Source organism: Labrus bergylta, chromosome 8 (genome assembly GCF_963930695.1).
Source record: "Labrus bergylta chromosome 8, fLabBer1.1, whole genome shotgun sequence".
NCBI classification, from domain to species: Eukaryota; Metazoa; Chordata; class Actinopteri; order Labriformes; family Labridae; genus Labrus; species Labrus bergylta.
This window is the reverse complement of record NC_089202.1, coordinates 30,921,243-30,978,742: the sequence shown is the minus strand read 5'-3', so window position 1 is coordinate 30,978,742 and position 57,500 is coordinate 30,921,243. Positions and strand designations below refer to the sequence as shown.

General features: G+C 41.9%; 4 protein-coding genes and 1 long non-coding RNA gene across 8 annotated transcripts in view; 2 read left to right on the top strand and 3 right to left on the bottom strand.

The window, feature by feature from the left end:
* Nucleotides 1-5,275, bottom strand: part of col6a4a (collagen, type VI, alpha 4a) — a 62,413-nt gene extending 57,138 nt beyond the window's left edge. For 2 of the 3 annotated variants that reach the window (XM_065957573.1, XM_065957574.1), the window contains exon 1: nt 5,194-5,274. The gene's annotated coding sequence lies outside the window, so the exon portion shown is untranslated. Of the gene's footprint in view, nt 1-5,193 lie in introns of all 3 variants that reach the window. The other variant, XM_065957572.1, reaches the window with a different exon arrangement.
* Nucleotides 5,276-17,024: 11,749 nt separating this feature from the next.
* LOC136179892 (uncharacterized) lies at nt 17,025-18,525 on the bottom strand. Its single transcript, XR_010666817.1, has 3 exons — nt 17,852-18,525; nt 17,623-17,672; nt 17,025-17,288 (listed from the first exon to the last, which is right to left on the bottom strand). It is a non-coding gene; the product is annotated as an uncharacterized lncRNA (long non-coding RNA).
* Nucleotides 18,526-24,126: 5,601 nt separating this feature from the next.
* On the bottom strand, nt 24,127-28,617 carry LOC110004902 (histidine N-acetyltransferase-like). Its single transcript, XM_020660396.3, has 4 exons — nt 28,361-28,617; nt 27,250-27,366; nt 26,902-27,126; nt 24,127-26,632 (listed from the first exon to the last, which is right to left on the bottom strand). Exons 1-4 carry the CDS (start codon nt 28,430-28,432, stop codon nt 26,075-26,077), a joined length of 972 nt encoding a protein of 323 aa, XP_020516052.2. The 5' UTR covers nt 28,433-28,617; the 3' UTR covers nt 24,127-26,074.
* An 811-nt stretch (nt 28,618-29,428) lies between these two features.
* creb3l4 (cAMP responsive element binding protein 3-like 4) lies at nt 29,429-38,812 on the top strand. Of its 2 annotated transcripts, none has more exons than XM_020660397.3 (10): nt 29,429-29,654; nt 34,034-34,177; nt 34,506-34,797; nt 35,112-35,239; nt 35,331-35,420; nt 36,241-36,347; nt 36,798-36,866; nt 37,556-37,640; nt 37,842-37,935; nt 38,211-38,812. In XM_020660397.3, exons 2-10 carry the CDS (start codon nt 34,037-34,039, stop codon nt 38,525-38,527), a joined length of 1,323 nt encoding a protein of 440 aa, XP_020516053.2. In that variant the 5' UTR covers nt 29,429-29,654; nt 34,034-34,036; the 3' UTR covers nt 38,528-38,812. The 2 variants fall into 2 exon arrangements, with proteins under 2 accessions (XP_020516053.2, XP_065814262.1); XM_065958190.1 differs by lacking the exon at nt 29,429-29,654 and adding an exon at nt 33,436-33,645.
* Nucleotides 38,813-56,205: 17,393 nt separating this feature from the next.
* The window catches only part of LOC110003331 (atrial natriuretic peptide receptor 1-like), a 93,021-nt gene continuing 91,726 nt past the window's right edge, over nt 56,206-57,500 (top strand). The window contains exon 1 of the mRNA XM_065957956.1: nt 56,206-56,959. Within this exon, the coding sequence (XP_065814028.1) occupies nt 56,206-56,959 (754 nt within the window). The remainder of the gene's footprint in view (nt 56,960-57,500) is intronic.

The window sequence follows — 57,500 nt, the reverse complement described above, 5'->3', positions numbered from 1 at the left end:
CATTTCAAAAAGGAACAACACAGGTATAAGGTCAATAAATACTGCAGGCAGTCTCCTGTACATGAAACATTGCCAATGTTTTAAACAACTTAGTGTGCAGGAGTTATCCTGCAATAGAAATATTTAGCGCCTTGTGGCCGTAGTATCCTTCTTACTCATAAGACCTTTAAAGCATCAGCAAAGAGCGATGATAGTTGCAGAACGAGGTCACAGAGACCATCAGCAATCAGTACAATAACATCTAAACTATCAGAAAAGATGAAACTGTCACTGTTTCTAACAGAAACCCTATCTTTATAGTTTAAGATTAGCTTATAGGTTTTGTTTTTATCCTTTGGAAAAGTGAGAGTACACTTAAACGACAACATGTTAACATATTGTTGTTCTTATCATCGATGGATCTTCAGTATTTTATCACAGCGGCATCAGTAGCCTTCAGCAGTCGGCCCTGCAGAGCAAAGTTTATCATTCTGAACTCTGAGCTGCAGGCAGTGCATACCAAACATGCATCGACACACACACACACACACACACACACACACACACACACACACACACACATACAGCAGGGGCGATTGTAGAGTATGTCGGGGCCCGAGGCAAAACTTGATTGGGGGCCCCTCCAATCAGTGTTCATCACCATTAAGTCCTCCTCTTTTTTCTTTAGTTTTCATTGAAAAATGCATGTGATGTTTAGCAGGGCATGGAAAGAGAGTGCCATCAGATGGGGCCCCTCTTAGGGAGGTTCCGACAGTCAAATTTGTGAACAGGGTTGCCACTATATCAGAATTTCAAACTTTTCAGGATTTCATTCTATAAAAAATCTGATTATATTGATATACCTGCTGTGACACATGTATCTGTGATCTTATTCTTTAGGTCACTTCTCAAAGCTCATGACTCCAGGAGGGTAGAACAAAGACCGACCAGTAAAAATCAAGAGCTTTGCCTTCAGGCTCACAAAACCATTACAGTGGCAGAGTTTTTGAACATTTTAGACAGTTTACAGCAGATTGATGATGCTATTTTTGATCGACTCAAGCACCTGTTTTGTTAAAGCTTCAGAACTTTTCGATGCTATCAGTCATTAAAATAACAGAGAACGTATCGTTGAACATTTTGACCTTATTGTCTTTATTGCTCCTTTTACTTTATCCTCAGAATAACAGTCTAAACATGAGCACAGCTAATTACTATGATTTTAACGACTTTAATGATGATAATCGTTAACAGAGCCATGTTATGAATTAAAGATATGAACGTTTTAAACAATACATCAACAACAGCTGCTCTGCTGTGTTGAAAATGTGTAGAGACAGATGTTTCAGTTTTTTTCAGTCCATCTATGGCAAACTGTGGGAGTGTATATCAGGCCTGTGCGATTACGTCCAGATCAAAACCTGACAGACACAAGGCTATAAATCTGATCTAAAGAATGCATCTGTATGTTTCTGTTTTTGTGCACGCCTCACTTTGAATCTTGAAACTCTGAGCCATCCGACCCCTGAGAGTATAAAGGTCAGGAGCCGTGAGAGCAGCATCAGATAGTGTTGAGACCGTAGAAACAGAGATAATAGATGTGAGAATGGAGATGTTAAGAGTGACAGGACGGATGATCTCATGAAGAACAGGACAGATTGAACAGATTGCAGACGCTCTGCAGAAGAAGGGAGGTGTGATATCATATCACCATGAGTCAATGTGCAGAGATCAAAACACCTCTCAGCGCTGTAAAGCTCCCTCACTGTGTCACAGACTCTGCAGATCCGACTGAGTGACATCACCCGTCTGTTCCTGCAGACGGGTGACACTCCAGGAACTGCAGGATTTTACACTTTCCGCTTGATCCGACATAACATCACTTTTGATTTCAGTCTGTTTCATAACCAGTTACAAACTCCTCACAGGAGCCTTAACTGCTTTAAGACAGTGAGTGATTAAAATTGTGAAATGAACTGAATCAAATCAAAATTATTTTTTTTCAGTCAGTACCTCATCGTCACCATCATGATGTTTTGTGCATCTTGCTCTCCTTCCATATAACATAAACAGATTCATTACTTGACAACCCTGGGTTTACTTTGTTTTGCATCATTCAGTTCCACCTTCTAAACGTCAGATTGGATCTCAGGCTCAATGGATGAACAATAAGACGTAAAAAAGCCGGTTTCTAGTGTGAATGTCACGTCTGTCACCTTGTGGCCACATGGACGGAGTTTCCTGGGTGATGGTGAGTGGATTGTTTTTGTGAAGTAAATTAAATCAAATGAAATCTGAAGGATTAATTCATGCTGAAGTCAGCTGCACAGAGATATATTTAAGGCCCTATAGGAGTGTTACGTAATGAGCTCTGTTTCATGTTTAAGACGTTGAATCAGAAACAGATGACCTGCAGATGTGGGGGGTGGGGTCTGTCATTGGGGGAGTTTACAGTGCATTCAGTCTCTGAAGCCTCTGAGGGTCCACATTTGATCTTTTCTTACACTGAGCAGAGCTGCCTGAAGTACGGAAGCTCAACCAGGACAAAAACCGAGTTTGTTTGTTATCTACTTTAAAAGTTGAAATACTCCTTGAGGGCCTGCGTCCAAAGATGGCTGTTTGCATTTACAGCACTCTCGGTTGAACAGAGCACACACAACGATGTCACTTCCCCCTCACTGACCAATCAAAATTATCAAAGGGGCGGGACTTCTGATATCAGGAGAGAACATCAAGTGTAGAGCTGCTGATGTCAGGACATGACTCCTTTACATCTTTTTCTTGGGGAAATGTTGTTTAATTAAAGCAAATTTTAAACACACAGAGCTAAAACACACCTAACAGACATTACAGAGGGAAGCAGAAATTAACTTCCTAACCTAGCAACAATGAGCCTCCATACAATCTGGTCACTAACAAAACTCTGGACAGTCTGGGCACTTATGAGCCTGCATACAGTCTGGATGCTAATGAGCCCCCATACAGTCCATACAGTCTTTACAGTCTGGTCACTAATGAGCCCCCATATAGTCCGCATAGTCTTTACAGTCTGGTCACTAATGAGCCCCCGTACAGTCCGTACAGTCTTTACAGTCTGGTCACTAACGAGCCCCCATACAGTCCGTACAGTCTTTACAGTCTGGTCACTAACAAGCCCCCGTACAGTCCGTACAGTCTTTACAGTCTGGTCACTAACGAGCCTCCATACAGTCCGTACAGTCTTTACAGTCTGGTCACTAACGAGCCTCCATACAGTCTGGCTCTCTGGCTTCACTCAGAAAGTATTTCTCTGCAGTTTTTCATCAGGCAACACAAAGACAGTGTGGAGTGAAACAAGACAAGGACGCACAGCTCAGCACCAAAGTGTTCAGAAGAGTCCGAGCAAAGAGAGAGAGAGAGAGAGAGAGAGAGAGAGAGAGAGAGAGAGAGAGAGAGAGCGAGAGAGAGAGAGAGAGAGAGAGAGAGAGAGAGAGAGAGCGAGAGAGAGAGCGAGAGAGAGAGAGAGAAACATGTGAAAGATTCCTGCATGTGTTTCACATCCAAATGTAAATGTGAAAAACTGAGCATGAGGACATTTGATACAGATGGATAACAGACTTTGCACTACATGCAACATCCTTCCTATAGCTGACTGAATTAAGAACTGTATGGTATATCTTTAAAACAGAAATGGTCACACAATTATTTAATGAAAATTATTTAAATAACCGATTAATCCTTTCAGTATTAACAACAAAATGTAAACATTTGCTGCTTTGAGATTCTTCTAAATTTGAGGATTTGTTGATTTTCTGCTTCTCTATGTTGAAATAATGATTTTTAAATTAAGAAGTCCGATTATGTCATGGAATCCGACCTCTACGACTATCGAATAACGGCTAAAATGGCCCATCTTAATTTTTTCTTTAATTTATTTTGACAGCTTGACACGTCTTAAAATATCCTTTGGGGGTCTGTGGAGTTGTAATGTGCAATTTCAACTTGCTTAGGACATTTAAATGCACCGACAGAAAAGAGCGAAATAATCTCCTGCTTCAGCCTCACATGCACTTTGTGTCAAACCTGGATAAAAAAACCAGCAGAATTGTCCTTTCACTATAAATTGACTTATTTCTGGTCAGGAGTCGGCTCTCCCTCTTTCACAGACAGCAGATTTTACAGACTGACAGAAACCATTTACAGTGATCAGTAATTAAAGCTGAGTGCTAATAAATACGGGCTGTGCAGCACGACAGATTTATGTCTCAATCATGTTTCTTCACAGTGATAAATCAAGAGAGGGTTCAAGCTTCAAATTTCAGCCCTTAAAGTTAAACACTTCCAGAAAGAGAGGAGCGGGAAGAGAGAACAATATCTGCAGATAGAAGATCAGAACATGCTCAAAAAGACGAGGATAAAAAACACTCATCTCACAACTATGATCAGCTTTTTGTAACTTGCAGATTTTAAGTGCAAATGTGAAAAATATGAAGGAATATATATGAAAAAGGAAGGATTAACAAGGCGATAGGATTCTTATTAACAAAGCAACACCAAATATCACAACTACAACCAAAAACACATGCTAAAAAACATCCATTGAATCAGCTTTTTGTTTATTTTAAAAAGACAAGAATCTTAAAAGTTGTATTAAAAGTATGCAAATGTGATCTACAGCGCAACAAAAAGGAAACAATATCAGTATCACACAAAACATCAATTTAAACAGATTTTTTGTGCCTTACAAAGGGACAACTTAAAGGCAAGAATCTAAAAAGGATCCACACACTTTATTAAAATATCCCAGGGATTTTAATTGCAAATCTCAAAGATCTTCTTCTGCAATGTCAGCTTTGGTTTGATTGGTTTTTGACAAAGCCTGAAGAAGATCTGTGAGATAATATATTATAATTCCTGAGAGCTCTTAATACAGAGCACGTTCACTCTGATGTTTGATCCAGCACCTGTGAATGTTGCTCTTTGGAGGTGCGTCCCTAACACGAAGAAGGCCAGGAGCACTTCACACCTTGATTTCTTTCTTACTCTGAAGAACAAACTAAAACTCTGAAGATCTAAAAAGTGTGTTTGGGAGCTCCTGACGCTCTGGATTGAAGCCACATGGATCTACATGAACCTTTAAAACAAACTCTACTCTGCACATTTAAAGGTGAGTCTGGTAGAAAAAGAAGCTGTGCTGTATGTTTTTCATTCATGCAGGAGTAAAGAGACACTTACAGATCTGCTGCTCTGCGTCCGCGCCCTCTGCACGCTCAACACACGAGTCCAGCCATGTAGGGAGGTGCAGGCTTGTTCCTGCAGGAGGAAACACCTCCCAGCTGTCCACTCCACCCACCCCCAAAGATCTGCATATACTGAGGAGGGTGGAGGAAAGAAATCCAGAACCAGTACCACAACATGAGAACTGCAGCTCACAGGAACAGTTTATTCTGGTTTGACTTTTTCTTGACTTTTGCCTCGGGAAGTAAAGTCCTTTTAGAGATTAACAGATTGTTTTCACACATGCACTCCTGAAAATGTCTAGATAACATCAGGAGGACGGCCCCTGAAATCCTCCTGATATGATTGTTCACACATGCACCTCACAGCAGGAGACTATCCCTGTCAGCCATAAGGGAGGGGCGGGGTCTAAGGAGGCAAGACATGAGGCAAAAGAACGACGCAGAATGTGTAATTGAAGAGAATCTCAATGTGATCTACAGAGAGGAGAAGAACATCCTGGAGAACAGGAAACATGCAGCAGCAGGTTGATTAGAGCACGGAAATGGTAGAGGTGGCGTGCAGACAGTCTATGGTCGTGCAGTGATCACAGGTGATTAAAGGTCACCACCCCCTCCCACTGGCCCCTCCCACTGGCTCCAGGTGAATTCTCCTGATTATATCCTGCTGTGTTCTCACATCAGCTCTACCTTTAATTTCCGCCTGGCAGGAAAAAGTCAGGGTAAAGTCGGAGTAAAGAATTCAGACATTTTGCGTTCACACATGCAGCTCAACCCGAAAAACTTCAGGAGTTTTGTGCGAGTGTGAAAACACTGAGAGTGTCCTCGCCAAGAGAGGGAGCAGCAGGACTTCACTGCTGCGAACATAAGACACAAACTTAAAGATATCAGAAAACGTGCATCATTGTTTTAAACATCTACAAGCTGCACACAAGTTATTGTATTATAATCACTTTCGACAGGTCCAGAGAGATCCAGACGACTTGACTAAGTAGAGAAGCAGCCTTTCATTTCCTTTGCCCAGTTCAACAAAGACGTTAGTGGAAATTCATTGGAATAATTCCTGGGCGAACAGTCAATAACCTCCCAGAATTTTGTTGAAAGAAAATCTGTACATGAGGCAGAGTGAGAGAGAGAGCTAACAGCAGCATGAATCGGAACTCATTTAAAGGGAAGACTATGCATTTTTTAGCTGACCTTTTTTTTTTAACATGTTTTGGGGCCTAAATGACAAATATGTTCCAATATGTTTGAATTTCTCCAGAAGATTCCTTCAGCTGGCTGCAGGGAAATGAGCTGTAACGGAGCTCAACAGTGACCGCTCCACTTTTTTGGCGGCTCTGTTTCTGGAAGTAAATTTCCACGTTCAAATCCTCCCTTGATTTTTCACAGAATCCTTTTATCAAGAGATTGTCGCCTGGAACCAAGACAGCCAGCTACCCCATTACTCGTGACTGTAGCACATTTAGTTCTGCACCAAAACTGAAAAGAAGGCAAAGGTACAAGACTGTGTACATCATTTTCGTCCGGAGTCAAGGAACTACCCATCCCATAATCCATTGCGAAGTATATCGTTTTTTTCTTAAATGTAACTTTACTCGTTGTTATCGTGTCGAGTCACAGCGAATAGCTTCCTCCATTCTTTTCTTTTTAATTTTTTTTTTGGGCTTCTTGTGGCCTTAAAAGGAGAGATAGGACAGTGGACAGAGCTGGAAATCAAGAAGAGTAAGGAATGAGGGGACTCGAAGCCTCCACACATGGGGCGTGCGCACCAACAACTTCGCCACCAGCGCTCCAGCTTCCTTGATTTTAAACGAGGATTTCCACCCTTTATACACAAACTTTCAGAGTCCTCTGGAGGGAAGTTTTTATTCCCAATGTGCAGAACAAAGTGGTTCAAGCTTTGTTCCTGCTGCTGAGGTGATTTGAGTGGTTTTTAATTGGTTGGATTTTTGTCTTTGTCTCTAATATGTTGTTTCCTGTTTAATCTGTTTTGTGTGATATAATGGAGGTCATCATCTCGCTGGCTGCAAGTATAAAGTAACCTGAATCCTAAACCAGAAACAGGAAAACCCTGAGGTCACTGTTCTGAAAAAAGACCAGCACAGACTCTCTTCTTCAGGCTGGTAAGTCTAGATGACGGTGATGAACCAGTGAAACTTCTCCATGTTTGTCAGGCTTCTGTCAGCCTAAATCGGTTGATCTCATTTCTTTATCTGATGATTTTGTAAACATGGAAAGCCCCCTCCTCTTTAGAGGAACACTAAACTGCAGCCAGGACTTGAGATGATTTACTGAACAAGAACCCGGGCTGCGACCAGAGCCTGGAGCCCCTCCTCTTCCTCGGGGGCCTCACACAGGAAGCCGGTCTTGTCGTATCACACTAAGTACCATCTCTTCAGCTGCACACTCGGTTCCTGCTGCAGATAACAGCCGAGACTTTGATGCAGTCTAAACCTGGCTTTGACTGCAGCACAATCCTCCACAGGCTGCTGCTGATGATGAACTTTTCTTTCCATCCACTCGGCTCCTTACACGATCTTTTTATTCACATTACATTTAGCTCCAGATTTCTCCAAAGCAACTCACAACACAACTTTCTCTTCATTGGCTTCCATGTTTGAAATCACACGACTCTTGTGATGCAGAGGATTGCAGTTAAATAAAGTGTCTCACTGTCGTCTCTGATGGTCTGTTTCACCTTTAACCAGTTTGATTCTCATGTTGGATGTTGGGTTTGCTGAGCGTTGATTAAACTGAGAAGCTGAACAACAGAAAGAAAAACACAAAAAGTGTTAAAGCAATAATCCGCTTTTCTTTAAGGTCAACATTATCCATACTTTCCAATATCACATGTCGGAAATGATAAAAAACTTTGAATGCAAATTAAACGACCGGAGATGAAAAAACGAATCTGTGGATCAGCTTCTCACCAGGCGAGGCTTGAACACGTAGCGTCTTCTCTGCGTTTTGACCTTTCATACACAAACTGTGTCACAGGTCATTAAAAACTCTCCTTTAGTAAAACTCCTTCCAGGGTGAAGATGTTCAGAAACTCAGTTTCAGGTGTTTCTGTGTAGACGGGGAAACAGAGTTGTGCGCCGGTTTCTCCTCCGTGTGACGTCATCGTGCGACGCTGTCTCTTTAGTTTACATGAGTAACCAAACTAGCGCTGGTGCTAACGATGCTAACTGGACTTTTTACACGCTCACACACACACACACACAGTTACTCTCCCACTAGCAGAGACCACGACCGAGGTCACTGCTGCTTCATACAACACTCCCACCACACAAACCCCGCCCCCAACGTTGGCGGTTTTGGACGAGACCCGGACTTGGAGTTGTTTGGACAACTTTGAAAATCAAATGGTCATTGCAGAAGAACGGCGAGGACATCGTTGGTAAGGTGGCGTGCTCATGACAGCCTAGCAGTGGGGTTTTGTGTTTTCATGTTGACAAAGAGGATTTTGAGAACTGAGCGTGTGTGGACGGGATAGCCTCCATTTAAAAAAAAATATCTGCCTACGTGTGGACTAGGCCTCAGTGATGCTTTTATTTTTATTTTTATTTGTCAATTTTATTTCATTAAAAAAAAACACAATAAAGTTAAGGAAAACAAACAAACATAAAATCTCAAATTTTGAATGAAAAGGAGCAGAAAGAAGATTAATCTCATAATATCTGCCCCTCTTTTATAAAACATTAATTAAAACAAAACAGAACACTTAATTCAAAAACTATTTAAATTAAATTAAATTGGCTGCAGGCAAACACAGCCACCTGCAGCCCCCTGTAAGTCCTCCTTACCAATTCATTATACACTGTACAAAGTATATCACAATACATTTCTGTTACAGCATCACGAAACAAAACAGTATCTCACTGACATATTTCCACATATTTATTCAACAAACTGGCTTTAATTTTTCTTTTAAATATCATGTTTGATTTTGAGTCTTTAGTTTCTCTGTTGAGATTCCTTTCACAGTAAAACATCGTTCCCTCAGTTTGGTTCTGAATCTCGGTTTATTAAAGATCTCTGTTCCTTTTAAATTATAACGGCTTTCCCTTTTTTCAAATCTGTTTTGGATGTTTTTTGGCAACGTTTTCTGATTAGCTTTAAAAATAATTTGCAGAATACTGTAATCAACTAATTCATGAAATTTCAACAACTTTAACTGAATGAATATCGGGTTTGATGGATCTCTATACCGACTTCTACTGATAGTTCTTATGGCTCTTTTTTGCAAAATTAAAATTGAATGGGTGAATGTTTTACAGGCACTTCCCCATACTTCAACACAGTATGTGAGATATGGAAGAATCAACGAGTTATATAAAATGAACAATGCTTTATTATCTAATGAATCCTTAACTTTGTGTACCAGAGCAAGTTTTTTTTGATATTTTCAGTTTTATATGATTTATATGTGACTTCCAGTTCAAATTTTCATCAATCAATGCTTTCCCCTCTATTACTGAATATCATGAAATTTGTTTTTTCAAGATTCAGTAATAATTTATTTATAATAAACCATTCTTTTATTTTCTTCAATTCATTTTTGACCACATCCAACATCTGTGATATGTTATTCCCGGAATAAAATAAGGTGGTATCATCTGCAAACAGAATACACTTGAGCAGTTTGGATACATTCACAAACTCATTGATGTCCAAAATAAACAGTTTTGGTCCCAGGACTGACCCCTGAGGTACCCCAAAATGAATGTTGTACAGATCAGATTTTAAATTATTTATCTGAACGAACTGTTTGCTGTTTTCTAAGTAACTTGCTACCCACTGATGTGCCACCCCTCTGATACCGTATTTGCTAAGTTTTTTAAGAAGTGAAGAATGATCTATGGTGTCAAATGCTTTTTTGAGGTCAACAAGAATGCTTAATACTTTTTCTTGTCTATTGCAGTGGATATTTCTTCAGTTAATTCCATAAGTGCCATTGATGTGGAGTGATTGGTCCTAAAACCATACTGACTGCTGCTTAAAATATTATGTTTGTCTATAAACGTGTCCAATCTGGCTGCAAATAATTTCTCTAATATTTTTGAAAACTGTGGAAGCAAGGATACTGGTCTGTAGTTGGAGAAAATATGTTTGTCTCCATTTTTATACAGTGGAATCACTTTGGCTGTTTTCATCTCATCAGGAAATACTCCCGTTTAGAATGACAAATTACATATGTATGTTAATGGCTCAATAACCAAATCAATTATATTCTTTATTAATATCATGTTCATATCTTCACAGTCAGTTGATCCTTTACTTGCACAATCTTTTACAATTTTCAGTATTTCATCCTTTTCTACTTTACCAAGAAAAATGCTGTTAACGTTATCTTCTATTGTGTTTCCATCTGCATTATCTTCCATTCTTTTTGGAATATTTTTTGCAAGACAAGGACCTACATTTACAAAGTAATTATTGAACTCATTTATTATTTTGTTTGTGTCACATATGTCTATATCGTCTTTCACAAAGTATTCCGGAAAAGTTGATTTTACTTTATCTTTCTTTACTACATTGTTTATTACCCCCCATGTAGCCTTCATATTGTTTCTATTTTTGTTTAGTAACTCACTATAGTATTCCTTTTTTTGCCTTCTAATTATCCATTTCATGAATGAATCATGAGCTGAATTAAGATCACTTACATACACCTCATCCCATCTCTGTTTTTTTAAGTCATCTTTTAGTGCTTGTAAAGCTTCTTGTGATCTATTTCTTCAAAACGTTTCTATTGGGATTTCCCTTTTATTACATTTATAGTTGGTATAAACTGTAAAGACAGGTAAATGATCACTTACATCAGTCATTAAGATCCCTCTCACAACTATTCCCTCCGTTATATTTGTAAAAATATTGTCAATTATACAGTTGCACTTTGCGCTGTGATTCTTATTTATCATAGGAAACAGACTCAAACTATGCATTGAGTTGATGAATTCACTTGATGTTCTCAGTCCACTTGGATTTTCCATATCAATGTTAAAGTCCCCACATAGAAACACACTCTTATTATAGATACTGTCAAACAACTCCATTATTTTGTCTGTAAAGGACAGTACACAGGAGCCTGGTGTTCTATACACACAACTAATCATAATATTTTTGGCTTTTTCATTAATAATTTCCACTGTGACTATTTCCATAATATTGTTTACAACAGTTGTCATACTTCCAACTCAAAGTTGAGTTCATATACAGAGCTACCCCTCCACCTTCTTTATTTATTCTATTTGTATAATACAACTCATATCCATCTATCTGAGCCTCATCCAAATCTCCATTCTTTAACCATGTTTCTGTTACTGCAATTATACTAAAGCTTTTTCTGAGCTGCTTCAGATATTCTTTTATTTTTGATAAATTACAATTAAGATTTCTACTATTGAAATGAATTACAGACAGTGTCCCATCCATCATTACTTTTTCATTAAATTGTTCCTCCGTATAATACTCACATTCATTGTTGACAGGAACTGATATGTTTTTATCCATTTCGTTATCTAAATCATATATTTTATATTCTACTTCCTCATTTGAATTTGTATATGTGTCCATGTTTAAGTATATGAAACCTTTCTGTTTCCACTTTTAAATGAATTATCTTATTCCTGAGTCTGATGCTTTGTTTCCAGTTTCATCTACCATGGATCATTAACCTCTTTTGAACTTTTCTAACTCTTTCAGATCCCTTATCACCTTTGCATAGGAGCCTTCTTGTTCTCTAATCCAGACATTTCCATTCCGGGTCCATGTAGCGGTGATTTTCTTTTGTTTTCTTAACATCCTTGCCTCTCTTGCGATGTCCCCATTCTTTTTGGTTAAGTTTTCATTTATGTAAACATTAGTACCTTTCAGTTTTTTTAGCCTGCATTAGTAAGTCATTCCTCTGCTTTCTGCTAATGACTCGTATGATAATAGCAGGTTTAGATTTTTTTTTTATCTAACTGTTTTTATGTAGTTAGTTTGGAATCCAGATGTTTTTTTTTCTTTATTTCTTTCATGGCAAAAGAAACACAGCAACAACAATAACAGAAACAAAGATATAACCAGAACAACCTCCTGGACATCATGGCTACATGGTGAGAATTCAAACTTTCAAGATGAGATCTGACTTTAGTGTTTTGACGCCTCATAGTTTAGCTCTTTTGTTTGTTGTTCATAGAACAAGAAAATAATCCTGTAAAATAAGAACAAACTCTGAACTCAACTCACATTAAAATAGATGTTTGTACACAAGAATTACCTTTTACCGTCACATATTTTAACCTTTTTTATGCTTTACATTCTGTTCAAGAGCATTTCTTTACCTTCAGCTGACCTTTCTAGTGAGACAAAAAAGGGCTGAAAAAGGGGTCGGTTTAAAAAGCCTCTTCAACTTCGTCATCGTTTGATGAAATGCAGATGTGCTTCTTTACCTGAGTCTAACAGATGAGGTGCAGACGGGAGTGACAGGATCAAAGGGCAAAAAAACAGTTTGAGGCCAGCTGGTGGAGGAATGAGGAATTGCATTGGAGAGTGGAAATGGGGACGGAGTCATTTTATGATTCCTGTAAGTCCACAACGGGATTTTCATAACACCAGAATTTTAAACTTTGATGTAATTCCAGCAAAAAATCAAACATCCACGGCTGTCCTGCTGTGTGTTCAGTTTTGCAGCGAAAAACAGACAAAGAAAAAAACAATACAGGTGAAATCCTGGATGAAAAGATGTTTAGTAGCGGCTTTATACACTTTGCAGGGCGAGCTGGAGGTTCTCATTGGCTAATTGAAGGCGGCCCGGCCTGTAATTGTAAATTGTAAATTGTAAATTGTGAAAACTGTGGACATATTCTATTCTGCTAACAGTTGCTTGACTTGAATGTTTACAAAAAATAATGGCTCTGTGGGAGGAAGAGTATTGCGCATGCACATGTTTAAAAAGTCCTACCGCGGATCAGTTATAATTTTTTTTCTTTTTGTAAAAACGCCCTTTATAATATAAATTACCATGTCAAAAAAGTGATTTGACTAAAAGACCAACATCAGTCTAAACTAGCCATTCTAGGAACAAGCCATAATGTGCTTGACGTATTTAGTTCAAGTTAATTCATTTAAAATAGCCTGAGTTAGCCTTATCAAAGACATCAAGCTATTTTACGTTAACTGTAAAATTTAAAAAAGTTAAATGTCTAGTTACTTACCCCTGAAGTTTCTTGCCTCTTCTTCATTAATTTTTAGTCCAGCTTCAATTATTTTTTTGAACAAGGTATTTGTAGACAAGTACGGAAGCGTATCGCATTCATGTGGAGAATTTATTTTTTGCCTGGTTTCTTGTTATTACGAGAAAAGATCTCGTTACTACGAGATAAAGATCTCATTATTACGACATAACGATCTCGTTATTACGAGATAAAGATCTCATTATAACGACATAACCATCTCGTTACTACGAGATAAAGATCTCATTATTACGACATAACGATCTCGTTATTACGAGATAAAGATCTCATTATAACGACATAACCATCTCGTTACTACGAGATAAAGATCTCATTATTACGAGAAAAGATCTCGTTATAACGAGATAAAGAGAGAAAAGCATTAGGGTGGTGGCGATGAGGAGGCGTGGGTTTGTTTATGGGAGTGTACACCAGAGGCAGCTCATTACAACATTTCAGTATAAACACCGTAGCAGGCGATTCTGGCGCCGCAGTTGTTTTTCATGAGGTTAAAGTAAATGCCTGGTGCCAATGCATTCAGTAAATGCCTAAGCGTATCTTGAGACACCACATAGCCAGCTTGAATACAATTCAGATGCATGACTTTATATCGGTGAAGCATACCATATCTATTTAACTGATCCTGGAAGAATGACGCTATGTCACGTAGGTCAGAGTGTGCTTTGCTTTCCGTCTGAACAACCTTAACGTTGCCTGCGCTAAGTCGACGAGCTCATGAGAATACCGTCTGTATTACTCAAAGATGATAATATTTCCCAATGCTTTAAACCGAGATGAAAATAAAACACAATCAAATCAATAACCCTGGTCATCGTTGCCTTTTGATCTTTTCTCGTTATAACGAGATCTTTTCTTGTTATTACGAGATAAAGATCTCGTTATAACAAGAAACCAGGCAAAAAAAAAAAATTCCCCACATGAATGCAATAAGCTTCCGTAGACAAGGTTGACAAAGCAGGAAAACTAATCGCCGCTTGTAGTGTAGGCTACATCAAATGTTACTGTTAAGTAAAGCCCGGGAAACCAAGGCTGGAACAGTGCCCCTGCTGGTCTTTTGAAGTAATGATAAGAGAGTGAAACCTTTGGGTTTTTCTGTACCTTAAGCTTGATAGAAGTACAGTTATGTACCCTTTGCTGTCAGCAATGACTTTGTACCTTTAAAACAAAACAAAGGTCCACAATTATCACTTTAAGGACCATTTCGTGTGTGCGTGTGAGTGTGTGTGTGTGTGTGTGTGTGTGTGTGTGTGTGTGTGTGAGTGTGTGTGTGTGTGTGTGTGTGTGTGTGTGTGTGTGTGCTTTACTTTGGCTGATACACACGATTCTTCGATGTGGAGAAATGAGCTGACTATTCTTTTGTGGAGAATATTTGGGTTGGCGCAGGAGGAGAAGGGAGGAAAATTCTGAGGAAGACCACATTGTGTGGAGCTTTACAGAGATTTATAAAACAGTGTTTGGTGTAACAGCAGCCAAGAGCCCCACACTATCTGCTGTCTGAGTGCTCTTACTGAAGGTCAGAGGTCATACATTTGATCTGGTTATTACTCGTATCAGAGCCAAGGAGCCTGAAGTCTGACGTCATGTGACTCTAGTACTTTGACTCTGCTTATACGACCACACAGTAAAACACAGTCATCTCATTCACAGTGTCGGGTTAAACACAATCTGTGATGGTTTCCACATGTTCTTACTGTAGAAATCAGTATTGTTCGACGTGTGAATGCGAGCCAGCTCTCCCTGAGCTGCGAGCAGTCCTTGGAGGTGGACCAGTCGAATCTCAGCCAGGAGGAGAAACAACAGAAAACACTCAGACGCTTGATACGCGAGGCTCATGTACTGTATGCAGCTGCTTCTTCTCTCAGTCTGAAGATTCCAACAGAAACATCAGAGGGGAGTTCTAATATGAATATGGGCGTGTTAATCTAATCAGTGGGCATAAATTGAAGCTATGTCACCTATTGTGTAACCTAGAGTGAGAAACTTGGCAATCAAGAGTGGTTGAAGAGGTCCATGAGAAAATCGGAACAAACCCACTTTTCTGTGGGTGTACGGCAGTGGGCGCGCACGGTAGCTGTTCCCACTCAACGTTCTTGAAGCCAAAATACGCCCCTTACGGGCGCTTCCATCTTGTGATTTTGACGTCATTTGGAGCCAGAGTCTGCGCAGTAGGGTCTGGGGGGAGGAGCCCTGGTAACATGCCCCGCCCACTTAGCGTACTGCCCTGATGACTTACGCAGCCCAGCTACGCTGAAAGCGCTCTGCCGGTCTACGATGAAGAAATGTGTAAGTACAACAAACCACCGTATTCAAAGTCTAATATTTAAACACTCTGTGTTTTTAAAAATCCAGTTATTTTAATCATTATTGAAAACACGTGGGCTGCTGGGTCCTCTGGTTTTAATGAAATCGTTTTATATTGAAGCTATATTTAAGCTAGGTTAGCACCACAGACCGTAGACTACAGGTGGTGAGATATGTTGTATTCTGTTAGAAACTGATAGTCTGCAATGTGAGTCATGTCTGCTTTTCTAATATATTTAAGTGAACAGTAAATCAATTGTTTTTGTGTCTTCATTTAGGCAAAGAAGAGATAAAAGCAGCTGGTCTGAAATCTTCCACAGAGGTGAAGTGTAAGTTAAAATCATCTGTTAAAAGTTTATATCCTGTGATTTTTATTTAAGTTTCATAAGAGGATTGTGAAAACAAGCTGTTGTTAACAATACAGTCTTCTAACCAGCTAAATGTTAAATAGAAAGGTGATGTTTTGGTCTTCTTCTCTTCAGTTATTAACTGAAACACATAGTTTGAAGGAACCTCCTCCTTTTATCACCTGTGCCAGATGCCCTGCTCATCCACTGTGGGAGAAATGACCTTACACCAGCAGCTCTCCCAGATGAAGAGTCCTCTCTGCCATCACCCAGAGGAGCTGATCGACGTCTGAAGAAGGTGGACAGAGTCTGGAGCTTTGTGACAGTGAACAGTGAGAAGGCTACCATAGTCATCCTCAGATAAAACACAGAGATCCAGGTCAATATTTAATTTATTTTTCTTTCCATGATGTTGCCCTGTGTTTGAAAGGCCAGATGTTGGAGGGTTGTGTTGGATTTGCTCTTCCATCATATTTTAACAGTCAAACAATCATCCAGGATCTCTTTACTTTATTTGATTTTTGTTTGGATTTCTTTGTTAAATTATGTTTTATACTTTCTCCTATGTCCCAGCAGTTTGACCTGATGGTCTCTCTTACTTATTTTCCACATGGTTAATGAAGCCAGGGGTTGTTTTTTGAAGATTTATTTTCATAAAATGTTTAAATAAACTTTTTAAAAATCTGAATTGACTGTCTCTGATTAACTGGAGTACAACAACGTGTTGGTCACAGTAAAATAATTTAGCAGTTAAGTTTATAGCTCACATTTGAAAAGGCCTTGAACTGACATTCATTTCTTCTTGACCAACAACAGCAAAGCTAACAGACGAGCTCAGCTTGTCACAGCTCGTCTGAGATAAATGGCCTTCAAACTTATTTAATATTAAACATTTAAAGCCAATAAGCACAGCAAGATACGTATGAGATTCCATTTCCATTTATTCAATCACACACTTGTCAAACAGTCTGGCATGTTGTGCTGCTGTTTTAAGAGTTAATAACTGAAGAGAAGAAGACCGAGAGAGAGGACAGGAAACACTCAGGGGACGAGTCCTCCACGTTGTCGGGGGACGAGTCCTCCACGTTGTCGGGGGACGAGTCCTCCACGTTGTCGGGGGACGAGTCCTCCACGTTGTCGGGGGACGAGTCCTCCATGTTGTCAGGGGTTGCTGATGGATCTGAATCTGAGAGCATCTTCTGTAATAAAGAAAAACAATCACAGAGTTAAATGTAAAGTATAATGAATTTTACTGTGATGTTTCTGCCTCAGACCTGAAATCAGATCTGTCCTCAGGTTCTGCTAAACTTCAGGTTCTAAAGTTTGTTTTAAAGACAGGAGAACTCTTTATGAGACATGATGAATTCAATAATATGATCAGCTTTATGAATTATTGTTTTAAGACAAAAGTGTTCCTGCCACTTTCTATTGAAGATTATTTTAAACTGTCATCACATGGGCCAGCCTGATAAATTAAACTAATGTTAAATATTCTCATATAATCAGAGAGCCAATTTGTGTGCAGAACCTCACCGGAGCTGGAATCAGAGTCTGGACTGCTGTTTCCTTTGAGCATTGATTTCCTTGAAGACAGAAAGAAGAACAATTTAAACATGAACTTCTTGCAGAACCATAGAGGCTGTTAAAATCTTCTGCTAGTCTTCCTTACATTTTAAGAAGGATTATAAATTGTTACTAAAATTACTTTGATGCCGATAGCGGTTACAATAACACGGTCCAATCATATGAGAGATCATTTTACCTTTGAGTCCTCTGTGAAGGTGTTCTCTTCAGAATCAGCACTGCAAAGACAAGATGATGCCGTCCACCTTCACAAGCTGCTGCTTCAGTCTGGCTGCATCATGGTCTCCTACAGGAACAGCACAGAAATACAATCAAAGTACTTCACTGTATTTATCAGAGGATGTACTGTATGCAAAGTAAAACAAAATTAGCTGTAATTCCTCAAAAAGATTTGAGACTGCTTTGTTATTTGAGAGCACAGATTGTTTCTTTTCCCTTCTCTCTGTTTGCCTGTACATGACCTTTCAGTGCTGTAGAAGATGCTACAGTAAATCCTGGATCAGCTGTGTGGATGGTGTGACTGTGTGCTAAAGCTTTGTTAAAGTTGTCACACACATACTCATATGTCTTTGGAGAGTAAAAGTACAGTGTGGTGGCAAACTGCTTACAGACACAGTCACAATCACCTCAATGTTTGTCAGGTTTTGTAAATTTTTAGAACAATTTCTCAATGAGTGTCATTAAATGTACAATATGATCAACTTGTGACTGTTGAATTGGTCGTGTGTGGAAGACAATGCAGAATATTTATCAGTTTAAGCAGCATGATGCTCAGTTAATATTACATTACACCGGTTGTTGATGTTTGTGTTCACGTTTCGGTTAGTCTCTTAAATCAGTAACAGTTATATTAAATCAGAGCTTACCTTTAGTTTTATCTGGATCTTAAATCAGTAACAGTTATATTAAATCAGAGCTTACCTTTAGTTTTATCTGGATCTTAAATCAGTAACAGTTATATTAAATCACATTGTACCTTTAGTTTTATCTGGATCTTAAATCAGTAACAGTTATATTAAATCAGATCTAACCTTTAGTTTTATCTGGATCTTAAATCAGTAACAGTTATATTAAATCAGATCTAACCTTTAGTTTTATCTGGATCTTAAATCAGTAACAGTTATATTAAATCACATCTTACCTTTAGTTTTATCTGGATCTTAAATCAGTAACAGTTATATTAAATCACATCTTACCTTTAGTTTTATCTGGATCTTAAATCAGTAACAGTTATATTAAATCACATCTTACCTTTAGTTTTATCTGGATACATAAAGAAATATTCTCCCCTCGTATATAGTCCTATGAATTTCAGTCTGCACGGTGAAAGTAAAACCTGTTCCTCTCGGTATAGCCCACTTATCACTCAGACTGTAAACATGTTCACATTAGTAATGATGCAGGCCAGATTTAAATTATGTGGCTTTGTTTTTGCCCTCGATACTTTTTTGAGACTTTACCAGATGTTTTTATTTTTGCTGTAAAATAACTGTACAGTCAATGAACCGCATCTATGAGCGGATTTTATATTATGATTCTTGGTTTTAAATACAATTTCAATCACAATAACGACATCACAATATCAAGAAACATAGCATGTCAGTTATTAGGTTTACTCATTTAATAAAATAAAATAAAAAGATAAATCATGCCGGATAAGTAACCTAGCTTTACAACATTTCAGCTAACCTTAGACTGCTTATGTGTTAGCTAGATAACGACTTTAACCAATGACACATAAATCACTTTTTTACTTACCGAAAGAACTGCAAAGATCCGTTATCTCCCACAGGTCGGTTAGAACAGTTTACTGCAGAACAACTCATTTTCCAGCTCAAAAAAGACGAAAAAACTGAACGGAAAAATTCAACGGCGTCTCGGCTTTCCTTCACTACGTAACTTTTGTTATTCACAAAGAGAGCTACGCAAGATCGGCGGCTGTCAATCATCGTCAAATATGACGTAAAATCCCGTTTTTCAACCTCAAATAACTTATTTAAAACAAACTTCACAGAAAAATGAGCACTTGAACACAATGTAGGGTGATAATAACTAATGATCACAGCAGAGTTTAGGTTTGGAAAAAAATGATGTGACAAGTATTTTAACTTTACAGTTTGACCCACATCCCATCTGTTATCATTGAGGAGGCGGGGCTTATGACCTATACTGCAGACAGTCAGTAGGGGGAGCTCTAAAAATAAAAGCTTCACTAGACCGGGGACCTTGTCCCGTCCATTATTTTTACAGTCTATGGTATACGGCCATCAAGTGGCGAGTTGAGTGGTCCAGTGCGTTCCCTTCTGTCCTTGCCTGAAGCAGTGCGAAGGAGCGCATCGTGCCGTTTTTAGATTTAGAGTCAACAGCTCCAAAATACAAAGCACCACACTTCCCTTTGTCCACCTTCAAATAAAAGCACCAGATGTCAGGTTGTTTGAAAGGGGGAAACTGAAATTTGCAAGGCGGAGAGTTAAATATTCAACAGATGCAGTTTGGACAACCATCACACCATCGCGCCCTCGTGCGCAATGTGACAAGATATCTAACATTCACGTGCTCTTAGGACACGCTGTAACACTGTGTCCTAAGAGCACGCGAGCGAGCGTCAGCGTCAAAATAAGTCTAATTCTATTGTTTCCCATTGGAGTGTCCTAACTGCCCGCGTGCGATGCAGCGCGACGCGGCGCAGATTTTACCCTGACGCCCCATTTCTATTTTCCTCTCTGTCGCTTGCGTCGACGGACAGGGAACGAGGAAGAAGGGGGCTCTACAAGGCACTGACACTTGCTTTTCTCACACTACAGAGCTTGGTAGCTCATCTTACAAAGGGGAGATAACGGTGCATTGATAATATCCTCATCCGTGATTGAAATGTTGAGCTTTGATTGGTGTCAACACCGGAAAATAAACGTTTTTTCAGCTCACCGCGAGCCGTTTACGACGAGCCTCTGTGTTGTGATTTGAGTCAGCTGCTCGTTAATACAAAGCACCTCACATCCGCTTACCCACCTTCAGTACAAAAGCACTAGATGTTTTTCTCTTTGCAAGGGGGATAATAAAATTTACAGAGCATAGAACTCAATATTTAACGCATGCAGTGTGGACAGCGAGCGTCCGTTGCTGCGCGGCAGAACGCGACATATAACACTTGCGTGCTGTTAGGACACTGTGAATAACAATCTGAGCCTGTCAGTGGCAAAAACAAAAACGTTTAGTGAATGAGTTGGGAGAAAATTAAAACCCTGAAAGTTTACGTTTCAACCATTAAATGCAAGCTGAAGAAATCTAGGAGAATCCAAAGGGTTAATGTTCCAGTTCATCGTTTCGACCACACTCTATGTAAAATAAAGGTTCTGACCACCGAGTAATTTATTTGTTCAGGCTCAAATCCAAACTGTGCAACAGCCTGAAATCAAAAACAAGCAGCTCTGACTGCAAAGAAACAAAAACCTCACGATTAAATAAAACAATAAAACGGTACACACACAAACAAACACACACACAGTCACACACACAAACACAGTGAAAGGTAAAACACGACAGCAGCCTCCTCTGTGAGTGCACAGCTACAGCAAGAGTCAAAACCACATATGAAGTCAAAACTTTCTCTGTTGTAGATTTTAACAACACAAGTGACTGTAGTCCAACCCCGGCCTGATGGCTTCATTAGAGAACGACTGAATCCAAACCCTATCTGTCCAACAGGATAACATGAACTGATCCTGTTATCCTGTTGGACAGTTTGAGACCGGGATGAGGTCCAACACTCTCAGCTGCAGTTTTAGATTCCTCTTGTGACTGTGCGACTGGTGTTTATCCGTCAGGCTGTCAGTTTGTTCTGTGGAGTATAAGACTGAACACAATGCAGACTTTCTTAAAGCGACAATCTGCAACTTTTCCACAATAAAATAGTTTCAAAGTTGATCTCAAAGTACAATAACTTTTGACAGGGAGACAGCGCCCATCTCATTTCCAAAGCAAAATAAATTGCAGTCAAACTTATTGAAAGGAAGGACTAGGGTTTCTATTTTTGTTGCCATGGTATCAAAACAGGTATCGATATTGTTGGATTTGAACTAGTATCATATTCATAGCTTTCACGTTATGTCACACTCTTATGGAACCGCCCATCTGGCGAGCAAAAAAGGCTCTCTACCAATGTACCCTACTGAGATGTTATTGGTCTCAGTTGCCCCCTACGTGTATTTAGCAGTTTTAATTTTTCCATTTTTCAAATTAAAGTTGTTGTTTAATGTGATAGACTGAATGACGAGGAGATGAGCCTGGGTTTTGTTTCTACAGAATTTAATCCGGGAAATAAAATCTAGAGAGGAGGACGTTTGTGGACTGATGCAGTTAGACCCTCCGCGGCCCCTGTGAGGGGACTTCTTCTCATCCTGACGTCAAACATTGTGTTGACTAAATCTAAATATTCCTGTCTTTAACTCACAATACTGCCCCAGAATGCTGAAATTGAAAGCTGATCAGCAGTCAACCGGATACTATCGTTAGCTAACGTTAACTAGCTAATGTTAGCTAATTAGCACTCACTGATGCTTGAATGATGAAGCTTTTCTTGCCCTTCACTCCCCAAACAGCAGCATTATCAACCCAGACACATCAAAAATACATAAAACTGCCTGTATGTTTGTAGACTTTAATCCTATAAGGAGATTAGATTTGTCTCTAAATATCACTGAAGTGACGTTCTGGTGTTACGGTTAAAAAAGTGACCATGTTAACTGACGACAAACATGACTGAACGTGTCCTAACAAATGCCTCTTTGTTCAGTTTTAGTATTATCACTATGTCCAAATGACTGATTACATGTGTTTTAATTAAAGCTATACAAAGAGGCTTTCGTTTAGGGCATGTAAAGTCCGACAACCAGACTCACTCAGCTGACAGTCACCAGATAACATGCTCTCTCTGTTAACCGTAACACCGGCACAGACTTTGCCGTTTCTAGCGATAACCGTGTCCTGTGTGCTGTTAAAGTAACGCAAGTGCCCCAAACTCACAGTTTATCTTAATATCTGAGTTTTACTTCGGTTGTCAGGTGATGCAAACATGTGTCTTTTATAGAAGGTGCTAAATTAAAAGCCAGTGCTGCAGTTCTACAGTGATTTCCACAATGGCCGCTACTTTCCTGACGTTTTTTTGCCCTCCATCCCTCCTTGGTGGTCATGTGACTGAAAGCTTCGAATTGAAGTTTAAAATTCTATTATTGTGATAACACAGATACTGTTGGAAAATACTTTTAAAACACATGTTGAGTCTGACCATCCTCATCGTCTCCTGGTAGGAATCTGTCATTAACTTCATGCATCGACGGTAAATCTGGCTTCAGTCTTGCAGTGCTTCTCCAGAACAGTAGGGAGACAGGTTTATTAACTTGTATAGTAAGTTGAGGTAAGAATCTTTCTGCAACAGTGTGATTGATTCAAGATGGCAACAATGTGCATTCCCAGCCAATTCTTTGTCCTTTCTTTGCACCATAGGCTGCATTGTGTTAGGGGAGTTCAGTTGGTAGTCTCCCATTATTTTTATTAAAACCTCAATAGTTTCCAGCCTCCTTTTAACAATTCTCAAAAAGAATTCTCAACAATAGAACAATAGAAAACATGTCCAAAGAGAACGTCTGGGCTCAAAGAGGCTTTAAGTTCTTATTTGTTTGGTGACTGTTGTCCACCCCACCCACCTGACCGTATAACAGGAAACTGACCAACCTCTACATCTTCCTTTGGTTCATTATTCTGGTATCATCTGGTCTGCTGGTGGGCCGTCCTGGTTGTGGTCACAGTTGGTATTGCAGATCAAATAAAATTCTTGAGTAGATTTTCTCCCATTCAAGCCATTAACCAGGTAAACTGCTGAGAAGTGGAGGCTGAAAACAGTCCTTCACTGAATAAGATCTAGTAAAACTAGCTTTCATCAGCAGACCAGACTAGCATGAGTCAGCAGTTTTTTAAGTTCGTCCCAAGCAGCAATCTCTGGTCTTGAAAAATGAAGCCAATGCGGAAGAGCAAAATCCTGCAGTTCATCGAGTGTCCACTTGAGGCTATTTTGTTAAAAGTCTATCAGTTTTACTTTGAAAACACATTGCCACTAATGTTAAATGATTGCATAAACATACTGACATTAATAAGTGTAATTTTACTCCAGTGTATTTTGCTGTTTAGAGTTCAAATGTTGTTTTGTGAAGTGAAGTTGTGAAGAAAAGAAATTCAGAACAACCGCAGCTCAGATAGAGGACGCTAACATTATGAGTTCACTGCTGCTAATTCAGTTGAAATGATAGAGACAATCTGCACAATATTTATTATAACACCAACTGCATGCTCAATTTTTCACTTTTACTTTCTAAACCCGAATAACTTTCATGTTCTATAGATGTACGTCTTCAAATCATGGAGAAATGGTAAAACAAAAAATATTCATGTAAACAGGAGTTGAGATTTTGTATCTTTCTTTTTTATTTGACAACATCAAATTTGATTATAATTTAAATTAATCGTTGAAAAATGGGACAAACCGAAGCACTCAGAGAAAACCCATTCTGTCCAATGAGCTCACAGGTAGTCCTGTGTGGCTCTGTGTGGACCTGAAGTTGCGCTTCACATCCAGGATGAAGTAGTGCTACGAGCCAAAGTGAGGCTGGTAGCAAAAGGTCTTTCCCACCCACCCCAAGACCGCCGATGGTTTACCTTTAGAAAACCAGGATGATGGGCATGAAAGTTGCAGGCGTCATGTCCACGGCAAAGGTGTTAACTAAAAAGTCAAAACCAGGATGATGGGCATGAAAGTTGCAGGCGTCATGTCCACGGCAAAGGTGTTAACTAAAAAGTCAAAGAACCTTTTAAAGATGTTGTCCTTCTTAGGCATCACCAGGTACTTTTTGAGAGTCTCAGTTATACATTTGAGAACTGGTTCACGCCCTAACAGCATGCTCCTCCAAAGCTCCTTTTCACCAACCTCCTTGCACAGGTCCTTGTGCACTGCCTTGTACATCTTTTTGATATGATTAGGACTTAGCTTGACGACAATCTCAGTGCCTTCCAGCTCTGCCCACATCATCGCTTTCAATGTTTTAACAGCGCTCTCGGAGCCCTCACGGGACCAGCTAGTGGGCAATTTTTTTAGAATCTTTTCCACCAGCCCGAACACGATACATTCAGTGGTTATTTCATCCCACTCATTGTCTCGGTATAAGTCGGTCTTAGGGTTCGATGGGCGTTCTGAAGCCTCACATGCAGCTTCATCAGCTTCATCCCTCACAGCTGGCTCATCTGTGATAGAAGCTTGAGCTGCTTGATACGCAATGTGATCACTTCTTGTGACGACAGGAGGCACGTCAAATTCCTCACCTGAATCATCACCAGCAATCTCAAAGGAAGCAATATTATTAGTCAGTTCACTTTCCTCAGTTGTACTTTCGGCGCTTTCCACTGAAAGAATATTTTCTTGTCCATGCTCTTCCAGAGGAGTAACAGGGGTCTGACTTGTTTTGCCAGATTCCTCATCTTTCACTTCAAGCTCATTTTTCTTCGCTGCCTGACTCATCTCGACGTTAGTGTTTGTGTTGTTCATTGTGCCGACTGTTTGTAGTCCCTGTGTGAATCCTTTGACCTAGATGTGTCCTGAATCTCAAGTCAATTAAAGATTTGGGTCCTATTTAATACTGTGATGTCTTTGGAAGGTTGCTTTTGATCCTCTGATGATGTCAGCACATTCTGTCCACAGCAAAGGCAGATTAGAACAACAACATTCCACACAGAAAGAAACTCTATTTTTAAAACAAAACAAAAATGGAAGCTTCTAAACACAAAAAATACAACACATGTTTATGCTGCGTTCAAGTTGATCTCGGAAGTGGGAAATTTACGAGTTCCCAGTCGGAAGTGTCAACTGGAACGCCCCCTGAAGTCGTAATTAGGACTTGGAAACTCAGAGAAAAAAAATTAGGCCGAGTTCAGATCCAATATGGCTGCTTCGTGCATCTAAAGGGATGTTTAAGATGTAACTGTTGAGTTTATTAGCAGCTCAGTCGTCTTCTTCTGTAATTAAATCAGTCAGACCGATGGTACCGTGTTCTCTCTGTGGAGGTGTTTTCATGTTATTTTCAGTCAGAAAACTATCACGTAGTGTGTTGTTATCGTCTGGTAGCTAACAAAACAAAGGTACTCCTTTGTACACACACACAAACACACAAACACACACACACACACACACACAGACTGTACACCATTTAATCCCAACTATAGGATGCTACAATAGAAAAAACATAATATTCAACCCTCCAACGTGTCTAATGGGAGGGACTGTGTTACACGCCACAGCTGAAATTCAACCACATTTGTTGTGTTGTCGTTGTTAATGTGAAGTCCGGGATGAGACTGCTCAGAGGATCTTCTCCAGTACGAGTTCCTCACAGTAGTCGCTGAAGTACGACACGTTGCTCTTGTTCCTGCAGGTCTGGTGCAGCCCCGGCCAAACGTCAGGGTCCACGTAGGTGTAGAAGATCAGGTAACCATGGAGACTGGGCAGCAAAGCTTCAAGTTGAGCCAGAAACACGGCACAAACAGAAGCCAAACTGCGGCCAAAGATGTTGATATTGACGTACAGGGCGTCATGGCGGTAGGGGACAGCGTACGGCGTGGTGCACAGGCTGATAGCGGTGGGTTCAAACTCACGGTCTACAATGCACGTCAGCCCCCTGCGACGCAGAATCTCCATGTTGGCCTCCATCGGCCTCAGAGGCTCCCAGTTATTAATGATGGTTTTACTGGGCAGCAGGTTGGACACCACATGGTCAGTCAGGATCAGAGTCTCTGTCTGCTGCTGGTTCAGGGTCACTGGCCTGCGGGGGGCGGAGTCACATTGCGAGGAGAGTCTGGAGCGCAGCTCAGCGACAAAGAGGCCGAGGTCCTCTGCCTCGCAGCACAGAGACAGGATGGCCTGCAGGGGGCGACAGTCAACATCTACAGTTCAGTTCTAACCAAGAAGTCCTGAGTTTTTGTATTTTATATATATATATATATATATATATATATATATTTCCAGCTCTGTCGCCTAGTTTGAACATAATTTCTTATTCAGGACAGATCTTCCTTTTCAGTCTGACAGCTCGTCACCCTGTCAGATTAGCTAAGCTAGCTAAGAAACAGCCATAAACTGAAATTCACTGATGTACAGACAAATCAGAATTGAATTTGACACACACACACCTCTTTAGCGATGAGGCGGTACTTGGCCATTAATTGCGGCGACAGTTGGTCTCCTCGGCTCATGCGGAAAGCAGAGACTTGTGGGTAAAGATGGCGGAGGTGATCAGTGATGTGCCCCTGGATGGCGCCGGCGATGCCTCTGCTCCTCAGATCAGGGGCCACCCTTAGACCCTGAAAAACAACCGTCTCACCACCGTCTACCATCAGCACAGACTCCATAGCCACCTGTAGGGGGAGCAGGTGAGCACACAGGTGAGCTGTGGGTCAGTTATGCGTAAAATGAAATAAAATGAAAATCGTGTACATGCGCGTTCATTTCTCGTTATGTTTTATGTATTCTGTCCTTACTACTCTGCCCTTCAACCTGGCGATGAAGACGAGGCGTCCAGCCTCATGCAGCCAGCGGTGGAAGGTGACAGGCATGTAGTCCAGTCCATCAAAGGCGTCCCTGCAGATGTCCAGGACCTGAACACAAATACAAACTGTTACCATGAAATCACAGCGTTCATACATCGTTAGCGTTAGTTCAGGCTGACCACGGAGTCGCTCTGTGTTTTTGATAACAGCTGATCTCATGTAAGCCCTAACCAGCTGATTTGCTTCAAAGCATCCTGTTGGCTCTCATTAAAGCTGCTCCATAGCCTGCCTGCTCTTTTCAGCTCCCCCTGCAGGCCACATTTGCAACCCTCCTCCACCAAAGCTCTTCTGGATTTTCAACATGCTGTTGTCATCGACGCCTTTTTTCAAATAAAGTTTTTTTTTCTAGACAAAGTGGTCCCGACTGAAATACGTTTTATTTTTTATTTTTATTATTATTTAAGATCTTATAAATTCTTATTTGACTTTTAGAGGTCAAAGGCAGGCAACTTCTCGGGGCCCCAGGCGAGTAGTGGGCCCCTAAGGGCTGACAAACCTTAAATCACAGCAGTGCCTCAAAATGTGCAAATTTTGCAATGACAGTAGAAAACCTCCCTAAGGGAACCCCTTATGATAGAACTTACTCTCTATCCCCTGCTATAGTTGTCTAATGCATTATTACAGTGAAAACCAAAGTTTGTCAATGAAAGTTACCGCAGAAAATGAAGAAGAATTATCGTCATGGGAGTGGAAAAAGAAAGAGATGCTGGTTGTAAGAACCCCCAATTAATGTTTTGCCTAGGGCCCCAATCACTACAGCCGATGTGTCCTTGGGTAAGACACTTAACCCCAAGGTTGAAGCCAAACTAGAAAAGAAATATACAAACTCAAGTCCATTTCTCATTTTACAATTTACTGTGACATGTCTGCATACTTTATCAAATCTACACCGTCTAGTTTCTGCTATATGATAATAAATGATGTTTCATTATTCTCTGCATCGACTGCAGTTTCTTCTTCAGCTGCTCACTACATATTTAACAACTTAAAGCCAGCTTGAGTTTTACAGTGTAACTTTACTTTAAAAAGTACATTTTGTGACCTGCTGGAAGTCCTGCTCCTCTGCAAAGCTGTACACCAAAAAGTCACGCACGTCCTGCTGTGATGCAGACATCCTAAAAAAAACCAAGAGCTTTTATCTAAATCAGAAATGGAGACTTGACTCAGCCGTTTGTTATTTGAGTTCTCGGCTTTAAAAAGTCCCCTCTGTGTCTCTTCTTTTATCTTCTTTTGTGGTTTTGAGAGAATCCAAAGCAGGAATTCAGGAAGCTGCAGGGCTGCGTTCAAGATCAACAACATGAGCGCGTCAAACACAACAGGAGAAAGCAACCTGTTGCTTTTACTTTTAAGCTTTTACTCCTGTGTTTCAGTCTCTGGTGGGATTCTTCAAATGTCCTTCATTCATTCTTTCTTTAACTTGAGTTGTGATTTTCTACGATGCTGCTGAGTGAAAGATGCTTGTGATAGTGTTTTAAGTATTTTTAGAAATAGCCATGCTTCATAATGAGCACTCAAAAACAGAATTGATCACATCCCGACTTTGAACACAACTTTTTAACCCACAGAAAAAGTCTCTCCTGGCTCCCTATTGGCTGCTCACGTCTGCGTCCAATCAGAAAGAGGCTGCTGGGAGGGTTACACTGAAACATGACGAGACGTCTTAAAGGTGAAGATGTGAAACTGTTTAATGCAGTTTCAACGGTGACATCTGCTGGCTCAATGTTGGTATTGCATTTCAAATGTCTGGGTTTCTTCTTTACATGTTAGAAATAAATAAAAAACTAAATTAATTTAAACTAGAAGCTGTACATTTATGACACAATTAATTTTGTATATTTTTTACATGAACAATGGATTAACATATATTATTTCCCGCTCTTTAGCTCCTAGTACATATGTTTTATTTTTATTTTTAATAATTGTATTCCTTTTTCCTGTTCTCTTAAACTGCTGTAATGCAAAATTTCCCCCATGGGGGATCAATAAAGTTTATCTTTACCTTTTGTTCGGTCTGGCAGAGCCTCCTCCGACACAGCAGGTGGCGCTGTAGGCTACTATTAAGATGTCCACTATTATTATTCCACAAAGAAGACGGCAGAGTGACATGCGTAGAAGAAGAAGAAGACAGAAGTAGGAAGAGAGGGCGTCTCTTTTATTGCCAGCTGGACTTTTTTATTGACACCGAGCAGCGAGAGAGCGGAGTGTTGTGTCCGGTGTCCGGTGTCCGGTGTCCGGTGTCCGACCTCCTGCAGCGGCTGATGGGCCGAGCCGCCAGGAAGAACCGGAAACAACAACAATAACAGAACGAAGAAGAAGAAGGAGGTTGTGATTGCACTGTGAGTATTAACATGGAAGGTGAATCTGATATCTCCTGTTGATCCGGATCAGGACTAGGACCAGGATCAGGATCAGGATCAGGAGCAGGAGCAGGAGCAGGAGCAGGAGCAGGAGCAGGAGCAGGAGCAGGAGCAGGATCAGGAGCAGGAGCAGGAGCAGGAGCAGGAGCAGGATCAGGAGCAGGAGCAGGAGCAGGACTAGGACTAGGACTAGGACTAGGACCAGGAGCAGGAGCAGGAGCAGGACTAGGACTAGGATCAGGATCAGGAGCAGGAGCAGGAGCAGGAGCAGGAGCAGGAGCAGGAGCAGGAGCAGGAGCAGGATCAGGAGCAGGAGCAGGAGCAGGAGCAGGATCAGGATCAGGATCAGGCTCAGGAGCAGGACTAGGACCAGGAGCAGGACTAGGACTAGGACTAGGACTAGGATCAGGAGCAGGAGCAGGAGCAGGACTAGGACCAGGAGCAGGACTAGGACTAGGACTAGGATCAGGAGCAGGAGCAGGAGCAGGAGCAGGAGCAGGACTAGGACTAGGACTAGGACTAGGACCAGGAGCAGGACTAGGACCAGGAGCAGGACCAGGACCAGGAGCAGGAGCAGGATCAGGAGCAGGATCAGGATCAGGATCAGGATCAGGATCAGGAGCAGGAGCAGGATCAGGATCAGGATCAGGAAACAGGATCAGGATCAGGACTAGGACTAGGATCAGGAGCAGGATTAGGATCAGGATCAGGAAACAGGATCAGGATCAGGACTAGGACTAGGATCAGGAGCAGGAGCAGGAGCAGGATTAGGATCAGGATCAGGAGCAGGAGCAGGATTAGGATCAGGATCAGGATCAGGAGCAGGAGCAGGATTAGGATCAGGATCAGGAGCAGGATTAGGAGCAGGATCAGGACCAGGATTAGGATCAGGATCAGGATCAGGAGCAGGATTAGGAGCAGGATCAGGATCAGGACCAGGATCAGGATCAGGAGCAGGAGCAGGATCAGGACCAGGATCAGGATCAGGAGCAGGAGCAGGAGCAGGATCAGGATCAGGATCAGGACCAGGACCAGGATCAGGATCAGGATCAGGATCAGGATCAGGAGCAGGATCAGGATCAGGATCAGGAAACAGGATCAGGATCAGGATCAGGACTAGGACTAGGAGCAGGAGCAGGAGCAGGAGCAGGAGCAGGAGCAGGATCAGGACCAGGATTAGGATCAGGATCAGGAAACAGGATCAGGACTAGGATCAGGATCAGGAGCAGGAGCAGGAGCAGGATCAGGACTAGGAGCAGGAGCAGGAGCAGGATCAGGATCAGGATCAGGATCAGGATCAGGAGCAGGATTAGGATCAGGATCAGGATCAGGAGCAGGATTAGGAGCAGGATCAGGATCAGGACCAGGATCAGGATCAGGATCAGGAGCAGGAGCAGGATCAGGATCAGGATCAGGAAACAGGATCAGGATCAGGACTAGGACTAGGATCAGGAGCAGGATTAGGATCAGGATCAGGAAACAGGATCAGGATCAGGACTAGGACTAGGATCAGGAGCAGGAGCAGGAGCAGGATTAGGATCAGGATCAGGAGCAGGATTAGGATCAGGATCAGGAGCAGGAGCAGGATTAGGATCAGGATCAGGAGCAGGATTAGGAGCAGGATCAGGACCAGGATCAGGATCAGGATCAGGATCAGGAGCAGGATTAGGAGCAGGATCAGGATCAGGACCAGGATCAGGATCAGGAGCAGGAGCAGGATCAGGACCAGGATCAGGATCAGGAGCAGGAGCAGGATCAGGATCAGGATCAGGATCAGGACCAGGACCAGGATCAGGATCAGGATCAGGATCAGGATCAGGAGCAGGATCAGGATCAGGATCAGGATCAGGAAACAGGATCAGGATCAGGATCAGGACTAGGACTAGGAGCAGGAGCAGGAGCAGGAGCAGGACCAGGATTAGGATCAGGATCAGGAAACAGGATCAGGATCAGGAGCAGGAGCAGGAGCAGGATCAGGACTAGGAGCAGGAGCAGGATCAGGACTAGGAGCAGGAGCAGGAGCAGGATCAGGATCAGGATCAGGATCAGGATCAGGAGCAGGATTAGGATCAGGATCAGGATCAGGAGCAGGATTAGGAGCAGGATCAGGATCAGGACCAGGATCAGGATCAGGATCAGGAGCAGGAGCAGGATCAGGATCAGGACTCATGAACACTTAACATGAGTATTTAGATTCATGCTACGTCATACTGGTTCTTCTTCATGTGAGCAGATAATGAACTTTTTCATTAACTTAAAGTAGAAGTGATAAAAGAGTTTTAGCAGGGAGGACCGAGGTCTCTTCTCCAGGTTTGTCCTGCAGCAAAACAACAACAAACATGTAAACAGTTAATAATGACACTGAAACACACACACACACATGCAAACCGTTTCCAGTTCAATGATTTCACTTTGTTTCAGTTTCCTGAAGTCGTTCAGATACCAGATGTTTAAAAACACTGAATGAAAGCAGAGAGGGCGACTTCTCGAGCCTCTGAAGGTGATCCCACAGGATGAGTGCAGCAACACTGACATGACACACAGCCTACAATGTAGAAGATTTAAATACTCAAATAAAAGTCTGTTTCTCAACATAGAACGACCTGAAGATTTCAATGAGCTGAACATGAAGACGATGAAAAGTTGAGAAGATTGTGTTGGAGAAAAAGGAACATGAAGCTGATGAATATGACACAGAAGAGAAAGAAGACGATGTCATTGTGTTTTGGGTTCGCTCGTTGATCCCAGCAGAAACATAAAGCTCGTCTAAAAGATGAAACTGTGCGAGATGTTCCTGAAAGATGAGAAGACGGCTCTGAACACGACGGGAAAAATAAAAACAACAAAACTGTAAAATAAAATCACCTTAGGGATGTAAATGATTCATCGATTAATCAGCGTTACGAATTAAACCGATTAAAAAATGTATTAACCGACAATCTGTTTACAATTTTACCGCGGCGGCCGTGTGTAATACCATTTTATACCAGAAGAGGGCGCCTTCACATTTGCAACTCATAAACGACTGTAATTACTACTGAAGACGCTTAAATATATTTATTTGACTTTGATACTTAGTGTTGGTTTTAAAAAGGAGTTTCAGCCTGGTTAGTGTAGAAACGGCGGCGGCGCCACGTTTGGCAGCGCGGTGAAATACGGAAAGTCGTACGTTGTTTTCAAGCGAGAGCCTCGTTGTTTCATTTGTTCAAACTGTTTTTATTTTAAAACATTAACTGAGAACAAGACGTGCAGTTTGTTGCTCATTAATTATTCATGATTCTTCCACAACTGCTAACGGCTGTGGCTCAGTGGTAAAGTCATCTCTGCACTGGAAGGTCAGGGGTTCGATCCCCAGAGTCAGAAGACGAGAAAAGAAAAGCTCAATTCCATTTAAATAATTGATTGTTAAGGTGTTCAACTGTCGGTGAAGAGAAACGACTTAAAGGTCGTCATAGTTCTTCTACCAGCTGTGGAAAAAGATCCCAGGTGAGCTGCACCTGAAGACAGAGGTGTGTGTGTGTGTGTGTGTGTGTCTGTGTGTGTGTGTCTGTGTGTGTGTGTCTGTGTGTGTGTCTGTGTGTGTGTGTCTGTGTGTGTGTCGTGTGTGTGTGTGTCTGTGTGTGTGTCGTGTGTGTGTGTCGTGTGTGTGTCTGTCTGTGTGTGTTGTGTGTCTGTGTCTGTGTCTGTGTGTGTGTCGTGTGTGTGTGTGTGTGTCGTGTGTGTGTCTGTGTGTGTGTGTGTGTGTGTGTGTGTGTGTGTTCACGCTTCTGTTCTTCAGGAAGACGTTTAAAAGGCGGAGAGAAGAAGAACACGTTTCGCAGCTTATCAGGTTTCTGTTCAGTCAGACCTGTACGGTCAGTGTGTGTGTGTGTGTGTGTGTGTGTGTGTGTGTGTGTGTGTGTGTGTGTGTGTTTACCAGGATATCCTCCTCCTGTGATGTTTGTTTTGTGCTGCGTTTACTCTCCTACAGGTCGGTGTGTAATTAGACAACCTTTTTAATCTTTCACCTTTGACCTTTTTTTTTATTTTTATTTTTGGGCTTTTTGTGTCTTTAATGTAGAAGAGAGAGAGAGAGAGACAGAGAGAGAGAGAGAGAGAGAGAGAGAGAGCGAGCGAGAGACAGAGAGAGAGAGAGAAAGAGAGACAGAGAGAGAGAGAGAGAGGAATGACATGTGGGAAAGAGGCCACAGGTGGGATGTGAACCCGGGCTGCCCGCTTGAGACGACAGCCTCCATACATGGGGCGCGCGCACTAACCACTGCGGCCACCAGCGCCCCAACCTTTGACCTTTTTAACCTTTGACCTTTGTATTTCTGTGCAGCTCACTCTGTTTGTTATAAAATATATTTGACTTGCAGGTCATGGATGCAGAGAGCGGGGAGCTGTGTCTGGGCGGCGTGTCGGCAGAAAGCTGGCAGCTCGACGCTCCTTTCTCCTGCTCCGAACTCATCTTCAGCGGCTCGGAGAAACCCCTGCAGGACTGGGCAGTAGACCCCGATTGTGTGAGTGTACACTCCGGCATGAATGTGACAGACTTTAGGTGATCCAGATGAGCTTTTCTCTGCTGTGTTCAACTGAAGCAGCAGCCTCCAGTGAGGAAAAATGGAACCAGAGAAAATACAACTGCAGTTCCTTCAGTGTCCACTAGAGGCTGGCTGAAAACAAAGGAATCTCCATTAAGTCCCATTTTAAAATCCCAGTTTAAACAGCAGAAATAAACAGCCGGGTTCAAAAACAGTTTGATCTCTTTAGTTTATTTCTTTATTGGCTCACAGTCCCTCTTCAGCTGATCTATCTTATGACGCCAAACATTCTGTCTCTCTCTCTCAGACGCTAAACGACAGCGAGTCAGAGGACGTCCTTCACGCCGTGGATCCAAACGAGGTGTTTCCCACCGCGCCGACCGCCGACCCCTCGTCGGAGAGCGACAGCGGCATCTCTGAGGACCCCGTGGTGGAGAGTCCCGTCACCAGGGCGGGGGACATCGTGACGGCGGTGAGCACGGCGGTCGTCCAGCCGGCTGCCGTGGCAACGACGGTCTACCAGGTGGTTTATGACATCAGCAGCCTGGGCGGCGTGAAGACCGAACCTGGACAGGAGAACATGATCTCCATAGAGCTCGGTGAGGAGGAGCAGAGTGAGCGAGGGAATCGGGTTCAGTCTCTACCGGGCGCTTCACAGCTCTCTACAATGTTTAGAATTTAGACTGCAGTACCCATTTTAAACACTAGAGGTCAGAGTTGTTTCCTTGCAAATTCTGATAATATAAAGAAGAAATTAACAAATATCGTGCGGTGAGGACTTCCATTCTTGTTATGATTTTTGAAACAGTTGTCAACATTGTCAGATTTTTATTTGTATCGTAGTGAAGTTTGATAAAATGTAATTCAACCTTTCCCCGTCACTAACTGTGATGTCACTTCCTGTGCCGTGCAGATGAGTGGAGCTCCCAGATGTTGTTTTCAGACTCGTGCATTGTGAACGAGCTCCCCGTGCTCTCTGCCGCCGCTCGCCTCGACGGCAGTGTGTCCGCCGTGGCCCCTCCCAGCCCCGACGCCGATCTGGTCAGACTTTGATTTTTGATGATTTTGTGACGCTTCAGTTTGACGGGCGTTTGACCTGGAGGACTAACTCCTTCTTCTTCTACTGTTTCAGCTGTACCCGGACCTCCAGCTGACGGAGGAGGAGCAGAAGCTGCTGACACAGGAAGGAGTCGCTCTCCCCAACAACCTTCCTCTCACCAAGGTCAGACTGCAAACCTTCTCCGTTCACACCTTCATGCACCAGTTTGACTCACTCACGAGCTCTAAAGGGCGCCAGAGGTTAACGTTGTGGAGGAAAGCATATCGAGAACTTCTTGGAGCGGCCGTTCCCAAGAGGGGGCTGTTTATAAAATAAAAGTTATGACCACAGATATCATTTTCAGTAAGGGTAAATTATTGGACATGACAACATGATATTATGGCTAGACACAGAAGTTTACTAAACTGTGTGTCATGACACGCCTTACTAATCACTCAAAGGGTTGACTCATGGTAAATCATCATTGTTGTGATATTTCTTTTATGTTTTTAATTGGTGGAGGGCTTTTTGCGGCCCACCTGCAGTACCCACACGGTCCACCAGGGGGCCTCAGCCCACACTTGGAGAAGCACTGCCTTAGAAGATGAAGAGTCTTATGTACAGGGACTGATGTCGTTGTGAGACAGAAGCCAGCTGATTGAATCATTGCTTCTTATCACACACACACTCACACTCACACTCACACTCACACTCACACTCACACTCACACACACACACACACACACACACACACTCATCAGTGTAAACACACCCTCTGTCTTCCTGATCTCCCCTACACCTAAGCTGCTCACTCTCTTTCTGCTTCTTTGCCTCAATCCCTCGGCTCCCCCTTGTGGTGGGGTTTAGCGCTGTGCTCCCAGCTGACCCAGAGAGCGTCTTTTTCATCTGAGCCTTCAACGCCAAGCGAAACTGTATCTCCATTTCTGCAATGAAATGGTTACAGTTGTGACGAGGGCGTTCCTGACTGAACTTTTTTTTGCAGGCCGAGGAAAGGATCCTGAAAAAAGTGAGGAGGAAAATCAGGAACAAGCAGTCAGCTCAGGACAGTCGCCGGAGGAGGAAGGAGTACATCGACGGGCTGGAGGGCAGGTACGCACGCCGACCGTTACAGACGGACCCTGAAACGTTTCTTTACTGTGTGAAACTTTATTCTGTTGATACGACTTTAAAATAAATCCAGTGCATCATGTTGGACGTGTAAAACTTTTTAAATATCACATCGAACATGACAGCGTGTATCCAAAGCTGTTTTCTCGCTGAACCCTGGCGTAGAAATGGCGGCAGAAGCACCCGAGTCTGACGAGAATCAGTGTGTGCAGGGGCGCCGAGGGTCTAGCGGTTTGATCGTATGCCCCATGTACAGAGGCTTTAGTCCTTGTTGCAGGGGCCGTGGGTTCGAATCCGACCTCAACTCTTTGCTGTCTGTCATCCCCCCACTTTCTCCTGTCTCTCTTCAGCTGTCCTGTCCAATAAAGGTGTGTGTATTAATGTGTGTGTGTGTGTGTGTGTGTGTGTGTGTGTGTGTGTGTGTGTTAACAGGGCAGCAGCGTGCTCGGCACAGAACAAAGAGCTGCAGAGGACGGTGGAGCAGCTGGAGAAACGCAACATGTACGAGCACATTCATTATTTATCATCGGCTGTTTGTTTAATCAAAGCAGAAAGGGTGAAGTCACAGAGATCGTCTTTAAAAAGTTTAAACTTGAGGCTGCGTGCTTCTTTGAGTTGTTATCCTTGCCTCCAGCAGCAGAGGGCGCTGTTGATCCTTTTAGCAGAACTATCAAACCCTCACTCAGACCGAAACTCTCTCTTGAGTCTGCAGCTCGGATCAAGACGAGGAATCAAAAACATTTTAAACTGCAGATAACATGGTTCTCTTTTGCATCATTAAAGCCAGTACAGGTCTCCATCTTGTTGTGAAAGTTCCTGTTTGGAGTCTCAATTAGTATGTAATTTGTTCCAGTTGATAAATGTCCCAAACTTTATGGATCCATATATTTTAAGTGGGAGGATGAAAACGCCTTCAATAACTTCAATGAATTCATAGTTTAATTTGTATACCTCGGTGACGGCTGCAACCTTCCCGGTGTTACGCTCTAAGTCAGTGACAAGATGAGGATTCTTCAGAGATATTTATGGTCTCAGTCTCGGTTAGTGGGGTCTTGACTACAACAAGAGCTTTAGTTGAACTTCAGTGTGAGTTCGTACGCTCCTGCTGATGACATGTGAACATGTAAAACTTCTTAAACTTCATGTTGCTATTGATGATTAAATCTGTTTGTGGACTGTTTTCTGTTCAGGTCTCTGCTGGGTCAGCTGAGACAGCTTCAGACTCTGATCAAACAGACGGTCAGTAAAGGAGCGCAGACCAGCACCTGCTTACTGGTAGGTGGTGTGTGTGTGCGTGCGTGCGTGCGTGCGTGCGTGCGTGCGTGCGTCTGTCTGTCTGTCTGATAGAGTTATTTTTAATTGATTGTCAGTAATGCTGTTAAGATTTTAAAAACCTTTTAATGTTGACCATTGAGTGAGGTAACCTGTGTGTGTGTGTGTGTCTGTGTGTGTGTGTGTGTGTGTGTGTGTCTTCAGATCATCCTCGTCTCTCTGGGTCTGATCATCATGCCGAGTTTCAGTCCATTCAAACGTCTATCGTCTGCGGACGACGACTACAGGCCCACAGGAGGTCAGTGATGATGATGTCACTTCCTTTTCAGAGTAGACCGTTATAAAACATCATGACCTCCCCTTTGAGACAGGAGGGACGATGGTAACCACGTGGGATACATAATTAATTAATTAATGTATTCATAAATGTTCTAAATGTTTTTATTTATGACGCTGAACGTACAGAAAATAGAAAAGCAACAACTTATTTTATTCAAGTGAATCATCATTTATTGATTTCAGAGATTTTGATGCAACAGAAATAAAATCAAATATCTTTTTGGATCATTGCAGTTATTTCCAGAAACATCCTGACAGACCCCGCCTCCCTCCAGCCAGCGGCGGCGGAGGAAGCAGACACTCCAGCGGTCCAGTCGGACTCCTCATCACCCCCCTCTGAGCTCGGCCAATCAGGAGCTCCGGACGGTGCGGCAAAAGAACCAAAAGAAAACCCTGAAATAACAGACTCAGACGGGATGAACCAGGAGGGGAGCCAATCAGGGAACAGCTCTGCTCCTGTTGCCGGGCAGACTGAGCCTGTGGCGACGGGTCTGAGGTCCAAAAGAGGAAGCAACGACCCCGCCAAACCGGCACACGCTGACGAGATGTAGACAAACTGTTTGACGTCATGTCAGGACGATAGTTGTTGGTGATGTCAGTCGACCTCGTGGCGTTGAGGTCTCACAACCGGCAGCAACGGACGCTCTTACTAATCGATGTCCGATACGCTCAGCCTTAATCGGTCGGTGGTGGTCTTAAACTTTTCTGATTTGGAAAGCGGCTCCTGAAACGTGGTCGCTTGTTCTCTGATGGATTTTTATAAACAGAGGTCAAATGAAGGTCAAGGTGGTTTTTTTTCAGACTTTAACCAAAATAAAAGATTTTACTAAACTCGCCACGCAGTCTCGTTCTCATTGGACGGCCCAATTTAGGTCCTAAAGTGGGACGCCATTAACAAGGGGCGTTGTGTTTAATGTCTCAGGTCACCTCACATGGACAGCAACATTTACTGAACCAGTAACCGCATGGTTGGTAATTTTCAAAAACTAGCATGATTTTGAAAGTAGCATTCCCTCAGTGCTCCATCTGCACCCCCTCCCCTCTGTTCTCCCTCATAAGCCACGCCCCCTCACTTACATGCACAAGCGCCGTCCCTCCAGAAGTGAACGTCAGCTCATCTCTTGCGTTGAGTAGAAACTACGTCGTCTCATGTCTCATTCAGCGGTCAGTAAACTCTCAGTATAAACTCGAGAGCGAGCAGGGAGACAGGGAGGCGTCTGATTGGTTCATCAGATTGGTACCTCGTGGCAGACATTGGTCGAAGTTTTTACAGACTTACAAACTGATACAGATGATGGATTTTCTTCATTCCTTTTTCAGTGAATATGACTTATTAATTTCTGTCAGGACCTAAAGACAGTATCACAGAGAATCACTCCCATGATTCACCGCCATCTTTTGTTATTGTTTTGATTGCGAGCCCCCTGGTGGAGGAATTTACAAACTATGAGTTTAAGCATGTTTAGCAAGAGGTACCACTTTGTCCATAAGAGGCGCCAAAATCAACACAAACAAAAGCTTCCTCAAGAGTTTTAACTAATGCGAGGCTGACTACAGACTAGACGATTCTCAAGATGTGTAGAGAGTGAGATGATAAAGGTATCTTACTCTCTGATCATTAAGGAAACATGCTATGTTGAAGTGCTGGCTTCTCTGACAACAATGCAGCAGCCAGTATGTCCTCCTTCTAACTTTAGATTCTGCTCCTGAATGCTCTGGATTTGTTTGGACCAGAGAAGGTAGAAGCTTTTAAGACACCCCCCCCCCCCCCACACGGCCGTTTTGGACGCCCCTCTGTTTGTCAGATATGAGAGCAGTTATCAGGTCAACAGGTGTTGCAGTGATGGAAGCGGTCAAGAGAAGTGGTTCAGATAGAAGTGATTGTACCCGACCTAAAAAGCCTCTGCATGTTTCTAATAAGCTCCACGAGCAGAAACGTGCTCAAACTAGGATCAATATTGGAGATGCTTTTGAAAAATGGAGAGAGGTTAGAAATGTGTGGCAGATGTAATACAGCAAAGGTTACTGTAGGTCAGTGGTTCAACTGATGGGTCACGAGCTACTAGAGCTGGGAATTGCCCACAACCTCACAATTCAATTCAATTAAAATTCTTTGGGTCACAATTCGATTTGATATTGATCAGTATGCTTCCTTATCGATTTAATAATACACACAGATGACAGGATTACCCAGATAACTCATCACAGTAGGCTACCTTCTGATATTTGTTAAAGAATTATGTGTGCATTTTTTGTAAAGGTTTGGAACAAACTGACTCAGAAATGTATTTTATTGATTCATTATTCTTTAATTAACAAATAATAAAACATGAAAGTACAGTATGATCTAAAGTGCCCTGAGCTGAATTTGCAGCAAAATCGTAATAAACATAACAGTGCTGTAATGGCAAGGACAAAAACTAGAGATGCACCGATACCACTTTTTTGCAAACCAAGTATAAGTACAAGTACTTACATTTGGGTCCTCACCGATACCGAGTACTGTTACGAGTACTTAATGCCCTGATCCGCGTCTGTTTCTTTGGTCAAAAGTCTCTGAAGCACGGTCACAGCAGGAATTACATCTGATGCTAAAGCATCGGACGAGCTCACTCTTCGGGTTAACTCCTCAAACGGAGCCAAAACAGACAAAGTGTTTTCCAGAAGTGTCCACTGGTGCGCTGTAAGATTGTCGGGGAGTTCATATTCGGAGCCAAATATTCCCAGAGCTCACTTCTGCTCGGCGAGAGACTGTAGCATGTAGTACGTGCTTTTCCAGCATGTCTGCACGTCTTGTTGGAGTCTTCTTACGGGCTGGTTGAGCTGCAGCTGAATGTCTTCCAGGCGGGAGTAGGCTAATGCTGAATGCTTAAAATGTCCAACAATTTTACGTCCGACTGACACCACGTCAGCTACACTCCGTGCAAAGTTTGCAGTCTGCTCTTCTTTTGTCATCATTGTTTACACTGAAATATCTCCACACCGCTGACATCTCGCTTCTCTCCGCCTAGCCGCTCAACTGAAAAGAGGCGCACGCCCGCCGTAAAGTGGTATCGGTGCCGTTGAGTATGAGTACTTAAAGGCGGCATAGGACCGATGCCGAATACTGGTATCAGTATCGGGTCATCCCTAACAAAACCTATATGTAAAGTGCACATTTGTGCCTGACCTGAATTCACAGCACCCACAGTGCCCCCTAGTGGAGAAGGGGTGACATTACAACAATTTATTTGCATTTTATTGCGTCCCACCTCCAGGGACAGAGGGGGTCCCCGGTCTCTGACACCCTTATTTTGGGGGTCATGAGCTGAAAACCTTGGGAACCGCTGCTCTAGGTGCCTCCTCAAAGTGAAACGATGTTGAGCATGTTGTTGTACTCTCTCATAACCGAGGGTTCGCTCATCAAAAAGGGTTCCAGTTGTTGCTCCGTCCTCAACATGTGGACCAGCCTGTGGACCAACGTTCCCTGGTAACAACTGGAAGACATCAGGAGAACAAGATGGAGATTTATCATCAGGGACGTCAGGACGAATCTCAGGTTGCTGTGTCCTTGAACTCACCGTGCGATCTGTGGTTCAGGTAAGGGGAAGCCCAGCAGCTGGTTCAGGATGACGCTCTGCCTCAGGGTTAGGGTGAGGGTACAAATATTCTTGTTGTAGTGCGGACTCTGTTGCTTCATCCGCCACTTCTGCGTCGTTTTTTTTAACGTCTAGTCTTGCATTAGGAAACGAGGGCTCGCCCTCAATGATTTATCGAGAACAAATAAAGGTAAAATTTAAGTTTTCAGGGGTGCAGATGTGAAAACAGCTGCAGTAAAGTATGGCCAGACAACGATGATTGCAAGCTGCATCTGAGGCAAAGAGTGCAAGAATCTGTGTGGCCTTAAAATCCCTCCTCCAGAGACACACCTCCAAACCCTCTTCCCTTACGTTTAAGAAGTTTTCATATTGGAACGCACCATCATTAAGCACTAAGCGCAAGCGGCGTAAACCCAACATCGATCAAAGAAAGACAGAATAATGTTTGTACTGACTGAGAATTTTTCACAATTCGGACATTCTAATTAGTACTTATCACAGACTGTAAATATTACTGGACTAAGTCTGAGTGGCGTCACCTGTCTGTTCCTGCAGGGGGCACTGGAGTCTTAATATCCTTCATCAAATCAAAAACTGATGAGTCATCAAAACATTCACCCCCCCCCCCTCGAGGAACTGCAGGATTTTTTTCACTTCCGCAACAGCTTCATTTTTCGAGACCAGAGGTTGCTGCTTGGTTTTTATACATTTATTTTCTGTGAACACTGTTTATTGTTTTGAGTTTCTTTGTGTTAAAGATTTACAGTTTCAGTCATTATTTTGACAAAGGCCTACGTAGTGGTTATTTAGCTCAAGTTTATTATAAAAATAATTACAGAAACAAGATTTTTCATTTATGTTTTCTATTTTCCGTTAGCAATGTCATGTGCATTAAACGCATCACCGGTTCTTGGCAAAAGAAGAAGACCCTGAAGTTCTCTCGGTTTGCGGCTGGGTCCCCGCAGCCTCGGTGTTCCCGGTCCTGGACCCGGTGTTGTAACTTAACTGGTTTTCAGTTTAACTGGTTACCTTTGTTTACAAACGGCAAAGGTTTGTCATGGCGACAGCAGATGTTACAACCACCGAGAGGAAACGTAGCTGACCTGGCGAATGCCTGAATGATTAAGGTTATAATTTAACTGATTCCAAGTCGCAACTCATATCTACTGCGGTAAATATGATTGTATGAGTGAGCACTTCATCCCAGCCACCTAAGAAAAATACAAAATAAAGAAAATATAATCCATGTTCATGATCGCGCCGAGCTGGATTCGATCTCACTAAAACAAAATTAACGCCTAATCACCTGCGTCCTGCCTTACAGTGTGCACCACCTGAGCAGTGACACTTCATCAAATCCATTACGTATTCGTTTATGATGTCAGCCTCCTGGTCACATTTTAGTTTGGCTGCTTCTACAACAACTGGTTACCTCGGTTTATCTTCAAATACCCGCACATATAAAGGTTTTTACCCGAAGCTACAGCCTTACAGACCACAACATAACAGACCTCTACACCACTACCCATTCTGACAAAGAAATACTTTGAAACAGTGACGATCTATTTCAAAACAAACACTGAGCCACTGTTTGATTCACATGACAGGAGACTGCTGGGTTGATCGTAGAAAAGCCACCTGAACATTTCTATTGCCATGCTTTTCAAATGTAAATGTCCACGGCCACTTCTGATTGTATAAGTGGGCACTATACACGACACTTACGAGAAAATAAAATAAAATGTATGCATGATCACGTCAAGTTGGATTACTCGTTGTTATGAGAGGGTTAAAGGTCAAAGGTCGTGTTGAAGTTTCACAGATTTCAAAGCAGAGAAGATTTTGTTTGAAAAGTTTCCTTTTAATTACTAAATTAGTCAGTGAGCTTTTTAAACTGAAGACAGAACAAAGGAAACAGAAACATCTCTTCACATCATCACAAACATATTTACAGAATGTTCATCCAGAATCAAAGAGAGAGACGACCACTTCCTCTTCTTTCCTCATGAAGGAGTGAACATGAACGTTAATCTGAGAATCTATACACCACACACACATTCATAAAAAACACAATCATGTAGAAAAGAGTTGAGTTAGAAAACAAAGTGATATGTAACTGAAGAAGACCGAGTCGTTTCTTCTTCATCCTGCAGGCTTCATGTGATGAGCTGAGGGAACATTTCAAAACATCTCATTATTATACTGAAATAAAAACAGTCTAAACTTTGAATTCATCTCAGGAGATGAAGTGACACGTCTGTGTAAAGGACCAATCAGTGAGATGATAAAGGTATCTTACTCTCTGATCATTAAGGAAACATGCTATGTTGAAGTGCTGGCTTCTCTGACAACAATGCAGCAGCCAGTATGTCCTCCTTCTAACTTTAGATTCTGCTCCTGAATGCTCTGGATTTGTTTGGACCAGAGAAGGTAGGCGCTTTTAAGACACACCCCCACACGGCCGTTTTGGACGCCCCTTGGTTTGTCAGATATGAGAGCAGTTATCAGGTCAACAGGTGTTGCAGCGTTGGAAGCGGTCAAGAGAAGTGGTTCAGATAGAAGTGATTGTACCCGACCTAAAAAGCCTCTGCATGTTTCTAATAAGCTCCACGAGCAGAAACGTGCTCAAACTAGGATCAATATTGGAGATGCTTTTGAAAAATGGAGAGAGGTTAGAACACAGAAAGGTTTACAGACCCATGCAGAGCTGGATAAACACTGAAGCTTCAGAGTCCACCACATGGTGACCTGAGTGAGGGGGGGGGGACAGCTCTCTAGAACTAACCAGAGGTTAAACACATGTTACCTGTGAACTTAAAAGTATAAAGACGTATTAACGGGGGAGTTTTAATACGATAAACGTGAATAAGTCATTATTTTTTTGTTGTTGTTTACTCTCTTAATGCAGCAGAGTAAAAAATATCTCCACAGGAAACCAAAGACCGAGGAGAGACATGAATGTTTCATCTGTTCAGACATGTTGTGTCACTCGGGGGAAACCTCGACAGATGATGATGACGATGTTGGAAAAATGTAACGTCAATAATTTATGTTCCTCTTGGTAGCTGGAGCTAAACCTGCAGGAAATGTTCAGATTTATTATTCAGATCTGAGATCTGGTTTTCTCTTCTGAACGGCTGGAACGATGTTATGTCACATGTTTAGTCAATTCTGGATAAATGAACGATACAGAGCGTCTCTTGAATCAGTGCTGGATTCATCTCTGTTCAGAATATGATCACAAAGAACCTGATTTTTTAAAAAGAGAGAGCCGTGTCTGGGTTTGGTTTGTGTGTCTGCCATTTCATTAGGAAGTGGGAGTCTCTCCCCCCTTCAGGTCCTTCTTCTCAATAATTCAACAGAAAAGGATCTGAATATTCAAAAAGCCTCAGGTCAGAGGAACACGTCTGCTGCTCCGACTGATTAACCTCTCGGCTGCTCTCCACATCATCTCTATGAAAGGAAATCCACCTGGAGGTCAAAGTTGAGTTTTCTCTCAAACATCAAATTAAATGTCAACGCAGTCAGATGATTCTGTGATTTATCCGACGTTTAACTTCATTCACTATCAGCAGACAAACAGCCTGACCCTGAGGTGTGGGGGTCAGAGGGGGGCAAAGCATTCCCACTCGCTCGCAATATATTTTCTTGAATATTTCCTGCTGCGTTCACACTTTGTCTCACTCCGACTCCTTAAAAAATCTTCTTTTTTTTTCTTTTTTTTGCCATTGTTTGCATTTATTCGAGAGAAAGGAGAGTTGATGGAGTCGACAAGCATTTGAACCCAGGCCGCCTGCTTGGAGGACTACAGCCTCCACAAATGGGGCGTGCGCACTAACCACTGAGCCACCAGCACCCCTCCTTAAAAATTCTTAATCTAGAATTTTTTTTCTAAGTTTCCATATCCAGACTACACACTGACATGTTTGATGCTTCTGTGGGAGGAAAGGGAACTCAGGTCAAATAAAAAGGACTCAAACGGTGTTGGAGACTGCATCAGGAGAAATTAAACATTATTATGATGTGAAGAAGTCTCGCACTGATGACTCCATTAACATCCAGAGATAATTAACTGTAACCACACCGGACTGCAGCAAACACGCACACACGCACACACACACACACACACACACACACACACACACAGGTCAGCATCTAAATGTCACCTCATTAAAAAGAGCTTCAGTTAACGACACAGAGGAGAAAATCTCTCTTAAACCTTTTTGATCTTTAACATGGAACACTTTCATAAACGTTAATCTTCATGTGTTGATCTTAATGTGATTGATCATCGCCATCATCATGTGGAAGAATGTAACTCAAGACATTTACTCCAGTAGGTGTATGCAGGTATAAATCTCTGGAACATTACCTGAATACTTTGTGTTTACACTTTGTGAGGGCGTTTTGTGTTCATGAGGAAATAAAAATCAGATCTGTTAACGAGGTTCTTCTCGATCCCAACTGAAGCGCTCAATTAGACCACTTAACATCCAGAGATAATTAACTGTAACCACACTGGACTGCAGCAAACACACACACACACACACACACACACACACACACACACACACACACACACACACACACACACACACACACACACACACACACACACACACAATGAAGCGTTCATTAGTCCACTTAACGAGGCCAAAGTTCCCAGTTTGATTCAGCCTATAGGTTTGAGTTTGAAGCATGGGGGGATACTCATGTCTTTATGTAACATAGATGATGTTGTTATTAGTTTGTCGACTTTGCAGTTCAGACGATGTGAACGCGTGAAAATGTGCAGGAAAAGCAACCTGGGGGCTACTTTGCATTATTTGCACGGCAGTTAGTATACAATCTGATTCTTCTGGATTAAGCACATTCATTTTCAACTCTGGAGTCTTTGCACTTTCTGTTCTTTCTGTAGAAACTTTGATTTATCCATGGATCACTTTGTTTAAATACAAAGTACAGATGCATTGAAGTGGCACTTTATTGACAGATGTGTTCACATCAGCCATAAAAAAAGGAGTTGTTGTTTTTGCTTGAAATAATGTTCTCTAAAGAGCATTTATAATCATCTTTACTGACAGAATATAAAGAAGACACAACATCAAGAAACACATAAAGACACATATTTACAGGCGCAGCTCCTTTCACACGTTGCTCTTGAAAACAGTGTGCAGACTCAGTGTCACTTATGTGAAGTCATATAAATTACAGTTTTGTGAGTTGAGTGTTTTTTTCCATCTCCTCAGGAACTCTTCTATGTCCCCGTGTAAATCAAATATTTCATGCAGATAATCAGAGCTGTGAGTATTCAGAGACAGACCGACCCTTCATGGGAGCCGACAGCAGCAGCTTTGAGATATTTCCCCATCGCTTCTAACACCCTGCATCCCTCCAACATCTCCTCCTGGAGTATGCAGGGACGTCATGGAGCGCCCTTCAGAGCAGAGCAGGGATCAGAGCTGATGGCTAATGGCTCCTGAGTGGAGGTGTAGTGTTTACATGGAGGATGTATAGGTGACAACTACGCCCACGCCGTGTTGAGCTAATGGTTTCCCTCAGCAGCTCGACACCCACCTGATCCTCTCCTTACAACGTGCGGCTCCTGTCAGATAAATACAGACTGTCAGCAGCACAGGGGAAATGTAGAGTTTCATATCAGGGCTGCTGTGGATGTAACAAGTATTTTATTTCAGCTTGCAGTTAAATCCCATGTGCAGACAACACTGCATTTATCACAGGGTAAAGATTTTATTATTTACCATACACTGTTCTGCAGCATACAAAAAAACAAGCATGGATTCATCCTAATGCACTTTTTATATTTCTTTTTTTTAATTGCAGTTGCAATTAGTTTAGTTAAGTTTAGTTTATTTGCACATTTTTTGAATTTTTTGGGCTTATCTCAATCTTTTACCTCACCTTAAGGGATTAAACAAAGTTAAAATAAAATACAGTAAGAATAACAAAGTAAGAATATTTACTATCACAAATAAGATTTACCCAATTTAGGTGGGAGGCACCTGAAAAACTGCCTCCCACCCACACTGGACCCATTCCAGTTTGCCTACCGCAGCAATAGGAGTACAGAGGATGCAGTCTCCACTGCGCGTCACTCTGTGCTCACTCATCTGGACAATAACAACACATACGCACGAATGCTGTTTGTTGATTTTAGCTCAGCATTCAACTCTGTCATCCCCTCCAAATTAAACACTAAACTCGGAGACCTGGGCTTCAACTCCTCCCTCCGTCACTGGATAATGGACTTTCTGACCAACAGACCCCAGTATGTTAGGTCAGGACTCACCTGCTCCACCACCATCACACTCAACACAGGCGTACCACAGGGCTGTGTGCTGAGCCCATTCCTCTACTCCCTCTTCACCCACGACTGCAGACCTGTACATGGATCCAACACCATCTGTATCGTCCGTTTGCGGACGATACAGCGGTGATTGGCCTCATCAGCAACAACGATGACACGGCCTACAGGGAGGAGGTACAGCATCTGGCCGCCTGGTGTGCTGACAACAACCTGCTCCTCAACACCAGCAAGACGAAGGAGATCATCGTGGACTTCAGGAGAGAAAGAGGAAGCACGCACAACCCCATTCACATCAACGGGATGGCTGTTGAACGTGTCTCCAGCTTCAAGTTCCTGGGGACCCACATCACAGAGGACCTCTCCTGGTCCACTAACACCTCCAGTCTGGTTAAGAAGGCTCATCAACGCCTCTTTTTCCTGAGGACACTGAAGAGACACCACCTGTCTTCAGCTGTACTGATGAACTTCTACCGCTGTGTGATCGAGAGCATCCTGACCAGCAGTGTCTCAGTCTGGTACGGAAACTGCTCTGTCGCAGACCGTAACGCGCTACAGCGGGTGGTAAAAACCGCCCAGCGCATCACAAGGTGTCCACTTCCTGCCATTGAGGATGTCCAAAGAACACGCTGTCTGCGGCGAGCTCATGGCATCCTTAAAGACTCCTCCCACCCTGCCCACAGACTGTTTACCCTCCTGCCCTCCGGCAGGCGCTTCAGAAGCCTCCGGACCAGAACCAGCAGACTGAGGAACAGCTTTTTCCCCAGAGCTGTTTCTCTACTGAACTCTACCCCCCGAACTCTGAACTCTGTCTCTCTCTCTCTCTCTCCCTCTCTCTCTCCGCCCCCTGCTGACCCCTCCCTTTCCCCTGCATATCACCTCACACCCATCATCCCCCCACCACTCCTCCTGGTCACACACACACATCTCTCATCCACCTGTATTATTGTATTATAGTATGTTCATATTATGTCCATATTCTTTATATTATCTGTAAACTAGTATAACATGCTCACTGCACCTTAATCTGTATATTATTAGTATAGCATGCTCACTGCACCTTAATCTGTATATTATTAGTATAGCATGCTCACTGCACCTTAATCTGTATATTATTAGTATAGCATGCTCACTGCATCTTAATCTGTATATTATTAGTATAGATGCTCACTGCATCTTAATCTGTATATTATTAGTATAACATGCTCACTGCATCTTAATCTGTATATTATTAGTATAACATGCTCACTGCATCTTAATCTGTATATTATTAGTATAGCATGCTCACTGCACCTTAATCTGTATATTATTAGTATAGCATGCTCACTGCACCTTAATCTGTATATTATTAGTATAGCATGCTCACTGCATCTTAATCTGTATATTATTAGTATAGCATGCTCACTGCACCTTAATCTGTATATTATAATCCTAACAACACACTTATTTTGTAGCATTACTTATTTATAGCATTTATTTATATTTATTGCATCCCATTAATCCAGCCATCCAGATTTACCTAATAATTCACTTTTTTTGGCTACATCTGTAAATTTTGTAATTACTGTACATAGCACAGACTCTTGCTTATTTGCACTTCTGGTGAGATGCCAAACCTCATTTCGTTACTCTATACTTGTATATGTGTAATGACAATAAAGTTGAATCTCATCTCATCATCTCATCTCATTACATACAAACATTGAAAACATAAAAATAGAGCAAAACAGGACAGGAATTAACATTTTCATTCAGAACCAATGAGCCTCAAGCTCAGAGTCAAAGACAGGATGTACTGTGAGACAAATCAAATACACCAGTTTAGCTTTGAAAAAAAATAAATCTCCAGATTGATACACTGATAAAAGCTCCAGAGCATGTCATTCCCCTTTTGTCCACCAGATGTCCTCAGAGATTTCTGTCCTTTGTCACACACCTCCTCCTTCCTGCTTCTAACTTCTCACCTGTGATAGGCCGATCACTGTGCTGCAGATTGTCAGGGTTAATGGATGCAAATGTCGTCAGCAATCCCTGTCAGTGTCCAGGTGCTGCACCTGTCCCTGTTCTATGTTTCTTCCTGTTCACCTGTTTCCAGTCTGAAACTGAATTCCTTCCATGAGCTTGTTGAGTTTTCTGGTTCCTTTCCTCCGTTTCTTATCCTCGACTTATGACATTTAATGTTTGGATTATTTACATTTTTTTTATAGAGGGTTCTTCAGGGTGTTCAAGTGGGGGTTCTAGCTATCATTCAGATCAGTGGTTCTCAACTGGGGGGTCGGGACCCAAAAGTGGATCCTGGAGCCTTTTTTTGTGGGTCAAAAATGTTCGCCTGGAGGAAAAATGCAGTACAAAAAATGTATAAAGTGCTTTTTCAACAAGTTTGTTTCCTTCAGCTTATTTGTTCTAACATGCTTTGTACTGTCTGAGCACCATTTTTCTTGAAATAAATATGATTGATTGAAAAATCTAAGAAATTTGGGTGGTGATTTTAGTCCTGAGGCTCGACTAGATGGGAAACACCGATTTAGATGTATCGTCCTTTAGTGAGTTCAGGTTAACATTAAGCAGCTTTGAAAATCCAATATTTGATTCAAGACACTGATTTATTTTTTTCCTTAAAGGCTTTAGATGTGATTTTTTTGATCCAGCAGATGTCGCCCTTGAGCACCAGCATGAAATCAAAACAACTCGCGCTGCATTGTTGTGTTAGCATGCTAATGCTAGCGATCTTTGTTATGCTCGTATCTTCACACTGCATGTAAATTTACCTGAAATGAGCGTGATCTAGAAACACAGTTAAGCAGTGAGTACAGTATGTTATTCTTCTTTTCTCTAGTCCCTCAATTAAACAACTTTTATACACGAGGGGAGGAGTCAGCCGGCCGTCCGGGCGATGTAAACAAAGTGAAGATAGGACTCTGAAAACTCTGAAAACATCACAGACAGTGGGACTCGGGTGTTACACCCATTGTAGACAGTCATAACTCACAGAGTTATTTTCAGAGGAGATACTTGAGTTCTACATTTAAGTGTGAAAAATCACATAAAGACTTTAAGGAGCTAACAGAAGTTCTAGGGGTTCTTTAAAGTCTCAATTGCTCTTTTGAGTACGTGCCATTCTTGAGGTGATTTGTAAGGGTCCATTTTTACAAGTTTTTTTACAAGATTTCTAATTGTTCTTCTGTAGGTGTCCAGTATGAGGTTCTGGTGGTCACTGGTCCGGTAGTGGTTTTCATGGTCAGTGAAAAGCCTTTTGGTAATCTAGTGGTCCAATCGGTGGTTATTTTAAGTCCATGGGTAAACAGTATTTTTTCATGATCAGGGAGTTTCTAATTGTAAAGAACTCTTGAACATTTTGGCAAATATAGATTCTTGCAAAGGGTTAACTGAGAAGATGTTTTTTACTGCCAGTAGATTATTGACCTGATATGATTGTGTTTGTGGAAAAGTGTTTCCTGAACATATTGTGAGATTACTACAGTCCTGAATTAAACCATAAACTATTAAGATATTCAGTTTGTATCACAGCCACGGTGTAGTTTGGAGCAGCGCTGTTCTTCCTGTTGTCCTTCCTCTTTTTACTGCGTGTTGGTATTCCCTTTTATTGATCTGTGAGATGCTTGTAAAGGCAACAGCCATGATGGGAATGAGATAATCCTTGAGCTGCACCGACCGAAGATAACATACGCAGCAATAAAATGTAATGGCAGGAAAAACATGATGGGGGCAAAGGGAACTCAGCAGGACTCAATTTGAAACACACTGTTACAGCTGTTTTATAAACTGAATATTAAGACCGACAATACTACTTTGTGGGACTCCAGGAGCTGTGATGACAACACTAAAGAAACATAAATAATGTTATGTGCAATATTGCATATTAATGTGGTTTCTGTACACTCTTGGCACTTTTCCATAGTTGTGATAACACTGTGTTGAGACTGTGAGACATATTTGTGTAGTACTTTGTTGCACTATTTTGCTGACAGAATAACTTTGTGTTCCTATGAACAGTTACTTCTGCATTTTCTGCATATGTGTTTTAAAAAGGACAAATGTGTAATGTGATGGCCCAAAAGCTGTGTTGGTGGCCATAAAGTTAATGGTTATTTACATTTATACAATAAAGTGTAAAAAAAAAACCCATCAGATTTTGAGTTGTTTTTTTCATATTTTCAGCCAACTTAAAAGTGTAATTTTAGTTATATTAAACAAACTAAACTTTCATTGTAAGGTTCCTACAAAAAGTAGTTTTCATGAAACCATTATATTAGGTTAGAAAGGAGCAGTATTTACTTTTGGGTTATGCAAATTATTGAGTTAGAAAAACTGAAAACTTTAAGTTGGCTTGCTTTAATTTTAAATTGGATTAATGCAAAACTTTGATTTGAGAACAATTAAATTATTAAGTACATTTGACTTAATCAATTGTGTTAATTGAACTTATTAACTTAATTTCAAAGAACTTATTTCATTTAGGTGTTACCAACTGAAACAATTAAATTAAGTTGGTCCAACTATTTTCTTTTTTCAGTGTATTTGAAGACATATGGACTCATGAGGTTGGCTAATGATTATTGTTTTAAGCTTTATGCATTTCATATTTTGAATATACATCACTTTGCAAAAACACAAAAACAAAACAATATTCTCATGGCCATTCTGAAACGGTGTCTCTCTTTTCCTTCTCTTTGCACCCCTCTCCTCCCTCTTTCTCTTTTCCTCTCTCACTTTCCTTCCTTCCTTCCTTCCTTCCTCCCCCTTTGACGTCCCCCCTCCTCTCTGTGCTCTCCGCCCAGACACACACCGCTGGCTGCTGGCATTCAGTCCGGTCTGATCAGTGCAACAGCCGGCAGGACTAACCGGAGCAGCAATCACGGTTCAGCTCTGATTTACCTGCGGATGAATCATTTACAACAAAGTGAACCGGGTGCAAACGAGCACTCACCTGCAGGACTATGGAAGCAAACCAGAAGCTCTACCAAATCATTTAAAAAACGGACTTTAACCTGCAGGATTTAAAAGCCTCATTTAATCTGAATTGGAATGACTGAGCACCTTGGAGAACCGCGGAAGTTAAAATATCCCTAAAGGAGGATGAATGTGATTTTTCTAACAGTTTTAACGCCATTTTTTGCGTTTTTAAACCTATTTTAAAACACCTGAAGGTTGGACAAATGACACTGGCGCTTAGCCTACAGAAAACGTGAGCATGTAACGTTAATGTGAAAGTTTACTACAAGATTTAACGGCGGATTTAAATCCTGAGATTGGCATATTTTTTTTGCCAAACTTTTAAACTTTTATCTTCAGATTTCCATCAGCACCTTCCCTTAAAGACTGCCGTGAAGAAGAGATCTACACAACGACTGAAAAGTATTTTCCCCCTCGATAAGACGAGTTTTATGGACATTTTTATTGTTTCCATTGGAGTAAAAAGCGGATTTAATATTTAACGGTTGTTGCCATAGTGACGGGCATGGGTTCGCGTTTAGTTAGTTTACCATCACCAGTCACCACATCTACGTTTAAAACCAATTAAAAAACCTTAAAATCGCTATGAAGAGGAAACAAGACACCCGCTGAGGTAGGCTACAGGAGAAACAATCGATATTATTTCACTTTTAGTGGATTTATTGATCAACATTTGAGAGGATAATCGATGTTTTGTCCGCTGAGGGTCTCAGTCTGTCTGGAGGGAATTGATGCTTTTAACGCATCATAACATAAGTCTTATTGTATGGAGGCTTATTAGTGCTGACAGAAGTGTTGGCTACTGCATGGTTATTTTATGTTAGGAGGGGAAGAGGAAAAGTGATGAGAAATAAACAATAAAATGAGGAAGATTTTTTTTTTCATCCTTAAAGTCTTTCTATGTGATTTTTCACACTTAAATATAATATAAATGAAGTATTCAGAGTCCTATCTTCACTTTGTTTACATCGCCCAGACGGCCGGCTGACTCCTCCCCTCGTGTATAAAAGTTGCTTAATTGAGGGACTAGAGAAAAGAAGAATAACATACTGTACTCACTGCTTAACTGTGTTTCTAGATCACGCTCATTTCAGGTAAATTTACATGCAGTGTGAAGATACCAGCATAATAAAGATCGCTAGCATTAGCATGCTAACACAACAATGCAGCGCGAGTTGTTTTGGTTTCATGCTGGTGCTCAAGGGCGACATCTGCTGGATCAAAAAAACACATATAAAGACTTTAAGCACTTCAAGTAAAAAGTCGAAATGTCGGGAATAAAGTTCATAGGCTATAGCCACAATTTCAAGAAATAAGTTGAAATACATTTGCGAGAATAAGGTTGAAACATCGAGAATAAAGTTGAAATCTAATTTTGAGAATAAAGTCGATGTGTCGAGAATGACTTTTGTTTTTGACTTTATTCTTAACATTTAAACTTTTTTTCTTGAAGTCAGTTATGAAACAAATCTTCCTCCTCTCATTATTTATTTCTCATGCCTGGCCCATCCTCTTCTGTGTGTGTAGCCATAAAAGGACCTGCATCCAAATATGTTCTTTCACTCAAAAGTACTTAAATAACGACTCAATTTTGGATGTTTTCTTGAGGTCTCAACCTATTTATGTATTTATTTCATAATGCTGATTTCTGTGGATTTTTTTTAGGGTCTTTTTCTTTTTCATGGGAAAACCACTGTTCTACTCCTGAAATAACGAGTCGAGGTCTTGAGAAAACAACCGAAATTGAGTCTTTTTCACAGAGAAATGAATGTCTACACACTTATGTACGGAAGCCCATCTATGCACATTTTATTTAACTCTGTTTTCTGTGATAAGGAGTAAATTTCAGTTGTTTTTCTTGAGACTTCGCCTTTTTTAAATCCTGGTTTAGTAATACTGATCCATAATTTCTTTCAGCTGTTGTCTCGAGATCTATAGAGACTAAATCTTTATCAATGAAAACCTCAGGACTTCATGTGTGAAAGCGAAAACATTTGAAGAAAACATCGGTGTCATCCCTTTCACTTCAGTGCTTAACAATTCAGATAAATATGAACTCGAGGACCGCTTTGTTTTTAGATTTATTGCAGATGCGTCATGTTTTACTTTGATAGCAGGGGTTAATAGTTACCCTGCAGATCAACACAGTCACTACTGTCACTCATAAATGGCTCGTAAACACAATGTGTGCCACTCGACTCTACTGTCCTCGAAATACTGCCACGACATTAATTAACTCAAATTGTTGAACAGTCTTTAAAGGAGCAATCTGTAAGAAATGTAATGAATAAAATTATACCATTTTCTAATAAGCTCCACGAGCAGAAACGTGCTCAAACTAGGATCAATATTGGAGATGAGACAGCTCTCTACAAGGTTTTGAATTTAGACTGCAGTACCCATTTTAAACACTAGGGGGTCAGAGTTGCATATTGCTCCTTTAATTTACCACAATAAGTTTTATGGAGTCACCATTTTGCTGTTGAGACTCTTATTTGACTCGTTTTTTTTTCATTGAATTCAGTTTGGTAGTCATAACATTTCAGGTCAAGATTATTTTTCGAAGTCATGAAGATAATTTGGTTCTTTTGATGTAATTTGAGCGAGACATATTAAAGGTTATTAAAGTTAAAAATACAGAACTGCATGCACAAAACATTTCTACACCTCTGTGCCAGTGGAAAGCAAAGTGAGAGTTAATCAAAGTGACCTTTTGGTTGAACTCAAAATGTATTTTCTCACTGTTAAAATTCCTGCAGCAGACTCTTGTTTGATGCTGGTCTGCTCGTCCACTTGCTGATAACTTGTTTGCCACCTTGAGGTATATGGTATAGATAACAGACAATACAAAGAAGTTATCAGGCTGTCAACATATCTGGGTTTGCCTTAAAAGCGCCTTTAAATCAGTCATTGCTCATTTTTATGACAGGATGACAATGTGCTTCCCCCTGTCTGAGATGTTCCTGAGGTTAGGCTGCTCTTGACAAAACACTTATCACTTCAAAATGCAAACAATGTTCTTTCTGGATAATGTGGGCAGCATTACTGTCCTCTATCATCCAGCTTCGGGGAGTTTTTCTCCCACGCCCCCAAGGCCACTCAGGAATGAAGCAAACTATTATTACAAATTATTACAGTGAATTCAACCGAGACCGTCCAAAGCAGGTCTCGGAGTCTTGACTTTGTTATTGGTTTTTAAGTTGATGGAGGAAGTACGCTTCATTGTTCCTGCTAGATAAAAACAAGACTTCATTTATGCTGCATGTTTTGTTAATGTCTCCCTTGTGTGTATCCGCAGTTAACGGGATAAATAATTCAGCCGCGGTGGAAGTGGATGACCTGCTGCGAGAGGATGGCTTGTTGGAAAGATGGCACCACTCTCCTGCTGCTTCTGCTCCTGCTCGTCCTGCGCCCGGTCAGCGGGCGGTTGCCTCGGCACCGGAGCTTAAGGAAAGCTCGAGGGCATCATGAACACCGGCCGCAACAAAACATCACACTGGCTGTCATCTTACCGCAGAGCAACACAGATTATCCTTGGGCTTGGCCTCGCATCGGCCCCGCCTTGGAGAGGGCCGTCAGGAATGTCAACGCCGACCCCACCCTGCTCCCTGACCATCAACTCGTCTACGCCTTCAAAAACAGCGAGAACAAAAACGGCATCTGCTCCGAGTCCATCGCCCCGCTCATGGCCGTGGACCTGAAATTCGCCTACGACCCCTGGGCGTTCATCGGACCCGGCTGCTCCTACACCGCCTCCCCCGTCGGCCTCTTCACCACCCACTGGGATGTTCCCATGGTGACGGCAGGCGCCCCGGCTGTGGCCTTTTACGGTGGTGTCTACCCGTCCATCACCAACACAGGCCCCACCCACAAGAAGCTTGGGAAGTTCGCCCTGCGGATCTGCGAGCACTTTGGGTGGCGGGAGCACGTGATGCTCATGTTCAACGACAACAAGGAGGATGATCGGCCGTGTTACTTTGCAGTGGAGGGTTTGTTCACGGAGCTGAAGAGCATCAACATTTCCCTCGTCGACAGAGTGTTTGAAGAGAACAAGCCGCCCATCAACTACTCCCAAATCCTCTCCGACGTCCAGAACGACGGCCGAGGTGAGTCTAAAACCACCAGCTACATGTTGGTTCATGTGAAACGTGAATTGTTGATTTGGATTTTTTTCATTGGGGCATAAAAAGATGAGAAAGTAGAGGCTTTCACAGGTCCACTCGGTTGCTTTGTACATGAGACAAGAATCGTGACCAGGCTGATTTTAAGTAGGAAACTTTGTTATTTTCAAACATAAGTCTAATTTGGAAGTAACATTTGGTGTATATTTGATTGTGCTCATTCAAGTGCGTCTGTGAGAACACAGACGTTTTCTGCCCGAGAGTAAACCCCAGGTGGAAACAGGCCGTAATGAAGCCATTTCAAAAGTTTTAGTACCTCTTTGTTTGTTAATTAGACCCCAAAACATAAAGGTAATATGTCCTTGATTTTAAAGGTCACATCTTCTGCAAAATTCACTTCACCATTTTCCTCTAACTCTAACGTGTCTCTAGTCCGAAAAGTCCATCCTCTCCGTCTTCTGCCTGCTCCACTTTTCAGAAAATGTGTGCTCAAACAGGCCGTTTGGAGATTTTCCCTTCATGACAT

Excerpts from the sequence above, each read along its gene's own strand:
- LOC110004902 (XM_020660396.3), bottom strand. The coding sequence starts at position 28,432 with ATGTCTGCATCACAGCAGGACGTGCGTGACTTTTTGGTGTACAGCTTT. Across the intron at positions 27,367-28,360 it reads AGGAGCAGGACTTCCAGCAG|GTCCTGGACATCTGCAGGGA; the intron begins GTCACAAAATGT and ends ATTTGTGTTCAG. Across the intron at positions 27,127-27,249 it reads CCAGGTTGAAGGGCAGAGTA|GTGGCTATGGAGTCTGTGCT; the intron begins GTAAGGACAGAA and ends CTCCCCCTACAG.
- creb3l4 (XM_020660397.3), top strand. The coding sequence starts at position 34,037 with ATGGATGCAGAGAGCGGGGAGCTGTGTCTGGGCGGCGTGTCGGCAGAA. Across the intron at positions 34,178-34,505 it reads GGGCAGTAGACCCCGATTGT|ACGCTAAACGACAGCGAGTC; the intron begins GTGAGTGTACAC and ends TCTCTCTCTCAG. Across the intron at positions 35,421-36,240 it reads ACAACCTTCCTCTCACCAAG|GCCGAGGAAAGGATCCTGAA; the intron begins GTCAGACTGCAA and ends TTTTTTTTGCAG.